At 43.6% G+C, this 72,089-nt stretch overlaps 1 protein-coding gene, 1 long non-coding RNA gene and 1 pseudogene across 2 annotated transcripts; 1 reads left to right on the top strand and 2 right to left on the bottom strand.

The window, feature by feature from the left end:
• Positions 1-15,998: 15,998 nt before the first annotated feature.
• Positions 15,999-61,548, bottom strand: LOC140720935 (uncharacterized). Its single transcript, XM_073035787.1, has 6 exons — positions 61,302-61,548; positions 59,915-60,061; positions 30,685-30,852; positions 19,117-20,533; positions 18,055-19,032; positions 15,999-16,103 (listed from the first exon to the last, which is right to left on the bottom strand). The coding sequence occupies exons 4-5, from the start codon at positions 20,125-20,127 to the stop codon at positions 18,418-18,420; spliced, it is 1,626 nt and encodes a 541-aa protein (XP_072891888.1). The 5' UTR covers positions 20,128-20,533; positions 30,685-30,852; positions 59,915-60,061; positions 61,302-61,548; the 3' UTR covers positions 15,999-16,103; positions 18,055-18,417.
• Positions 34,310-35,765, top strand: LOC140720943 (uncharacterized). The gene is made up of 3 exons (XR_012097286.1): positions 34,310-34,550; positions 34,931-34,996; positions 35,379-35,765. It is a non-coding gene; the product is annotated as an uncharacterized lncRNA (long non-coding RNA).
• LOC140720894 (uncharacterized) lies at positions 42,564-68,876 on the bottom strand (annotated as a pseudogene).
• Between the last annotated feature and the right edge of the window lie 3,213 nt (positions 68,877-72,089).

Below are 72,089 nucleotides of genomic sequence, written 5' to 3'. Positions count from 1 at the left end.
CCACACTCTCACACTGTAACAGAGACTGACAGATACAGAATGAAACCCACACTCAGACACTGTAACAGAGACTGACAGATACAGAACGAAACCGAAACTGTCACACTGTAACAGAGACTGACAGATACAGAATGAAACCCACACTCTCACAATGTAGCAGAGACTGACAGATACAGAATGAAATCCACACCCTTACACTGTAACAGAGACTGACAGATACAGAATGAAACCCACACTCTCACACTGTAACAGAGACTGACAGATACAGAATGAAACCCACACTCTCACACTGTAGCAGGGACTGACAGATACAGAATGAAATCCACACACTTACACTGTAACAGAGACTGACAGATACAGAATGAAACCCACACTCTCACACTGTAACAGAGACTGACAGATACAGAATGAAACCCACACTCTCACACTGTAACGGAGACTAGCAGATGAAGAATGAAACCCACACTCTCACACTGTAGCAGAGACTGACAGATACAGAATGAAACCCACACTCGCACACTGTAACAGAGACTGGCAGATACAGAATGAAACCCACACTCTCACACTGTAGCAGAAACTGACAGATACAGAATGAAACCCACACTCTCACACTGTAACAGAGACTGACAGATACAGAATGAAACCCACACTCTCACACTGTATCAGAGACTGACAGATACAGAATGAAACCCACACTCTCACACTGTAACAGAGACTAGCAGATGAAGAATGAAACCCACACTCTCACACTGTAGCAGAGACTGACAGATACAGAATGAAACCCACACTCGCACACTGTAACAGAGACTGGCAGATACAGAATGAAACCCACACTCTCACACTGTAGCAGAGACTGACAGATACAGAATGAAACCCACACTCTCACACTGTAACAGAGACTGACAGATACAGAATGAAACCCACACTCTCACACTGTATCAGAGACTGACAGATACAGAATGAAACCCACACTCTCACACTGTAACAGAGACTGACAGATACAGAATGAAACCCACACTCAGACACTGTAACAGAGACTGACAGATACAGAACGAAACCCAAACTGTCACACTGTAACAGAGACTGACAGATACAGAATGAAACCCACACTCTCACAATGTAGCAGAGACTGACAGATACAGAATGAAATCCACACCCTTACACTGTAACAGAGACTGACAGATACAGAATGAAACCCACACTCTCACACTGTAACAGAGACTGACAGATACAGAATGAAACCCACACTCTCACACTGTAACAGAGACTAGCAGATGAAGAATGAAACCCACACTCTCACACTGTAGCAGAGACTGACAGATACAGAATGAAACCCACACTCGCACACTGTAACAGAGACTGGCAGATACAGAATGAAACCCACACTCTCACACTGTAGCAGAGACTGACAGATACAGAATGAAACCCACACTCTCACACTGTATCAGAGACTGACAGATACAGAATGAAACCCACACTCTCACACTGTAACAGAGACTGACAGATACAGAATGAAACCCACACTCTCACACGTTAACAGAGACTGGCAGATACAGAATGAAACCCATACTCTCACACTGTAGCAGAGACTGACAGATACAGAATGAAACCCACACGCTCACACTGTAACAGAGACTGACAGATACAGAATGAAACCTATACTCTCACACTGTAGCAGAGACTGACAGATACAGAATGAAACCCATACTCTCACACTGTAACAGAGACTGGCAGATACAGAATGAAACCCACACACTCACACTGTTGCAGAGACTGACAGATACAGAATGAAACCCACACTCACACACTGTAACAGAGACTGACAGATACAGAATGAAACCCACACTGTCACACTGTAACAGAGACTGACAGATACAGAATGAAACCCACACTCTCACACTGTAACAGAGACTGACAGATACAGAATGAAACCCACACTCTCACACTGTTGCAGAGACTGACAGATACAGAATGAAACCCACACTCACACACTGTAACAGAGACTGACAGATACAGAATGAAACCCACACTGTCACACTGTAACAGAGACTGACAGATACAGAATGAAACCCACACTCTCACACTGTAACAGAGACTGACAGATACAGAATGAAACCCACACTCTCACACTGTAGCAGAGACTGACAGATACAGAATGAAACCCACACTCACACACTGTAACAGAGACTGACAGATACAGAATGAAACCCACCACTGTCACACTGTAACAGAGACTGACAGATACAGAATGAAACCCACACTGTCACACTGTAACAGAGACTGACAGATACAGAATGAAACCCACACTCTCACACTGTAACAGAGACTGACAGATACAGAATGAAACCCACACTCTCACACTGTAGCAGGGACTGACAGATACAGAATGAAATCCACACCCTTACACTGTAACAGAGACTGACAGATACAGAATGAAACCCACACTCTCACACTGTAACAGAGACTGACAGATACAGAATGAAACCCACACTCTCACACTGTAACAGAGACTAGCAGATGAAGAATGAAACCCACACTCTCACACTGTAGCAGAGACTGACAGATACAGAATGAAACCCACACTCGCACACTGTAACAGAGACTGGCAGATACAGAATGAAACCCACACTCTCACACTGTAGCAGAGACTGACAGATACAGAATGAAACCCACACTCTCACACTGTAACAGAGACTGACAGATACAGAATGAAACCCACACTCTCACACTGTATCAGAGACTGACAGATACAGAATGAAACCCACACTCTCACACTGTAACAGAGACTAGCAGATGAAGAATGAAACCCACACTCTCACACTGTAGCAGAGACTGACAGATACAGAATGAAACCCACACTCGCACACTGTAACAGAGACTGGCAGATACAGAATGAAACCCACACTCTCACACTGTAGCAGAGACTGACAGATACAGAATGAAACCCACACTCTCACACTGTAACAGAGACTGACAGATACAGAATGAAACCCACACTCTCACACTGTATCAGAGACTGACAGATACAGAATGAAACCCACACTCTCACACTGTAACAGAGACTGACAGATACAGAATGAAACCCACACTCACACACTGTAACAGAGACTGACAGATACAGAACGAAACCCAAACTGTCACACTGTAACAGAGACTAGCAGATGAAGAATGAAACCCACACTCTCACACTGTAGCAGAGACTGACAGATACAGAATGAAACCCACACTCGCACACTGTAACAGAGACTGGCAGATACAGAATAAAACCCACACTCTCACACTGTATCAGAGACTGACAGATACAGAATGAAACCCACACTCTCACACTGTAACAGAGACTGACAGATACAGAATGAAACCCACACTCTCACACGTTAACAAAGACTGACGGACACGGAATGAAACCCACACTCTCACACTGTAGCAGAGACTGACAGATACAGAATGAAACCCACACTCTCACAGTGTAACAGAGACTGGCAGATACAGAATGAAACCCACACTCTCACACTGTAACAGGGACTGACAGATACAGAATGAAACCTACAATCTGACACTGTAACAGATACTGACAGATACAGAATGAAACCCACACTCTCACACTGTAACAGAGACTGGCAGATACAGAATGAAACCCATACTCTCACACTGTAGCAGAGACTGACAGATACAGAATGAAACCCACACGCTCACACTGTAACAGAGACTGACAGATACAGAATGAAACCTATACTCTCACACTGTAGCAGAGACTGACAGATACAGAATGAAACCCACACTCTCACACTGTAACAGAGACTGACAGATACAGAATGAAACCCACACTCTCACACTGTATCAGAGACTGACAGATACAGAATGAAACCCACACTCTCACACTGTAACAGAGACTGACAGATACAGAATGAAACCCACACTCTCACACGATAACAGAGACTGACAGACACAGAATGAAACCCACACACTCACACTGTAGCAGAGACTGACAGATACAGAATGAAACCCACACTCTCACACTGTAACAGAGACTGACAGATACAGAATGAAACCCACACTCTCACACTGTAACAGAGACTGACAGATACAGAATGAAACCTACACTCTGACACTGTAACAGAGACTGACAGATACAGAATGAAACCCACACTCTCACACTGTAACAGAGACTGGCAGATACAGAATGAAACCCATACTCTCACACTGTAGCAGAGACTGACAGATACAGAATGAAACCCACACGCTCACACTGTAACAGAGACTGACAGATACAGAATGAAACCCAGACTCTCACACTGTAGCAGAGACTGACAGATACAGAATGAAACCCACACTCTCACACTCTAACAGAGACTGGCAGATACAGAATGAAACCCACACTCACACACTGTAACAGAGACTGACAGATACAGAATGAAACCCACACTGTCACACTGTAACAGAGACTGACAGATACAGAATGAAACCCACACTCTCACACTGTTGCAGAGACTGACAGATACAGAATGAAACCCACACTCACACACTGTAACAGAGACTGACAGATACAGAATGAAACCCAAACTGTCACACTGTAACAGAGACTGACAGATACAGAATGAAACCCACACTCTCACACTGTAGCAGGGACTGACAGATACAGAATGAAATCCACACCCTTACACTGTAACAGAGACTGACAGATACAGAATGAAACCCACACTCTCACACTGTAACAGAGACTGACAGATACAGAATGAAACCCACACTCTCACACTGTAACAGAGACTGACAGATACAGAATGAAACCCACACTCTCACACTGTAACAGAGACTAGCAGATGAAGAATGAAACCCACACTCTCACACTGTAGCAGAGACTGACAGATACAGAATGAAACCCACACTCGCACACTGTAACAGAGACTGGCAGATACAGAGTGAAACCCACACTCTCACACGGTAGCAGAGACTGACAGATACAGAATGAAACCCACACTCTCACACTGTAACAGAGACTGACAGATACAGAATGAACCCCACACTCTCACACTGTATCAGAGACTGACAGATACAGAATGAAACCCACACTCTCACACTGTAACAGAGACTGACAGATACAGAATGAAACCCACACTCTCACACGTTAACAGAGACTGACGGACACGGAATGAAACCCACACTCTCACACTGTAGCAGAGACTGACAGATACAGAATGAAACCCACACTCTCACACTGTAACAGAGACTGGCAGATACAGAATGAAACCCACACTCTCACACTGTAACAGAGACTGACAGATACAGAATGAAACCTACACTCTGACACTGTAACAGATACTGACAGATACAGAATGAAACCCACACTCTCACACTGTAACAGAGACTGGCAGATACAGAATGAAACCCATACTCTCACACTGTAGCAGAGACTGACAGATACAGAATGAAACCCACACGCTCACACTGTAACAGAGACTGACAGATACAGAATGAAACCTATACTCTCACACTGTAGCAGAGACTGACAGATACAGAATGAAACCCATACTCTCACACTGTAACAGAGACTGGCAGATACAGAATGAAACCCACACACTCACACTGTTGCAGAGACTGACAGATACAGAATGAAACCCACACTCACACACTGTAACAGAGACTGACAGATACAGAATGAAACCCACACTGTCACACTGTAACAGAGACTGACAGATACAGAATGAAACCCACACTCTCACACTGTAACAGAGACTGACAGATACAGAATGAAACCCACACTCTCACACTGTTGCAGAGACTGACAGATACAGAATGAAACCCACACTCACACACTGTAACAGAGACTGACAGATACAGAATGAAACCCACACTGTCACACTGTAACAGAGACTGACAGATACAGAATGAAACCCACACTCTCACACTGTAACAGAGACTGACAGATACAGAATGAAACCCACACTCTCACACTGTAGCAGAGACTGACAGATACAGAATGAAACCCACACTCACACACTGTAACAGAGACTGACAGATACAGAATGAAACCCACCACTGTCACACTGTAACAGAGACTGACAGATACAGAATGAAACCCACACTGTCACACTGTAACAGACTGACAGATACAGAATGAAACCCACACTCTCACACTGTAACAGAGACTGACAGATACAGAATGAAACCCACACTCTCACACTGTAACAGAGACTGACAGATACAGAATGAAACCCACACGCTCATACTGGAGGAGAAACCGGCATGAAATGCATAGACACAGTCTATGAGAGAGACAGGGAGTGGTGTGTGTGTGTGTGTGTGTGTGTGTGTGTGTGTGTGTGTGTGTGTGTGTGTGTGTGTGTGTGTGTGTGTGTGTGTGTGTGTGTGTGTGTGTGTGTGTGTGTGTGTGTGTATGTTGATAATACTTTTTAATATGGCTTTATTTGATGACGAGGCTTTATTTGACAACCCTGCGAAGGGCACTCTAAAGGAAATGCCAAAGAAACGGGTATTTTTATGACAAACCATGAGATCATATCGGAATGGAATCTATGCATGATTTTTTAAAATCCTGCCGGTATTTACACCAGAGAGAAATTGTGTTGATGGTTGTGCTTGTAACCCAAGGGCAGTGAATGACAGCCTAATCAGCCCATTATACTTACTCCTACAGCTAATTGAACGCCACAGTGTTTCAGCATCTAACTGTTCCTCAGGTGGATTCAACAGCACAGCACGAACAGGTAGTTTTATTCACATACATTATAAGATGTATAAGAGGTATTACAGCATACACACACACACACACACACACACACACACACACACACACACACACACACACACACACACACACACACACACACACACACACACACACAGAGAAACTACATATGTGGAAAATATAGTTTAACAGATGGACTGAACCGTCGACACCTCTAGACTTAGAGAAGGTGTCGGAGATAAACATTACACAGGGGAGGCTGATCAAAATGATGTAAACATCGATATCGCCCAGGACTGATGGAGAACTGGACAGAGTGTCTGTGTACACAACGGGGATGTGTTATATCCGGGAGCAATAAGTGGATGAGGTGGGGTGGGTTTGTTGCCGAAGTGGAGCTGCTGAATTAAAAAAAATGCAAAGTGAATGACATTAACTGAAAGTCTGGAGAAGGAGACTGAGAGTGCCCCTGGATCCAGAGCACACTGAGAGGAAAACAAGTCTATTTGTAAATGAAACAATAGGTGTGACAGTGAAAAATGTCAAAAATGCCGGACACACCGATTCCCGATTGCTCGTGGAAAGAGAACCGAAGTGAAAGTTTCATGTAGGAAAATAGGATCAGCCGGGACCGCTGCCAACACTATTGTGGAAACTTGTAAACAGAGCCGATTATTGCTCACTTACTGGTCTCATTACACATTTTGGTCGAATTGCATGTAACATAATGTAACCATTAATACTATTGGCATTACCTCAGTCAGATTGCAGAGAGATCGCAGAGGGATCTGATTGAGGGAATGCCAATGGTATTATTGCGTTTGTGTTACATGCCCACAACATTTGCACCTGAGACACTGCCGGTGATGTAATTTGTTTGTTCAATAACAATAGTCAGAGGTGGGACCTTGCCACTGGAGATCGATCCCCTGTATAAATCAGAGCCTGTTGCAGTATGTCAGCCCAGAGTGTTTGCCGAGCTGTGGAATTCAGAGCAATAGCGGTCACTGCGTCACTCAAATGGGATATCCAGTAATCTGGCGGATAGAAGACATTTACTACCCTGTTATTTCAGCCGTTGGAATTCCCGGTAAGCCGCTGTCACTCCTGCAAACGGCAGAAACTGATAGTTAACTCCTATGTTCCGAAGTGTTTTTCTCGCTACTTGTTTCCACAGCCACCTGTCCAGTCCCCGCATTTCAGTCATGGGCGGAAGGCGCTGACAATATTAATCCCATTGCTTTCGTAGCGGACAGCGCTCCATATTGGATCCGAGATGCTGCCTGTGACTGAAATCCTCTCGCTGCCTTGATGTGGAGGAATAATCGTGAATTGAAATGTCTGAAAATTTCAATTTCAGACACCGGGCTACATTGCATCCGTGGGAAACAGCCATCCTTCTTTTAGGTCCCTATGAATCGCCTGACTGGGTGACGGAACGACGCGAGTGGCTCATTTATTTTAGAAATGTGAGCAGCGGAAACGGCCGATATGGATTTCATTTCATTCCTGTGCGGCTCAGAGCCAGTGATGCTGGTATTTAATGCCCATCCCTTACTGCGGCCGAGGTGGCATTTAAGCAGCTCATCTCTCGTCAGTTTTGGTAATTCACCCAGATTTAACAGAACTCGCAGGAAGTCTCTGTCACGCCGATAATGCACACTCTCAGTCGCTCCATATGTCCCTGGTCCGGTTTCTACCCTCTGAGGCAGATAACAAAACACAAGAACTAATCTGATTCTGTCACACTGCTGCTCGATTTTCCTGAGTAGTCAGTAATGTCTCTGCCTCCTTCCCTCTCTCTTGCAGTTAACCTGGTGGCGATTGTGATCTTGTCCCGAGGAAAGTGCGGTCTCTCCAAATGCATCACTCGCTACCTGCTGGGAATGGCAGCGGCCGATCTCCTGGTCGTTACCTCGGACCCTCTGTTGAACTGGACTGTTTTCATATACTTTAGGTCTTCCTTCCTCTATTGGACTCCCGTTTGCAGGGTTGTTCGTTGCCTGCTCATAGCAAATACCGGGGTCTCTGTCTGGCTGACAGTCGCGTTCACCTGTGACAGATTTGTGGCCATTTGTTGTGAAAAGCTGAAAGCAAAATATTGCACCGAAAGAACGGCGGCTGTGGTTATCGGGACAGTGAGTGTTCTGGGCTGTTTAGAAAGTGTCCCTTTCTACTTTACATTGGAGCCTTTGATGATAATTAATGGAGTTTTCTATGGCAGTGTGACCAAAGAGAGTTTCTCTACGTCCCCCTCGTGGGCCGCACTTGAGATGATACATCGCATTTTCATGCCTTGTCTCCCGTTCATTCTGATTTTATTGTTCAATACTCTGACGGTCAGACGAATTTTGTCCGCTAATAAAGTCCGGATGGGGCTCCGGGGCCGCAGCAACGGAAAGAATGACAAGGACCTGCACCAACACATGTATTTACGCCGTGACTCAGAGCAAGTTCAGAGAGGAGCTGAAGAACGCGGTGAAATACCCGCTGAAACTGTTAACTGAATTCGTTAAATTGTAGAGCGACCAGCTGGTTTCTGCAGTAGAATTAAATCAATCGCCATTTTCCTCCATAAGCTGTCCACTTGCCGATATGTAGAACCACGGCTAACAGCTGAGCGCTCTGAAATACGCATGCGTTTAATGGTGATACATTTCGCTCGCCGTCTACACCGTAAATATGAAAATTGTCCTTCATTGGATTCCTGCCAAATATGTGAGACGCGCCTCAGCGGTAATTCACCCGGTGGCCGCTTTGTAGAACTCGGGAACTGTCCGGGACGGTCCAGTCAGGTCCCGCCCGTTTTATTTTCATTCCCTCCGTTACATCTCATTCTTCGTTCTGGTGATGCCCTCTGTGCTTTTCCCCGGGTTTGTTCAGTCAGGAGGGATCAACTTCCTTTTTTCTCTCTCTTTCTCTTTCTGAACGAACTGATCTCCATCTGCAAGTGTAATCGATTTTTGGGAAAAATAAAGAATGATACTGGAAATCCGAATACAGACACAAATTAATGGAAACGCTCAGCTTGTGAGGTACGGTCGGTTAAATGTTCATTACTATTCCAGTCATCTGTGCTTATCGTTCATCACCATGTTAAAAATGTCAAATACCTCGTGTCTGTGGATTCGGACTCTGTATCTTTTACAGTGGTTATCTGATGCGGAAAGCCACACAGAGAACTATCGCAGAATTACTTTAAACGATGTAGTGCCGCTCTCTGATCGAACATTAAACACTCTGTTGCTTTTCCAGTTCCGTCGCACTGATGTCTATCCTGCAACCGATCAGCGTTGTACAACTTCGGTGATTCTACACTCCCGGGGTTTGACGGAAGCGAGAGTTGACCCGACAGGTAACTTTTCGAGCGCAGAATAGATTTATGCGCCTCGCGTCAGTCATTAGTAACTCAACACTTTATTATACATGACTGTTCCAGTGATACGTAACGATTATGTCCCATCTCCGCCCACCCCTTGAGCACAATCACAGTTTGAATCCGAAGGAACTTCATTCTAGTCTTGGTCAATTTAACTCCCAATCAGTTTGAGAGGTTTACTGACTACAACACAACTGCCTGGCAAGAATAAATGACAAGACCATTGCATCCGGAGATGGTAATGACCCGGGGTTAACTTTGTTGTGTCAAAGCACTACATGTCCTTCTGTTGTTGCCTGTTGCCTGAGTCCAATCAGAAACAAGAGAAAATCTGCAGATGCTGGAAATCAAAGTAATGGACACAAAATCCTGGAGGAACTCAGCAGGTCAGGCAGCCTCTGTGTAAAAGAGCAAACAGTGACGTTTCGGGCCCAGACCTTTCATCAGGGTGATCCAATACCACAAGTGCAGGGTCGGCGACAGATTTTAGACAAACAGGCATGCCTCTTACAAATAGAGGTAATTGTAATGAATAATATGCAACGGGTTGTCTGAGACCCCGATGTCGTTGTGCTAAATTGCCACTAGCAAACCCTTGGTGTTTATTTGCAAATAATTGGAAAGGAGGTGGATAGTCAGACATGCCCAAAGCAGGGACGGTTGACAATGTTGTGTTAAGAGCATTAAAGGCTGTGTCCACTTCCTGACTCCACTCTATTTCGGCAGACATGCTCGGTAATGAGGCTTGTCGGCGAGGAGCCTCCAACATTCGATATTCAGGAATCCAATGCCTACAGTAATTGACCATTCACAAAACGGGAAGCATTTCAGTTCGGGTGCGGGGAGGTGGCGCATTAATAAAAGCTGCAATTCGTTCTTTGCAATTTGCTCCGTTCCTTGAGAAACCATGTCTCCCAAATCCTGTAGAGTGGACTGACATTTATTTAGGGATGTTTATTGAGGGATACCTTTTGTCTCTTTTCAGCCAGGCTTGGCAACAGAGCCGCAATGTCATTTTTTCGCAATTAACTCGGCCGAGAGTGATAATCGGCAGTTTGTAAATTTCTGCTTTCCCCTGGCAACCGTTGGGCGCTTAATTCGCGTGTGACTGCTGCGGCATAAACCGAGGTGTCTCAGTTTACCCATGATGCACACTGGTCCGAGTTCACAGTCCACCACTGTAAGTGAAAGCAGAAAATACTGACTGTCCTTGTGTAATGGGATGGAGAAAAAGGCAGAACAGGGTCTATAACAGAATAACATCAGATGCGGCAGGAATATGGAGAGGATGACGTTAGCATCGGGCACGACGGGACCAAGAGTTAAAACTATCTTGTTAATTGCCCTTAAGTCTGGTTAAAAAAAAAATCACTCACTATCACGATTTGCGTTTGGAATTGGTGAAACAGGGGAATTACAGGTACTACAGGTTGGGAGTAGCACTTCCTGATCCAACAGCGCTTCTATGCCAGGCTTCATACCTTTCACTGCCTCCGGTGACGTTATATTTCCGGATAGAGGGTGGAACAGCATTGGTCTTCCCGTGGTGGGGCGGAATGTAGAATCCCACATGGTTCTTGTGTATCGACCCCAGGGAGGGAGGTGACCCCTCCGGTGACAAATTATATTTCCGGATAGAGGGAGGAACAGCATTGGTCTTCCTGTGGTGGGGCGGAATGTACAATCCCACATGGTTCTTGTGTATCGACCACAGGGAGGGAGGTGACCCCTCCGGTGACAAATTATATTTCCGTATAGAGGGTGGAACAGCATTGGTCTTCCCGTGGTGGGGCGGATTGTACAATCCCACATGGTTCTTGCGTATCGACCCCAGGGAGGGAGGTGACTGCGAAAGCAAAAGGTGTACTACACGCTCGGGCAAAGGAGGGGGAGCAAACGGGTAAAACTTTGTTTTAACGCTGAAAAGGGCGAAGATTAAATTTCCGGAATGAAGTTGTAGAGTTGCGTTAGTATTAGGCAGTGATGAAGACTGTGTGAGGTTTAACCCTGTAAAGTCTGAAGCGCGGGTTCGAGTAGTTCAGGAGTTGCAGGGAGTTTGATGGCTGTAGTGACATGAGAAGTTCGGTTTGGCAATTTAAACCGCTCATTCTGTCCTTTACTCAAACAGTTCTGCCACTGTGTCTTCTGGACCATAATAGATGCGTCCGGTTAGAGAAAGAGTTTCTGCTCTGTTAGTCACGGAAAGGATCGTCTGGTGATCGCTCGGCTGAGATGTTTCAGTGTATCGGACGGTGCGATGGAAATGCATCAGAGGTCGGCATGTGAGAATAAGCTGACAATTAGCGTCGCTGGGCAGTTTAAGAATGCCTGGACTATCTGCACGGTAGCGCAGAGTTGTCCTGCGAGTCTATTCCAGCAGATGCTTCCCATGTGTCAGGGAAACGGGAAACACAGTCAGTCATATGTTCTCCTGTTTTTTGTCTGCACCTGGCAACCTCTTCAGAGTCACTATGGCTTCCCCATAATGGCAACCTTACACGGTCCCCTGTAACCACTTTCAATAAGGAACGTTATCTCCATCATTATTGTTTCTCACTTTATTCCTCTGCGGACTTCAAAATGTCCTTGCACTGCAGTCCAAGTCGGTCCCACGCACCACTTTCAATAACATCTGACCATTTCCAGGCAAGGGGTTATAAATCTTACAAATTTGTCCCATAGCCTGACCCTCGGACAGGGCCAGCGGCCGGATTACCACGACGGGGCAATCATTTTGTTTTGGATAGTGTGAAACAGGATCTATTCTGATTCGCTTCCCGTTTCCTGGTTAAATACGCAAATTATATTCATGTCCCGTTTGATTTTTAGTCCTTTCCGCCAGTGGACAAGCGACCCTGAAAATGGGCTCATTTTTCCTTGGATAGTTCTTTGTCTTGCGGTTTGTCCCCTTTCTGCTCTTCGGCTTCGGTTGCCTGAGCGTTATAAGGCGGGTCGGCGTGTTTGATTCTGTCGTACAGCTTCTGCGAACATTAAAACTTCGATCAGATCTGAATCCGGGGCGGGCTCGGTCTCTCTCAGACTCTCTAGGTGAGGGTATAAGCCTTGAGACACCTCCCGGTTCTTCTGTTCGGACGTCTTCTGCAGAGTCGGTCTATTTATTGGTTTCGGAGACCGATGTCGCTGAGCTACCTCCAGCCTTTTCTCAAGTCAAGTCAAGGTTATTGTCATTTAACGAAACAACGTTTCGTTTCCCCGACCCAGGGCACACACTACCCACAGATACTTAGGAAAACAAAGACAACATACTCCGTTGACCAGGCTCAAAATAACAAAGTCAATTGCATAAATCAAAACACTTTATTAAACCTGCGTAGAGTCTCCGTCTCCTCTAACAGTATCTTGTTTAAAATATATAATTTTCTTTATCTCCAAAGACTCCCATAGAGCCTCCGTCCTTGTGTCCAACCACACAAGTCACTGGTAAAAGAAATCACATGTCTAGTATATCCACTTTCCAACTAGCCATCATCAGCAGTGGAGATTGGCGGCACCAGCGGCTCTCCACGGGATTTCGCTACTCGTTCAATCTGCCGGCGCAACTTTCTCATTTTTTTTCTTTACCTTTACAGAGAAAACTCACCTCGCATTTCTGTCAGCAATCTTTACTATCATTACTTACCATCTTCCTTCAATCTACTTACCTGGTTTTCATCATTATCTTTACAGGAAACTCTCTCCCCCGCATTCCTGATCAACTTTACTGTCACTGCTTCCCATCCGCCTTCAATCTACTTACCTGCTCCTGCAAAGGAAAGACAATCAGTCACAAGCCCAAGCGTGAACGACATTTCGTTCCGTTCGCCTCTTGCAGACTTATTTATTGTTTACTAATCGGAAAACATCTTGGGTGGGACTAGGATCCGGATCCTCACGTCCTTACTTCCAACAATACTTCACATAATACTGCGGTCTGTCCTACTTGATCTTGCCGATGCCGTCCTTTCTACCCGGTCATGGGCCAGGAGGCTCAAAGCGGATCACCCAACGGGTAGCTAACTCGAAGTTGCCATTCCCACCCACAGTTACTCCATCGTTCGAAACCATTTTGTTGGCATCCTGCTTAACTAAGGCAAATTGTCAGAGATGTTAAAGAATCAAGTTCAGTTGGCAAATCTTTTATTTAACATGCTATCACGGAGAGTCCACATGCGTGGAACTCTAAGGTACAAGTATAATGCTTCTCTTTATATCTAGTAGCAGAGAGGTGTGTGAAATCTCAGCAGAACAATGGAGTTAGTTCACAATGTTTATTTTCATGATTTATTGTTAAACTCATCTCATTTGCGCAGCTGTATTATGGTTCTGAGGAACAGCAGTGACAGGCACGATATTATTTCGTGGAAAACGCAGGTCCACAATCTCACAAAGCTTTAGCAACATACAGCCCTGTAAACCTTATATTCGGAAATTTCATCCACAGGGATGGCGGTTGGATGCCAGAGAGACAGAGCGAGGGTGATGGTGGTGAATAATGTTCGGAGGGAGGGAGAGCGTGAATGCCGGTTAGAAGGAGTGGCGTCAAGGAAAGGTGTCACAAAGACGGGAAAACTTTGTCCAGACCCGATTCCTGCCTGGGCACAGGCTGTCTAGGTGAGGATATAGACTCTGACATTCCTCACCTTTCTTTTGTTTGGACATGGTTTGGACAGTCAGTCTATGTTTTTCTCGGAGGTTGGTGTGGCCTAGCTACCTCCAGTCGAGTTTACTGTCATTTAATAACACACATGCACACCGACAAACTAGACAAGGTTTCTCCGAGCCGGGTTGTAAAGAACAGCAGCACAAACAACACACAGAACACACAACTACTTATGAAAGAAAGGACAGCATCCTCCGATGAGCCACGCACAGATAAACAAAGTAAATCAAAACACGTTATTATATTCAGATTCAGTTTATTTGTCATTTAGAAACCACAAATGCAATGCAGTTAAACAAAATGAGACAACGTTCCTCCAGAATGATATCACAAAAGCACATGACAAAACAGACTACACCAGAAAATCCACATAACGTTTGGCAATCCCCAATCCAGGGTCCGGAGAGAATGCTGCGTATTAATATTGCACTACTGTCTTAGCACGTTACCCAGAAAGGAGCTCCAAACCTACCAGACAAAACAAGACCAAAAACTAAAGCTACAAAACCTGCACGAAACCACGTAGTTACAGCAGTGCAAACAATAGCATAATTCATTTAAAAAAAACAGACCATGGGCACAGTAAAAATAGTCCAAAGATGTTAAAAGACTATAAGTTCAAAAGAAACCACCACACAGTTTCCACAAGTCCTCAGGGTCCCGATAGACTCGTCATCCCACGCAGGCAGCAGAAGGGAATACTCCCGCTATGGACTTCCACGGCGCCGCCCGACTCAGCCTCGCAGACACAACACACAGTGAAAGCGACCTGACCGCAGCGGACTCCATGTCCGGCGAACCTCCGCGCCTCCGACCATCCCCTCCGGCACAGCTTCTCCGAGCACCATCCTCTGCCGAGCGTATTAAGACGGCCCCGCCAACGCGACCCAGAGGAATGGGGGCCTGTTCTTCCCAGCTGAGTCCCGGATCTCACAGCAGCAGCAGTAACGAAGAAGGTCTTCCTGGAGATTTCCAGATGTTCCTCCGTGCTCCCACGTCCGTTTTTCATCCGATTCTGATTGCGCACGGCACCCCGCTTCACAAATAACAGATAATCAGCTCCGGAATGGCCGCTGCAAGCTCCGTCGCGCCGCCATCTTGGATTACAGTTGAATTTGAACACGATTCAGCACTCCATATGTGTACATGCAATTGTGAAAAGAAATACAGACCAGAAAACTTAAATGAGATGCTACCTCAGAAAAACAAATCATCACTGTGGAAGAAAACATTAACCAGTGGAATGAGAATGACCTTCCATGGGAGACATCCCAATGATCTGAGCAGAATAGATGTTGACAAGGAAGCACCGAGCACCTGGACTGAGAGTTGGAGACCTCTTCCCAGAAACAGAGGGGTTCCTTGCAGAAATACAGGACAAGGTGGTTAGCAAAAGGGGAAGAAAATCACAAATACATACAATACAAACAAGGCAATCAATGCAGAAAATGCTAAGAGAAACCAGACACAATCCAACACATTCCAGGATCCTGCGACAGTTGAACTCAATCTGATTAATTATACAGCTGCAAACAAGTGGCAAATATCATTCACCAAAATCTTGCTTTAAAATACAAACGGATGAATGACCATGTTAACCTAATTAAGGTACAATAAATTCCAGCCTGATCCACTTAGTCAAAATCTCACAATTTATATGATAATTGATACATTATTACAGATAGGACAATCCATAATAACCATCCGGATATAATATTACAGGATAAACAAGCAAATCCCTCGATAGATATAACAATTCTGAACACACACGTTCCCTGACCAGTGGAGCACCTCACCACAGGTATTGTTTGTGTCATTAGTCAGACAAACAAATGATTTTCTCTGTAAATCAGCTTCCAAATGTTGCTACTCTGTCATTCATTGCCACACCCCGCTGCTGATTTCCTTCTCCTCATCATACGTTCTTACCTCGACCATCGTCCAGAGCCCCAAACTCTGCCCTGTGCAGACTCACCTCTGGTTTCTGACCCTGCTCCTTTGAACATCCAACCAATGTTTTCGCATTCTGCTTTCAGTCTTTAGAGGACAGTGGTGTTTTCTAACAACCCTTTAGAAGCAGGGAAAATGACCCATAATGTGGAAATGAGCCATGAATAAGGAGAGTAAATCCAAATGTCATTCTTCCTCAGCTCAGAGATTTCAGGGGCAAAGAACATCTCAGACAGAACTGCAGTCAGCACAACTTCTTCAGTCTGGAGAAAATTCAAGGGGAACCTTTTCACCCACAGAGTGGTGACTGTTTGGAACCCGTCCCACAGGGGGAACAAGAGGTGAACAACAGGGGAGGATTTAAAAGGACTGTCGTGGGACAGAATCACTGGCAGGGTCCAGCAGGCCTGAGTTGACTCTCTATTCAGTTTAAGATAGTACTTAGGGCCAATATGTCTAAAGATAAATTGGCGCATATATTTCCTAATATAAGCACTATTTGTGACAGATATAACGTAGAAGTAGCTGCTCTAAGAGATGTGTTTAGAATATTATCTAAAGTTATAGATGTGGATGTTCAACCCAATTTCTCTTACGGCAATTTTTGGGATTATTCCAGAGGAAATAGGGAGAGTATCTGCTTCTGCTCAACATGAAAAGGCAAATTCTGCCTTTTCAACTTTACTGACTAGGAGTCCTATCTTGTTATATTGGAAAGAATCTAATCCTCTACTGTTTTCTATTGGCTCACCTCCATTATGTCATATCTAAGCTTGGAGAAAATTAGAAGCTGGACGTTTGATACATCTTTTAATTTTGAGCAAGTCTGGTGACCCTTTATTCAATATTTTCATATCATTTAATTTATTTTTTCTTTATTCTCTTTAGGGAAAATCCTTATCTGTGAAGGTTTGGAGGTGACTGGAAGGGTGCCTTTACTGTTTGTTTTTCTTCTAATTCTATCCTCAATTGGACTGCCCAATCTCTTTTCTTATTTAGTTTACTGTTTTTTTCCTGCATATAAATAACATTTTCCAATTTTTTTAACGATTTGTTAAGAGTTGTGTTTTTTTGATTACACTGTATATATAACAGCATAACATTAAACCTATCTGACTTTGACAATATATACTTTTCTTTATTGCTGTTTATGTCTTTTGTATTATCTGTTTGCTAAACCTCTCCACTGATTTGTATTTTTTTACTGGAAATCAATAATAAAATTGAAAAAATGAAAAGGACTGTCCTGGAACAGAACCACGGGCAGGATCCAGCCGGCCTGAGTTGACACTCTACTGTATGCTAGGTGTGTTATAAATTCACCAAGTACTGGAGACAGAGTTTAAAATAGAACTGACTTACTTCTCTCAGATCCAGAATATTAAACTCCAGTCCCATTAAATGTGAATGTGCAGCAGAAGAAACTCCTCCCATGCCCAGTGACCAGGGTGCAGAACTGGGTGTGGTGATCAGCAGCAATAATTTATGAGTCACTCTTGAAATTGCATTCAGCAATGGTGATGGACAAATATCCAGCATGCAGCTTATTTAAAGTTTCTCCCCAGTGTGAATCCAGTACTGTGTCACAAGGTTAGATTACTGAGTGAATCCTTCCCCACATTCACAGCAGGTGAACGGCCCCTCCCCAGTGTGAACTCAATGATGCACATAAAGTTGAGATGACTGAGAGAATCTCCTCCCAGAGTCTAAGTAGGTGATCAGCCTCTACCCAGTGTGAACTGACTGGTGTCCCAGTAGGTCAGATGATCGAATGAATCCCTTCCCACATTCTGAGCAGGTGAATGGCCACTCCCTTGTGTGAACTCGCTGATGTACCAGTAGGGTAGATGACAGAGTGAATCCTTTCCCACATTCTGAGCAGGTGAATGGCCTCTCCCCAGTGTGAACTCGCTGATGTACCAGTAGGTCAGATGACCGAGTGAATCCCTTCCCACATTCTGAGCAGGTGAATGGCCTCTCTCCAGTGTGAACTCTCTGATGTACCTTCAGTTCAAATGGCCGAGTGAATCCCTTCCCACATTCTGAGCAGGTGAATGGCCTCTCCCCAGTGTGAACTCGCTGATGTACCAGTAGGTCAGATGACCGAGTGAATCCCTTCCCACATTCTGAGCAGGTGAATGGCCTCTCTCCAGTGTGAACTCTCTGATGTACCTTCAGTTCAAATGACCGAGTGAATCCCTTCCCACATTCTGAGCAGGTGAATGGCCTCTCTCCAGTGTGAACTCTCTGATGTACCTTCAGTTCAAATGACCGAGTGAATCCCTTCCCACATTCTGAGCAGCTGAATGGCCTCTCCCCAGCGTGAACTCGCTGATGTAACTTCAGTTTACATGACCGAGTGAATCCCTTCCCACAGTCTGAGCAGGTGAATGGCTTCTGCCCAGTGTGAACTAACTGATGTACCTTCAGATGGGATGACCGAGTGAATCCCTTCCCACAGTCTGAGCAGGTGAATGGCCTCTCTCCAGTGTGAACTCTCTGATGTACCTTCAGTTCAAACGACCGAGTGAATCCCTTCCCACATTCTGAGCAGGTGAATGGCTTCTCCCCAGTGTGAACTCGCTGGTGTACCAGTAGGGTAGATGACAGAGTGAATCTCTTCCCACAGTCTGAGCAGGTGAATGGCCTCTCTCCAGTGTGAACTCTCTGATGTACCTTCAGTTCAAATGACCGAGTGAATCCCTTCCCACATTCGTAGCAGGTGAATGGCCTCTCTCCAGTGTGAACTCGCTGATGTACCAGTAGGTCAGATGACTGAGTGAATCCCTTCCCACAGACTGAGCAGCTGAATGGCCTCTCCCCAGCGTGAACTCGCTGATGTAACTTCAGTTTACATGACCGAGTGAATCCCTTCCCACAGTCTGAGCAGGTGAACGGCTTCTCCCCAGTGTGAACTCGCTGATGTCTCTGTAGTTTGGATGGATCAGTGAATCCCTTCCCACAGACTGAGCAGGTGAATGGCTTCTCCCCAGTGTGAACTAACTGATGTACCTTCAGTTGGGATGACCGAGTGAATCCTTTCCCACAGTCTGAGCAGGTGAATGGCCTCTCCCCAGTGTGAACTAACTGATGTACCTTCAGATGGGATGACCGAGTGAATCCCTTCCCACAGTCTGAGCAGGTGAATGGCCTCTCTCCAGTGTGAACTCGCTGGTGAGCCATTAGATCAGATGACCGAGTGAATCCTTTCCCACAGTCTGAGCAGGTGAATGGCCTCTCCCCAGTGTGAACTCGCTGGTGAGCCATTAGATCAGATGACCGAGTGAATCCTTTCCCACAGTCTGAGCAGGTGAATGGCCTCTCCCCAGTGTGAACTAACTGATGTACCTTCAGATGGGATGACCGAGTGAATCTCTTCCCACAGTCCGAGCAGGTGAACGGCTTCTCCCCAGTGTGAACTCGCAGGTGAGCCATTAGATCAGATGACCGAGTGAATACTTTCCCACAAATTCAGCAGATGAGCAACCTTTGCCCAGTGTGATCTGACTGGTGTGTCCACAGGTGGGAAGACCGACTGAACCCCTTCTCACTCACAGAACAGGTGAATGGCCTTGCCCAGTGTGAACTTGCTGATATACCTTCAGATGAGATGACCGAGTGAATGCACTCCCACTGTCTGAGCAGGTGAATGGCCTCTCCCTTGTGTAAAATGATGGGCGTGCCAGTTGGTCAGATGACCGAGTGAATCCCTCTCCACAGTCTGAGCAGGAAGGATGATCGAGTGAATCCCTCGCTCCACTTCTTAAATATCTAGAGCGAGACAGCAAAACTGGTGTGCTGTGTTTGAATTTCCATTGACAAATTCCTTGTCATTTTTAACCTGAAAAGATTTAAAAATTCATCAGTGGGTGAAGGACAACATTTCAGATGAGCTCACTTGAGTTGCCAACGTGTGATCTGATATCACACTGTTACAGTGTGGTTCAACCCAAGTTGGAGAGAGAAATCACCTTCTAACTGGGCAAAGTGTTGGTATCTGGAATGACCATCAAACTCTCTGATGCGCTATAAGTATGGGGCATTTCTGCCATCTCCAGTCTGTTACTTGGCTCAGTTTGACTCTCTCCATTGGTAATATTCCCCGTTCCCCCTGAGCGGCATGGGTGCCTAGCCCCACAGTAACTGAAACACTCTCACGCAAGTAGCTTTTTTGTTGACATACAGCTGGGATTTTCTTTTATGTACTATTAATTTAAAGTGCCATAGACTTAATGGCATGTAAATATCTCCTAACCTTGTTTAGTTCCACATTGGAGATAAATGGTTTGTAATTCTGAGATTAGTTAAAACCCGAGCAGAAGGATATAAATAAAGGAATTTAAACCATTGAATAAAATCAGGCCCAAAATTAAATTTTCTGATGTTTTAAATAGATAATTCCATTCAACCCAATCAAAGGCCTTCTCAGCACCTAAGGATGTCACACATTCCAATGTCTCTTTAGAAGGAGAATAAATGACATTTAATAAACAACAAATAGTGAAATGAGAATATTGATCTTTAATAAATCCAGTCTGGTCCTTTGAGGTTGTCCTTTGAGTCCTTTGATCTTTGATCTGGCCTTAGAACACTTAGCTATTGCCTTTAGAGAATCTCACTGTATCGCTGGGATATTAAGGAGAGGTATTATTCACAAAGTTTTGTTCTATGCCGATGACCTACTACTTTATATTTCTAAGGTCGAAACCTCTGTGCTTTCTTTACTTTCTTGTTTCAGCCAATTTTTAGGATATAATCTAAATTTACATAAGACTGAACTTCTTCCTTTGAATAATTTGGTACCCATTCATACTAACCTTCCTTTTAAAACTGTAAGAAATCAATTAACCTATTTTGGTGTAATAATTACTAAGATTTATAAGCTACTATTTAAAGGAAGTTTTTTCACTCTATCGGGTTACATTAAACGGACACTTTCAAAATGATTGCCTCTTTCATTATCGTTGATTGGCCAAATCAATTCTATTAAAATGAATCTTACCTAAATTTATATACCTTTTTCAGGCCTTACCCGTCTTTATTCCTCAATCCTTATTTGATTCTCTTGACTCTACCCTATCTTCCTATATATGGAAACATAAACTTTCTCGACTAAATAAATTTCATTTTCAAAAAGCAAGAAAGAATGGAGGTTTAGCTTTACCAAATTTTATGTTTTATTACTGGGCAGGCAATATATGGAAACCTCACATTTTGGTCATACTATATTAATCATGAGGACTGTCCTGCTTGGGTTTCTATAGCTAATTCTGTTCATAAATTCTCTATTATTTCTCTTCTTGGATCTTCACTTCCTTTATCTTTAAGTAAACTAACTGACAGTTTGGTAGTTAAACATACTTTGAGGATTTGGATACAATTTAGAAAATATTTTGTTTTAATGAGACATTCTCTATCAAGTCCTATTTTTTCTAGCTATTTTTTAAACCTTTTTGATCGATGTAGTTTTTAAAGAATGGGATAGACTGGGTATTAAATGCTTCCAGGATTTGTTAGTTGGAGGAAATCTTTTCGCTTGAGCAATTGTCAGCTAAATATAGCTTACCAAAAAACCTTTTTTTTTAACTGCAAATTAGGGAATTTCTGCAGTCTCAATTGCATACATTTCCAAAAAGTCCAGATAAGAATTTATTAGATGTAATTTTTAATCTGAAACCTTTTCAGAATGGTTCAATATCCAATATTTATGGCATGCTGTTGAGAATGAGAAATGTTCCTTTAGACAAAATTAAAAATCTCTGGGAACAAGATTTGCAGACTTCAATCTCTGAGGAACCTGGAATGAAATTTATAAATTGGTTAATACTTCATCGTTATATGCCTGCCATTCCCTCCCACAATTTAAAGTAGTCCATAGGGCCCATATGACTAAGGATAAGCTCTCTCATTTTTATTTGGATATGTCTCCCTATTGTGACAGATGCAACTATGGATTAGCTTCATTGATTCTTATGTTTCGGATATGGCCGAGTCTTCAAAAGTACTGAAAGGAAGTATTTCAAAGCTTTTCTGCACTTTTTAAAGTTAATTTTAAGCCTAATCCTTTGACTGCCTTATTTGGTATTGTTGGAGGGCAAGATATGATTTTGGACATACCTGATCAGTGGCTACGTGATGTTACGTCATGCTTAAATTTCGAAAAGATTTGGTGTTCAATTTCTGAATCAAAGACTTTCAAACATAATGGGGACCATTTTTGAATTATTTTCAAAGCATTTGATTTGTTGTTACGTACGGCTGTTGGCTCATATTATCATCTATTTCTTTATAATGATAAGGACGTTTTTCTTTTTTTTTCTTTTTTTTACCAAGCAGCTTTTTGTTGGTAGCGGATTAGATTTTTTTTGTATAATGATAAAATTAGAAGATTTCAATATTATGATTTAAGTCAATTTACATGAATATAGGGTATTCATGATTATAAGTGTGTTTCTAATATACGGTATTTGGTACCATTTTATCATTTTTGATAGTTTATATATATACACACAATCAATAAAAATATTGGAAAAAAATCTCCGGATCTGGCTGGTGGTAACAGTGCCGGACTTCAGGATGAACCTGAATTTGAATCCAGCCGGCTCCCCTGCACACTTTCCATCCATGCCGGGTTACGGGCTGCTGATTTCTTTGGAACCTCTGCTGTAACTTGCCTCGTACGCGGTTGCCCACGACGCCAGAGAGGCTTGGAGGGAAATCGTCCGCTAACCGGAGAAACTCCGGTTGCAGCGTACCCCCACGACGCCAGAGAGGCACGGAGGGAAATCGTCCGCTAACCGGAGAAACTCCGGTTGCAGCGTACCCCCACGACGCCAGAGAGGCACGGAGGGAAATCGTCCGCTAACCGGAGAAACTCCGGTTGCAGCGTACCCCCACGACGCCAGAGAGGCACGGAGGGAAATCGTCCGCTAACCGGAGAAACTCCGGTTGCAGCGTACCCCCACGACGCCAGAGAGGCACGGAGGGAAATCGTCCGCTAACCGGAGAAACTCCGGTTGCAGCGTACCCCCACGACGCCAGAGAGGCACGGAGGGAAATCGTCCGCTAACCGGAGAAACTCCGGTTGCAGCGTACCCCCACGACGCCAGAGAGGCACGGAGGGAAATCGTCCGCTAACCGGAGAAACTCCAGTTGCAGCGTACCCCCACGACGCCAGAGAGGCACGGAGGGAAATCGTCCGCTAACCGGAGAAACTCCGGTTGCAGCGTACCCCCACGACGCCAGAGAGGCACGGAGGGAAATCGTCCGCTAACCGGAGAAACTCCGGTTGCAGCGTACCCCCACGACGCCAGAGAGGCACGGAGGGAAATCGTCCGCTAACCGGAGAAACTCCGGTTGCAGCGTACCCCCACGACGCCAGAGAGGCACGGAGGGAAATCGTCCGCTAACCGGAGAAACTCCGGTTGCAGCGTACCCCCACGACGCCAGAGAGGCACGGAGGGAAATCGTCCGCTAACCGGAGAAACTCCGGTTGCAGCGAACCCCCACGACGCCAGAGAGGCACGGAGGGAAATCGTCCGCTAACCGGAGAAACTCCGGTTGCAGCGTACCCCCACGACGCCAGAGAGGCACGGAGGGAAATCGTCCGCTAACCGGAGAAACTCCGGTTGCAGTGTACCTTTCCCAAAACCATTGCCTCATCCAATTGACTGTCTCATCTTGAATGCTGAGTGACTGAACCAACCTCCCATATGTGACTTTGTCAAGTGTGGGCCCATGTAGAAAACATCAGCTGCCTTGCCTTCATCCACTTTCCTGATAGCTTTCTCCAGAGACTCTATAAGATTGGCTAGACATGACCTACCATGCACAAAACCATGCTGTCTATCCTTAATCTGTCCACATCTATCCAAATATTTACATATCCGGTTCCTGCACATATGTTCTAATAACTTTCCCACTACTGATGTCAAGCTCACTAACATAAAGTTTTCTCATTTATCCTTAGAGCCTTTCTTGAACAGCAGAACAACCTTGGCTGTCCTCCAATCCTCCAGTATCTCACCTGTCACTAAGGATGATTTAAATATCTGTGCTTGGGCCCCCACAATTTCTGCACTTGTCTTCCGCAGGGTCCTGGGGAACAACTTGTCAGGCCCTGGGGATTGATCCATGATAATTTGCCTTAAGACAGCAAACACCTCCACCTCTGTAATCTGTACAGGGTCCATGAAGTTGATGCTGATTTGTCTCACTTCTATCGACTCTGTGTCCATCTCCTGAGCAAATACGGATGCAAAACAACTATTTAAAACCTCCCCCATCTATTTTGAGTCCCGTATAGGTCACCATTCTGTTTGTCCAGAGTGGGCATGTTTCTGTTCTGACCTTCTCCACGTTTCTGTGACAGAGAAGCTGGCCAAACCTGACTGGAAGGGGAATCTGGTAGGAGTGACGATGGAGCAGCAATGGATGGAGTTTCTGGGAGCAACTCGGGACCTGAGTGATCACTACATCCCAACGAAGTGGAAGCATTGGAAAGGCAGGAGGACTCAACCGTGGCTGAAATGAGAACCCAAAACCAACAAAAAAGCCAAAGAGAGGACAAATAAGCTTTTAGAAACCAGGAGAGGACAACTAAAGAAAGTCAGATGAGCTCAGGGTGTGGAAATATAATATTGTAGTCATTAATGTGTCTTGGTAGCACCCAACAGCCTGAAGAATTTAGAGGAACAAAATATCCAGGGCCTCGATATCTCTTGAAAACAAAGGTTCCCTGCACCAGTTACCTTTCACCTTTTATTTTGGTAGGCACATACAAACTCTACACCCTCAAAATTTCACTTCTGAAGAACTCCCACTCACCAAGTACTCCTTTGCCAGAAAACAGCCTGTCCCAGTCCACACCTGTCAAATCCTTGCAAATACCATAAAATTGATCTTTCTCCAATTTAAAATCTCAAGAGAGGTCCAGGCCTCTGTTTTTCCATATTTTCTTGGAATCTCATGGCATTATGATCACTAGACACAAAGTGTTCCCATACACTAATTTCTGTCACCAGCCCTGGATCGTTTCCCAACAGCTTATTGCACACTTCTACGCTGGACGTTTTACGTACTGATTAAGGCTCATTTGACAAACTCGACCTCATCTAGTCCTTTTACAGTATGGGAGTCCCAGTCAATATATGGAAAGTTAAAATCACTTACTATATCAACTATTGGTTCTTGGTGTAGTCTGTGAACTCTCTACAAATTTGTTCCCCTACATCCCTCAGACTGTTGGGTGCAACCAATTCCCAGTAATGCCTACGATATCACAATTCCATGCCCTGGGCTCATCTGGCTTTCCTACGATGCTTCTTGCATTGTGATTTCCACAGCTCAACACATTCATCGCACCATGCTCAAGCATTTGGTGCTGACTCTGTCTGAGCTCTGAACAACATCTGTCTGGTGTCAAGAAAACAACCTCTCCCTCAATGTCAGAAAAACCTCTGATGCTGAATTTTGTGGTGAGGACGCAGGAAAGGTTTTCTTCTGATGACTCTTACATGAAGGTCATGTTTGTGCAGGTGTTGCTGCACAGTAGAACAGTGCACCACCACTCCAGAGGCTGCTAAATCTTCCTGAAGGTCTTTTTACAGTCAAATGGGGGTTTTGGTTTGCCTTTCTAGCAACCCTACGATCAGTTCTCTTGGAAAGTTTTCTTGGCCTTCCAGACATCAACTTGACCTCCACCGTTCCAGTTAACTGCCATTTCTTAATTACATTACGAACTGAGGAACCGGCTACCTGAAAACGCTTTGCTATCTTCTTATAGCCTTCTCCTGCTTTGTGGGCATCCATTACTTTAACTTTCAGAGTGCTAGGCAGCCGCTTAGAGTAGCCCATGGCTGCTGATTGTTGGGACAAGGTTTGTGGAGTCAGGGTATTTATAAAGCTTTGCGATTTGCATAACCTGGCCTGTCCTAACGATGACTGTGAACAAGCCATTGTCCTAACAAGCTAATTCAGGTCTGAGACCTTGGTAAAATTTAACTGAGAGCTCAAATCTCTTGGGGTGCCCAGACTTTTCCTTGGTGCTCCTTTCCTTTTTTTCCCCACTCTAAAATTGTACAAAACAGAAATAATACACTAAACTCCTGATGAAGGGTTTCAGCCCGAAACATTGTCACTACCTCCTCCCATAGATGCTGTCTGGCATCTGTGTTCTGCCAGCATTTTGTGTTTTTAATAATACACTAATCTTGCTTAAAATGTTGAAAAGAATGTTTTGTCTTTAATTTTATGACTTTTGGAGACCAGTTCACCTTCTACTCACTTAACTATTCACAGTAACAGGAAGTTTGACCAGTGGAGCCTAACCATTTGCATACCACTGTATGGGATGGGGTGGAGAGCGCAGGGTGTGATAGGGAGGAGGAGTGGGACTGACAGTGAGCGAAGAGGGAGAACGCGAGGGGTGAGTGGTAGATTTAGAGGGAGAGAAAAGAGGGGAAGACAATGTGGGATACGGGAGCCAGCAGGGAGAGTGTTTGAGAGAGGGGGAGTGTGGGATGTAGGGAGAGAGATAGATAGAGAGGGAGAGAGCTGGAAATGGAGGAGGTTGCAGAGTGGTGGAGGTGAGTGAGTGAGAGAGATGAGATTGAGTGAGGTGAGAAGGTGCGTGAGAGAGGAGGAGATGGGAAGGTAGAGGGTGACTGAGATGGCGAGTGAGATGGTGGGTGATAGGGGTAGGGACAGCGATTGAGGGATGGAAGAGAGAATGGAAGAGTAAGAGAAACAGAGGGGATAGAAGGGGAGAACGGGAGAGAGTGTGAGAGAAATGAAGAGAGGCATGAGAGAGTGAAGAGATGAAGAGAGACGAGAGGGGAGTACGATTTGTTAATAGAGTAGAGAGAGTGGTGATAGAGAAGCAGAGCGTGAGGAAAGGGGTGAAAGAGAGTGGGAGACTGGTTGAGTAGCAGTGTAACAGGTGGATAGAGAAGAGGGAAGCGGGAGGGGAGAGGTGGGGACGAAGCAAGGATGATTGAGAGGGAGCAAGAAGGGAGGGCTGAAGTAGAAGGCCCTATGAGGAAGAGGAACTGTGAGGAGGGTGTGGTGAGGGAAATGGGGTAAGTAGCTAGGGGTGAGTGAGAAAGGCAAGGAGATTGGTGTATATGATTTGAATTGTTAGATGAACTAATTATTCAGTCCCCAGTTGCAGGGTCATTAATCACATATGTTCACAAGTCATCGGACAAATCCACTGTGGGATTACGGTTCCATGCTGGGAATTATGAGTGTGAGGGCAGCTTGCTGTTCTCGGTGTCGGATGTGGGAGGTCCCGGAGTCTCCTAGCCTCCCGGATGTTCACATCTGCACCAGGTGCGCCGAGCTGCAGCTCCTGAGGGACTGAGCCAGGGAACTGGAGATGCAGCTCGATGACCTTCGTCTGGTCAGGGAGAGCGAGGAGTTGATGGAGAGGAGTTACAGGCAGGTGGTCACACCAGGGCCATGGGAGGCAGACAGATGGGTCATGGTTAGGAGGGGGAAGGGGAAGAGTCAGGTACTAGAGAGTACCCCAGTGGCTGTACCCCTTGACAATAAGTACACCTGTTTGAATACTGTTGGGGGGGGAAGACAGCCTACCTGGGGGAAGCAACAGCGGCCGTGCCTCCGGCACAGAGTCCGGCCCTGAAGCTCAGAAGGGTAGGGAAAGGAAGAAGAAGGCAGTAGCAATAGGGGTCTCAATAGTTAAGGAGTCAGATAGGCGATTCTGTGTACGCAGTCAGGAGACCCGGATGGTAGTTTGCCTCCCTGGTGCCATGGATGTTTCTGATCACGTCCATGATATCCTGAAGTGGGAGGCTGAGGAGCTAGAGGTCGTGGTACATATAGGTACCAATGACATAGGTAGGAAAAGGGAAGAGGTCCTGAAAGGAGAATATGGGGAGTTAGGAAGGGAGTTGAGAAGAAGGTCCGCAAAGGTAGTAATCTCGGGATTACTGCCTGTGCCACGCGGCAGTGACAGTAGTAATGGAATGAGGTGGAGGATAAGTGTGTGGCTGAGGGATTGGAGCAGGGGCAGGGATTCAAGTTTCTGGATCATTGGGACCTCTTTTGGGGCAGGAGTGACCTGTACAAAAAGGACGGGTTGCACTTGAAACCCAAGGGGACCAATATCCTGATGGGGAGATCTGTGAAGGCTACTGGGGAGACTTTAAACTAGAATGGTTGTGGGGGTGGGAATCAAATTGAAGAGACTAGGAGAGAAGAGGTTAGTTCACAAATAGAGAAAGCTTGTAGACAGTGTGAGGAAATCTAGGAATAATGGTGCATATTTCCCTGAAGGTGGAATCTCATGTGGTGAAGAAAGCTTTTGGTATGCTGGCCTTTATAAATCAGAGCATTGAGTATTGGAGTTGGGATGTGATGTTAAAATTGTAGAAGACATTAGCGAGGCCAGATTTGGAGTATTGTATACAGTTCTGGTTACTGAATTATAGGAAAGATGTCAATAGAGTACAGAGGAGATTTACCAGAATGTTACCTGGGTTTCAGCACCCAAGTTACAGAGAAAGGTTGAACAAGTTAGGTCTTCATTATTTGGACTGTAGAAGGTTCAGGGAGGACTTGATAGAGGTATTTAAAATTATGACGGGATAGACAGAGTTGACATGGTTAGGCTTTTTCCATTGAGAGTAGGGGAGATTCAAACAAGAGGACATGTGTTGAGAGTTAAGGGGCAAAAGTTTAGGGGGTAACACGAGGGGTAACTTCTTTACTCAGAGAGTGGTAACTGTGTGGAACGAGCTTCCAGTGGAAGTGGTAGAGACAGGTTCGATTTTGTCATTTAAAAAAAATTGGATAGGTATATGTACAGGAAAGGAATGGAGGGTTATGGGCAGAGTGCAGGTAAGTGGGATTAGGTGAGAGTAAGCGTTCAGCACCGGCTAGAAGGGCCAAGATGGCCCGTTTCCATGCTGTAATTGTTATATGGTTTTACCGCATACGATTCTGGTCTCCATATCTGACAGCGGGGAGTTTTTACACATACGGGGACAAACTGCAGGTCACCCCAGCTGATACGGGTGTTTCTCCTGTTCAGATGGCGGTGAGGAGGGTGTTGATCTCGGGTTTGTGTAAATCAAGGGCCGGTTACAGTGGGAAAGGGCCGGGACCGAGCCGGACAGCTGGAGGCTCTGGGCTCTCCAGTCTTTCATCCCTGGTTTTAGTTTTGCACTGAGTCAGGATCGCGTGATCAGTTTGCTCTGGTTCCCCAAGCTGGGAGGGTGGACATGGGTGAAGTTGGTGTAGGGTGAATGGTTAGAAGGGTGTGGGGGCACTGGCAGGACGGAGGGTGGTTGGGGTACTGTGGGTTATCAGATGCAACATGACCTGGGTGGATGGGCAAGGGGTAAATTACGTTGTCAAAGAGGGTGGATGTGGTCCACAGGATCAGACAGTTCAGCTCACGTGTCCTTTCAGGAGGCCACAAGTCTCTCTTCATCTTAATCACTGACTAATCTTCCTGTTAACATTGAGTTTGTTACAGAGTCCCAGAGTCTGGGAATGGCTGGGTGGTAGGAGGCACAGGGTGATGGTGAGAGGCTGTTTCTTGGACTCAAGTCCCGTGCTTAGTGACGTTTTCTGGGGTTACGCCCATTGCTACTTGTCATCTATGTACTTGAGAAAGTACAGGGTATGGGTAGAGAGTTTGCAGCAAGTTCAAACAAATACTGTTTTTGAAAGACAGTCAGCATAAATACTCCCCTCTCTTTCCCTCTCCCCACTCAGAACTGACCAAAAGCTACATCAGAGGATGCAAGATCTTGAACTGAGTAACCACTGTGAGGGAATGGGAGTGGTTTCAAAGGGCTGGGCTGCTGGAAGCACATTACCAGACCTGGAGTGATTGCAACTGGGTCTGACAGAGGCATAACTGGTACTTCTGGGCACATTCGGTCTCACTCCAACTATTTCCTACCTTCCTTTGTACAGGTATGTAATGTCTAAAGGACCAGTGTTTGAGTAAATGAGACTCACCAAACTTTCTCCCGACTGAATCACTGGAATCTCTGAGTCAGATGGGTTCTCTCCAGTTGAAGCTCTCAGTCCTCGTGCTGGTTCACTTGTTGCTGTTCCCTCGTCTTCAGTCGTGGTTTGCCTCCAGTTGGGGTATTTCTTCAAATAAATCTCTCACCACAGGTCTAACTTTAACCAGAGAGACAATGAAGCACATTAATAATGAAAAGGAGAACTAAACATTTCTGCTTAATGTTACTAAGAACAAAACTCACTGAAATTTAAACGTTGAAGGCAGATTTAATGATCTCAGTGAACAATCTTTTATTGTCCCTCACATGTCACAGAATGATATGGGATAAGAAGGAGCCATCATTCAGTCACGGTAAGACATAAGACACAGGAACAGAATTAGATGATTCGATCTACTCAACCCACCACTCAACCACGGCTGATTTTTATTCCAACACCATATTCCTGTCTTCCTCCTGTAACCCTGAAGCTACTTAGCAATCATGAATATATTAATCTCTGTCATAAATATACCCAAATCGCAGCCTCAGCCAACCTCTGTGGCAACAAATTCCACAGATCAGACATCTTTTGGCCAAATTTTTTTTTTCATCTGAGTTTTAAGGGGAAGCATCTTTATTCTGAGACTCTGTCAGATCACAGACTCTCAGTCTAATGGAAACATCCTCTCCATGTCGACTGTATCCAGGCTTTTCTGCATTTGGTAGGTTTACTTAACCATACATCCTCCACCACCCCCACCGTCCCTCTGAACTCCATCGAGCACAGGTCCAGAACCATCAAATGCTCCTCATGCATAACACCGATCATTCCTGAGATTATTTATGTAAAGCTTGTTAGCAACAACTCTACTGAACACATTTCCAGGAATAACGGACAAATTGGTACCAGGATAATTTAAAGGGAAACGTTGTGCTTTCTTTACTGTTCTACTATCACATGTGTTGGCACGTGGCCAAGTGGTTAAGGCTTTTGTCTAGAGATCTGAAGGTTGCTAGTTCGAGCCTTGGCAGAGGTTGCCTGTGTGTCCTTGAGTGACGACACCGGTGCCAAGCTGTATGGGTCCTAATGGCATTCCCTTGGACAACATCGGTGGCGTGGAGAGGGCAGACTTGCAGAGTCTAACAGAGGCCTACAAACTATCACAGCCAATTTCATTTCCAGGTTAAGACAGGTCCATTTCATGAAATATAAACCAAGAAATAAAAAGAAACTGGAATTACCAGAAACACTCAGCAAGTAAGGAACAGCTTACAATACAATTCAATTAATAACATTTCATCAGAATGACTTCAAATATTTTCAGTTTTTAGTGCAGATCTTTAGCACAGCTGCCTGATTTCCACTGTGTGACAGTAAGGGGGGGGGGGATTTCCAAACACAGTTTGAACACCAAACTCAGGGTCTATTTCTACTGTTGTAAACACGGAACAGCCCATTTACTCACAGCCTCTTCCTGTGAGGGATGGAATGGGAACTCATGCTCTCCTCAGATAGGGAGTCATTGCTTCCAAAGGAACTCCAGAAACAAACATCTGATCCCAGACCAGAAATACTCGATCAACACCTCACAAGCCCAAGCAGCTCAATCCCGGGTCCACTTTACCTGGATCAAAAACCGTGATCTCCCAGGACCCAACCTCACAGACTCACACAGCTGAACCTGCCACTCACCGACCCCGAGAGTCTGACACATCGTCCCCACATCTTACACTGGGTAGTGCAATCTAGGATTTCACCACAAACAATGTCCAGCTGCTCGAAATTTCTGCTTCATTGCAGGACGAGCATCCAGCCCCTTCTGTAGAAGCTCAAACCAAAGTCAAAGCCAAAACACCAGCAGTTTCATTTGCCTGGAATGCCAATCACAGGATTAGAGCCCAAGCACCAACTCTCCCAGTACTCTTTGCTGCCAGTAAAATGCTGCAGTGTGTCAGCCCGTCACTGTTCATAAACTAGCACCTCCACACCAATGCACAACACAACTGGGACCTGATGACCCTCTGGCATTCCAGCTAACAATAACCGATTCTGGAAATGACTCAGCGAGGCCAAAGGTACAAAAGAACACTTCACAATGAAGACAAGGGTTGGAAGAAAGTTTGCTGATATATAACATTGAGGAGGTGGGATACAAGGTGGACTGAGGATGACCCAGATGGTTGATGTATATCACTGAAGCGGGGTTGGGTGGTGTGAGGAGACTGGACAGAGGTTGAACAAGATGAGCAGATGGAACCAGGTGGGAGAAGGGATCAAGGACAATCACTGATGGTCCTCCAGCAACACATAGGTACTGAATGAATAGTACATACTATTGTATAAAAGATTCTAAAATGACAGAATTAGCAAAAATAACAAGAACTTTGCCAGATATACTTTGACCCTCACCAAAATTTTTATCAACACACCGTAGAAAGTTTCGCATCCGGACACTTCATGCTTTGCATGGTAACTACTCTGCCCGTGACTGCGAGGAACTGGTAAGACCTTTGGATCCAGATCAGCACATCACAGAAACCATCTTCCCCCCGAGACTTCCCAGTCCCTCGGTAAAGCAGGCAGTGAAATCAAAGATCCCCACAATCTGGGACGTTCTCCTTTCTCACCCACCCCAGTCCGGGAGAAGACACAACCGCCATAAAGCTCCAGGACAAATATGAGGAGCCTCAGGAAGCGAGGCGAGTTCGGGGGAAGTTGACGGGACTCAGTGGCCAACATCAGATTTCCCAACACAACATGGAGGATGCGTGACCACCCACCTGGAGATTGTGAACATGCACAAAGAGATTGTTACATCTGCGGTTAAATGGGAGGGGCAAATGGGATCACGTGACCGGTGGGGTATAACACCCCAGGCATAGACTCCAGCTTCCCAGCATTCTGTGGAAATAAACAGATGCGCCTCACATCTCCTCTCACCTTAAATGTGTCAGACATTTCAAACCCCCAGGAAAAAACATACCCTCTGTCCACTCTATCTATTCCTCTCGTAATCTGATCAACATCCATCCAGCCTCACCCCAGCCTGCGCCGTTCTGGAGAAAACAACACAAGTTTGTCCAGCCTCCCGTTATAGCTCATGCTCTCTAATCCAGGCAGTGTCCTGGTAAACCTCTTCTGCGCCCTCTCCAAAGCCCCGACATCCTTCCGAGAATGGGAGCGACCAGAACTGTATGAAACACTCCAGATGTGGTCTATCTAGTTTTACAAAGCTGCAACACAACTTCATGACTTTTGAACTCAGTGCTTCAACTAATAAAGACAACCGTGCCATTTGTCTTCTTAACCACCCGATCAATCTGTGCAGTCTCTTTCAGGGAGCGATGAACTTGGAGTCTAAGATCCCTCTGATCATCGACACTGTTCAGGATTTTGCATTTAACACTGTACTGTCTCATACATTCAGGGGTGCAGTGCTAGCAAAGCTCACCGGAGCGCCGCGCCGACACCTCTGTAAAAAAGTCAAAATAAACAAGCACGGAATTTAACAACCCCGGATATTAAATAGAGGGAATTTTACGGAAGCGGGGTTGTTGGCTGGTGGGGAAAAATACCACTAATAACATTAGGATATTTGATCGTTTTTGGTGAAATCCTGGAGCTGTGACTGTTTTTAATTTAGGTACTTGTGAAATTCCTTCTCACTCGACCCGTTATCCAAGGAAGCTGGGGAATACCTGTACACAAATGCGAGCATTTTTCCGCTCTTTCCAATTTGTACCATTGGATACCAGGAAGGAGCTATATTAAGCACGGAATGAGCATCGAAACCTATGTTTAAGAGTCGAAAATAATGAAACAAAAATTCACTGCTCGCTCATCTTCGGCCTGATTTTGATGAAATATTCAAGGTAATCATCCAAAATCCTCTTCTACACCTGGATAAATTTAGTTTTGTTTTGGAAGCCAAATGGAAAAAAAAAATTCTAGGCTACAAGCTAGTTTTACGTCATTTCATATCATTAGTAGCTGATTAACTCCTTGGCCTCGCTCCACCAACTGTAGTTGATTGAAAAGAGGCTCTTTTTCTCTTTGTGTTGACAGGAAAAAGAGTAATTTAGTGAGGCAATGAACGAGATGAAATGCATTTCCAAATCTCCCAAATGGTTGTTCTCCTCCCATTAACATTTGCCACTTCCACAATACAATATTTTCTATTCGTATATTGCGATAATAATTTATGTAAAGATTCAAGCTTCTTTAACTTTTTATATATTTAAACACTGAACAGGATGTACAAAGTTCGAACCATGTAACACCTGACGTCAGAGGATATTTTGAGTATCGACACTCACAGGTACACTTCAATATATTCAGAAAGGTATGGAGCAGTGGACCCAGAATGAAGTGATAAGCAGGTGAGAGGACGTACAAAGACAGAGAGGATGAGAGGGAGTGGGAGGGAGGGGTGTGAGGTAAATTTGTTCACCGGAGGGGGAAATCGATATTCATGCCATCAGGTTGGGTGGGGGCACCCAGACGGAATATAAGTTGCTGATCCTGCACCCTGAGGGTGGCCTCAACTTGGCAAGGGATGGGATGACACGTCGGAACGGGAATGGGAATCGGAATTGAAATGTTTGGACATCGGGAAGTCCCGCTCGGAGTGGATAGTTCAAAGGTTAATTTATTACCAAAGCAGGTATTCATAAATAACGCTGAGATTTTTTCTTCTCCAGAGAAGCACGAAACAAAGAAAGCATGAAAGTCGTTCAGAGAGAAAAAAAATGAAACTCCCTCCACACCCCCCGCATCAAAAAGGACGGCATCCCGATCATCAACCCCCAAAACCCACCACTCCCGCACAAAAGGGTAGAAAAATATCGACACCCGTTATAAAACATTCCTACCCGACACAACTGCGGAGGAGCCGGTGTCACCAGTGTCGAGGCGACCGCATCGGGAGCAGCGGACACAATGGGCGACCCCGGAAGATTCACAGGTGAAGTGTCGCCTCACCTGGAAGGATGTTTGGACAACGGAGAGAGTTCGGCCGTCCGGCCCTTTCACTGTGACACCCCGAACTCCACATCAAATCCGTCCAAACGAATCTGGGCGAACTTTAATGACCAATAAATATAATTCCTCTCAGCGATCAGCTGTCTGAGTGATTCCCTGACTCTGAGAGGAAGGGGTATCTATGGTCCATACTGTCAGGGTGTTGAGTTTACCAGGAGACAAAGACTGCAGGGACGAGAGGTTTTCTGTTGACTAATACAATGTGTGTGGACCCCGCTGGCAATTCTGGTGTTGTGACCCGAATCGAGACAAACACCACGCTGCCCATTCCACTAACACGGCACAGCCGGACACATAACAGGGGACTTTACATCTCACAACACTGGATTCCGTGATTAATGTTTTTGTCTCACCGAAAAGTCCATTAACCCTAGCCCTGCAATATGGTGTAAAATCCCGCTCCCCATATTAACACGGGTTATACAGACCAAAGAACAAACTGCCGGAGGAACTCAGTGGGTCGGACAGCATCTGTGGAGGGAAATGGACCGTCAACATTTCGCGCCGAGACCCTCCCTCTGGACTGAGAGTGGACGGGAAATAGTCAGAGAAAAGAGGTGAGGGGTGGGGATGGGGCAAGAGCTTGGGAGTGAGAGGTGGATCCAGGTGAGGGGGGAGGTGGAAGGTGAAAATAGTGACAAGGGTGGGAGGTGAGTGGTGGGGGCAACACGGGGCTGCAGAAGATGGAAATTAATTCCATAGAGGATGAACAAAGAGGTTAGAGAGTATTTGTTATAGAGAGTGCAATGAAGATTCACCTGACTGATCCCTGGAGCGGTGGGGTCATAACCTGAAGAAAGATCAAATGTGATAACTCTAAATGTCATTTAGAGAGTCGAGGACTGAGAGGTGAACACATCGAAATGCAAAGCATCTTTACCGGTTGAATCAGGGATCCCAGTCTCTGAAAAAGGGAATGGGAATCGAGCCCGTGACTCTGTGACCTGGGGGTGGAGGGAAAGGGATCGGGGTAGATATGGTGTGGAAAAGTAGACATGTATCTGGTGTAAATATGGAATAACGTGGGGAATGCGGCGGATGGGTCGGGCAGTGTGTGAGGGGAGAGGAGCAGAGTCATCGGTTCAGGTCGGAGTCCCTCCACCCGTCACCTGATCCCGTTTCCTGTTCACGTTTTTCTGCAGATCTGCAGCATTTGCGGGTCACTGCTCTACGTGTCCGTGTAGCTTCACCTTTGTCCCCTTCAGACAACGCAGTGAGATCCGGATCAAATAGTTCCACACAATTAGAATAGTTTATTACATTTTTTTTCTATTTTTGTACTATATATATACTTATTTTAAATCACAATTGTTAAAATCTTTTGTTAAGAATTAGGTTCTACTGCTACCGCAGAGACAACGAATTTCATGGCATATTCCGGTGCTATTAAACTTGATTCTGATATTAATATGGGAGACCCACCACCGGTCACCTGATCCCAGTTACCACAGATCGTAATGTGAGATTGAAGCATCTTCCATATATTTGCTTTCCACAGAAATGACAACAGGTCAGTTTCCTTCTGTGGTTCCGGAGCAGAAGCTCAGTCTGTCTAATATTTCCACACAATTAAAGTGGGGAATTTGTTTATTCTCATAACGTACTGAGCTACAGTGAAAATCTTGCCTGATGTACCATCCACACAGATCGATACATTACACAGTTTATTGAGCTCATATACAACAAAAAAATAACTGTAACAAAGCATTATGGCTGCAGAGAAAGTGCAGTGCAGATAGACATATGGTGCAGGGTCACGTCGCGTTGCATTGTGAGGCCGAGTCTATTTTATCTTTCATTTGGCTTATAACTGCAGACAGGAAGCCATCCTTCAGCCTGGTTGTACACCAGGTACACCTTTAAGGCTTTTGTATCTCTCTGCCAATGTGGCAGCGGGTTTGCAGCAAGAATGTCCAGGTTGTGAGGATCTTTGAGTACATAGCCTGCTTTTCCGAGGGAGGGGAAGTGTAGGGAGAGTCCATGGAGTGGAGGCTTGTTTCTCTGATGTTCTCTGCTCTCCAAAGTTCTCTGCAGTTCCTTGCAGTCATGGGCAGAGCAGTAGCCATACAAAGGCATGAAGTATCGACAAGGAGCTCAGAGACCGCGGCCTTCACCCTGCCTTGTGTAGCTGGATCCTGGACTTCCTGTCAGATCGCCGGCAGGTGGTAAGAGTGGGCTCCATCTCCTCTGTCTCGCTGACCCTCAGGACACATAACCCACAGGGTTGTCTCTTTTGCCCTGTCATTTACTTTCTGTGCACCCATGACTTATGTTGCCACCCACAGCTCCAATCTGCTAATTAAATTTGCTCAGAATACTACATTGATTGGCCTAATCTCAAATACTGATAACAATCGATCAAATGCCTCCTGACAAGGTTCAGTCCAAACAAACTTTTCACCCTTCTTCAGGAGATTAATCAGAGGAAGAGCAATAGCAGCAAAGTTCTTACAGAACTTACGATAATATCCATCCATTCCCAGAAATCTTCTAAGAGCCTTCTTAGCAGTCAGAATAGGAACTTGAGAAATTGCCTGGACTTTTGCCTGAACAGGAGCCAACTTGCCTTGACCTACAACATAGCCAAGACAGGTCACAGAGGCATGGCCATATTCACTCTTAGCCAAGTTAACTGTAAGGCTGGCCTGGGAAAGCCTGTCAAACAGCTTCTCTACTGCAGAGATATGCTCTTCCCAAGTGTCATTCCCTGTGACTAAGTCATCAATATAGGCATCTGTGTGTTCTAACCCTCGAATTTCAAAATCAATCATTCTCTGGAATGTTCCTGGAGCATTTTTCTTTCCAAAAGGCAAAACATTGTATTCATACAACCCAGATGGTGTCACAAATGCAGAACTTTCTCTACCTCTGTCCGTCAATGGAACACACCAATACCCTGTCAACAGATCAATCTTTGTAAGAAATTAGCTATTCCAACCTTATCGATGCAATCATCCGCCCTAGGGATAGCATAGGCATCTGTTTTTGTTACTGCATTTACCTTCCCATAATCAGTGCCTCTGAGACCTACTGAATCTGTTTCCACACTTACAACAATTGCTCAGCCAATTTACATTTTCTACGTTCATGCGATATGGGTGTTGTTTAATCGGTTTGGCTTGACCAATATCTGCATCATGTACTGAGACCGTGATTAGCCTGGGAACATCGGGAAATAAATCTTTAAACTTCAGAATTAATTCCTTCAGCTGTTGTTGTTGCTTTGGCTGCAGATGAGACAACTTGTTATCAATGTTTTCTGGAACATCGGAGTTCATTAGTCTAACTGGGACCATGTTTGGCTTGTGAAAAGTCTCAGACGAGTCAATTGTTTCATTCTCAGGGTTGCCAGATTCATATATTTTGACAACAACACTCACAGATGGTGCCTGATTGTCAAAATAAGGCTTTATCATATTTATGTGTACCAGCTGTGTTAGTTTATGTCGGTCGTGTGTTGTAATAACATAATTCACATCATTAAATTGAGAGACTATTTCATACGGTCTATTGAATTTCACCTGAAGTGGATTCGTCAACATAAGGCAAGCACCTTATCCCCCACCTGGTATTTTCTTTCGCAACCTTGCTTATCAAATCAACACTTCATTTTGTTTTGAGAAGTCTTTAAGTTTTGTTTCGCTAGACTACAGAATTGGTGTAGTTTATTTTTGAACTTTAAAACATAGTCTAACAAGTTAACATGTACATCCCCAGCAATCCACCGCTCCTTTTACAAGGTCAAAGGTCACCTCACTCTGCGACCAAATACGAGTTCAAATGGAGTAAAGCCCAATGATTCCTGAACCGACTCTCTTACTGCGAACAAAAGCAAATGTATTCCTTCATCCTAGTCGTTTCCATTTTCAACACAGTATGTCTTGATCATTTCATGTCTTGAGCGTAGAGTGAAATTTTTCTAAAGCCCCTTGTGATTCCGGATGGTATGTAGATGATGTAATTTGTTTTGCTCCCAGTTCATAAACTACCTGCTGGAATAACCCAGATGTAAAATTACTTCCTCGATCAGACTGGATTTCTTGAGGCAAATCGAATAAAGTAAAAAAAAACTCGGTAAGAGCCTTCGACACATTTTTAGCTTTAATATTTCTGAGAGGCATTGCCTCTGGGAATCTGAATGCAGTACACATAATAGTTAGCAGTGGGGCCACTGGGATGACCTGATTAGGTTTAGCCACAACTTGACAAGTTTGACAAATCCCAGCATTAATTTCTGGTTTACCCTGGTTATCCCTGCTACTCTTTTCGAAACTCTTATTCAGGGTAAACATAACCTTATGAGTTAAAGCAAACTGATCTGCTAATCTAGCAGACTCCTGCATAGTGGCAGCATCATTTCCATCTAAATACATCTTTATGTCATCAGAGACACACTTTTTGAATTCTTCAATTAAAACCAACTCTTTCAAGCTGTTAAAATCATCATTTACATTTTTATATGTGCACCAGCAGGAAATACACACAAATTTCTCATAAGCAAATTCCATATACGTCTGGTTCACAGATTTCTACAAATGTCTAAACTTTTGCCTGTATGCTTCTGGGACCAACTCATAAGCTCTGAGCACAGCCTGTTTCACTAGGTCATAATGTGTGGTGCATGACCAGCTGGTTAAGGTGTTGAACTAGCGATCTGAAGGTCATGATTTCGAGCCTCAGCCAAGGCAGCGTGAGTGTCTTTGAGCAAAGCAGTGAACCACACACTGCTCCTGCACGTTTATAGCCCAGTGGTGCTGATTGGTGCAGTATAAATAATCAGCTGCTTCATCAACTGTCAAAGCAGAATAGGCTTGCTGAGCCTTCCCCTTTGTTATACTTTATGAGACAATTTTCTGTCTGTTTTTCTGCCTCTCTAGCCTCAAACTGCCTCTGCCTTTCCGCAGCCTCCATCTTTAATTTTTCTCACTTGTACTGGAGCTCAAGCTCACTTGTTTACTTTCAGGAAACACCTCCAACTCCTCCACTTTAAACACACTCTCAGAAACATAATGTTCAGCTATTATCCTCTGCATCTGTGCCCTCCTCATTGTCAATTTCACCTTAGCAAGATGTAACCTTTCAGCAATACTCAACAACTCAACCCTTCTGGCGTCCTCTAATACCTCAGAGGTTGGCGCTTCCTGACATCGATCAACAAATTTTCTGCACAGAAATAAATCAAAAGAGATTTCCCCAATGAAATCGATAATTAATCAATCCTCAAATTTGATCATATCCCAGATGCAGGCCCCATTTTGTTATGAACCGTAATGCTTCAGAAACGAACCAGCAGCAATAGACTACTACTGGAGTCTGTTTTTGATGTGAAAACCACAATGCTAATTATATCCACTTATAATATAGTAACTTAGGCAAGTTAAACAACAATTAACAGTGTTATGTGTATGTATGTGTGTAAATATAACTCCCAAACTATTGAGCTCGGGGGAAACAAGACTTGGAGTCTTCAGATGGTAAAGTATGAAAGTTCAGTTCATCCACAAAATAGGTGATGAGAGAGATATTTGTAATTCAGGGTAAATGTCGAGAGAAGACTGTTATGTCAAACAGCAAGGGAGATAAGGCCGAGTACAGAGCTATGGTGGAAATCTTTGTCACATGGTACGAGCAGAATCATCTGCAGCTTAATGTGAAAAAGACTAAGGAGCTGGTGGTGGACCTGAGGAAGGCTAAGGCACCGGTGACCCCTGTTTCCATCCAAGGGGTCAGTGTGGACATGGTGGAAGATTACAAATACCTGGGCATACAAATTGACAATAAACTGGACTGGTCAAAGAACACTCAGGCTGTTTACAAGAAGGGTCAGAGCCGTCTCTATTTCCTGAGGATACTGAGGTCCTTTGACATCTACCAGACAATGCTGAGGATGTTCTACGAGGCTGTGGTGACTAGTGCTATCATGTTTGCTGTTGTGTGCTGGGGCAGCAGGCTGAGGGTAGCAGACACCAACAGAATCAACAAACTCATTTGTTATGCCAGTGATGTTCTGGGGGTGTAACTGCACTCTCTGGCGGTGGTGTCTGAAAAGAGGATGCTGTCCAAGTTGCATGCCATCTTGGACAATGACTCCCATCCGCTCCATAATGTACTGGTTAGGCACAGGAGTACATTCAGCCAGAGACTCATTTCACCGAGATGTAACACTGAGCATCACAGGAAGTCATTCCTGCCTGTGGCCATCAAACTTTTCTAATCTTCCCTCGGAGTGTCAGACACCCTGAGCCAATAGGCTGGTCCTGGACTTATTTCCACTTGCAAAGATAAACTTATTATTATTTAATTATTGATGGTTTTATATTGCTATATTTCTACACTATTTTTGGTTGGTGCGGCTGTAACGAAACTCAATTTCCCTCAGGATAAATAAAGTACGTCTGTCCGTCTGTCTGTTCTACAGGTTCCACAGTGTTAAAATGAGAGAACAGTTGCTGTAGATTTTATCCGTCATCTTTACAAATCTACATACGAATTTTCACCGAAAGTGACTTGTCATGAGGGGTATCATCTTCAAATGAATGACCACATCACACCCAGGCAAGGGTTAACACATAAGTGGTCTCCATAGGATATCCCAAATCAGATCCACTCCTATGTGTTAAATGAGGTGACAGCCACACATTCGATGTATGGTGAATCGATAATTAGCCCACCCTTGTGGGCAAAGGAAAGTTCCAAACAGTGACCCTTGGCCACTAGTTCCCTGGTTTCGATTCTTCCATTTTTCATCCGTCTCCATCTGACTCTGAGTGTCTGTGTCCTCAGTTAAAACTAAACAAGCTGCAAGTCAGACTGACAGTCCATATCAAACAAAATCATAACAATGGTCACTCCCCACTATGAACTGACTTGTGTTCCAGTATTTGGGATGACTGAGTGAATCCTTTCCCACCGACTGAGCAGGTGAACGGCTTCTCCCTAGTGTGAACTTGCTGATGTCTCTGTAGGTTGGCTGACCGAGTGAATCTCTTTCCACAGACTGAGCAGGTGAACGGCTTCTCCCCAGTGTGAACTCGCTGATGTACCAGTAAGGTGGATGACTCAGTGAATCCTTTCCCACATTCTGAGCAGGTGAAAGGCCACTTCCCAGTGTGAACTTGCTGGTGTGCCAGTAGTTGAGATGACCGAGTGAATCCCTTCCCACACTTTGAGCAGGTGAATGGCTTCTCCCCAGTGTGAACTCGCTGATGACTATGTAGGTTGGATGAGTGAGCGAATCTCTTCCCACAGTCTGAGCAGGTGAACAGCTTCTCCCCAGTGTGAACTGACTGGTGTTCCAGTAGGTGGGATGACTGAGTGAATCCCTTCCCACATTCTGAGCAGGTGAACGGCTTCTCCCCAGTGTGAACTCGCTGATGCTTCTGTAGGGTGGATGAATCAGTGAATCCCTTCCCACAGACAGAGCAGGTGAACGGTTTCTCTCCAGTGTGAACTCGCTGATGTACCAGTAGGGTGGATGACCGAGTGAATCCCTTCCCACAGACTGAGCAGATGAAAAGCTTCTCCCCAGTGTGAACTCGCTGGTGACTCTGTAGGGTGGAAGAGTCAGTGAATCCTTTCCCACACTCTGAGCAGGTGAATGGCCTCTCACCAGTGTGAACTCGATGATGTCTCTGTAGATTGGATGACTGAGTGAATCCCTTCCCACACTCTGAGCAGATGAACAGCTTCTCCCCAGTGTGAACTCGCTGATGTCTCTGTAGGGTGGAAGAGTCAGTGAATCCCATCCCACACTCTGAGCAGGTGAATGGCTTCTCTCCAGTGTGAACTCGCTGATGACTCAGAAGGGTGGATGGATTAGTGAATCTCTTCCCACAGACTGAGCAGGTGAATGGCCGCTCTCCAGTGTGAATTCGATGATGTCTCTGTAGATTGGATGACTGATTGAATCTCTTCCCACATTCTGTGCAGGTGAATGGCTTCTCCCCAGTGTGAACTGACTGGTGTTCCAGTAGGTGGGATGATTGAGTGAATCCCTTCCCACATTCTGAGCAGGTGAACGGCTTCTCCCCAGTGTGAACTCGCTGATGCTTCTGTAGGGTGGAAGAATCAGTGAATCTCTTCCCACATTCTGAACAGGTGAACGGTTTCTCCCCAGTGTGAACTCGCTGATGTACCAGTAGGGTGGATGACCGAGTGAATCTCTTCCCACAGACTGAGCAGATGAACGGCTTCTCCCCAGTGTGAACTCGCTGATGACTTTGCAGGTGGGATGACTGAGTGAATCTCTTCCCACAGACTGAGCAGCTGAATGGCCTCTCTCCAGTGTGAACACGCTGGTGTGCCATTAGGTCAGATGACTGAGTGAATCCTTTCCCAGAAATTCAGCAGATCACCAGCCTTTGCCCACAGTGAACTGACTGGTGTGTCCGCAGGTGGGAAGACTGACTGAATCCTTTCTCACACACAGAACAGGTGAATGGCCTTGCCCAGTGTGAACTTGCTAATGTACCTTCAGTTGTGATAAACGAGTGAATCCATTCCCACTGTCTGAGCAGGTGAATGGCCTTTCTCCTGTGTGAAATGACGGGTTGCCAGTTGGTCAAATGACCGAGTGAATCCCTCCCCACAGTTTGAGCAGGAAGGATGGTCGATTGAACCCCTTGCTCCACTTCTTAAATATCTGGACAGAGACAACCAAACTGGTGTGCCGTGTTTGAACTTCCTGGAGACAAACTCCTTCTTGTTTTTAACCTGTAAAAAGATTTACAAAATCCATCAATGGGTGTAGGACAACATTTCAGATGAGATTACTTGAGTTACCAAGGTTTGATCTGGTATCACACTGTTACAGTGAGATTCTACCCAAGTTGGACACAGAAATCATCTCCTGACTGGGCAGAGTGCTGGTATCTGGAATGACCATCAATTCCCTGATGCTGTTCCTGTTTCTATAAGAATGGGGCATTTCTGCCATCTCCAATTTCTACCTTGGCTGAGTTGGAATCTCTCCATTGGTATTATTCCCTGTTCCTGCTGAGTTGCATGGGTGCCTGGCCCCACAGTAACTGAAACAGTCTCATGCAATTAGTCTTTCTTGATGTGCATCTGGGATTTTCTTTTATGTATTATTAACTTAAAGTGCCACAGTTTTAATGCCATATAAAAAATTCCTGTTGAGGTGAATGGTTGGTCCACACAGCTGTTAAAAAGACAGAGTGAATTTTTGTAATATTTCACATTCTTGTAGAAAATTACAACACAGAAACATGCCCTTTGGGCCATCTAGTCTGTGCTGAACTATTTAATCTTCCCACTCCCATACCCCTACCATGCAGGTACCTACATGAACCTCTGAAATGTTGAAATCGAGCTCGCATGCACCACTTGAGCTGGCTGCTCATTCCACACCCGGATGACTGTCTGTGTGAATGAGTTTCCCTTCATGTTCCCCTTAACATTTCACCTTTCACCCTTAACCCATGGCCTCTGGTTGTACTCCCACCCCATCTCAGTGGTAAAAGCCAGCTTGCATTTACACTATCTATGCCCCTCTATCACAATCAAATCTCCCCTCAAACTCCTACAGTCCAAGGAATAAAGTCTTGACCTGTTCAATCTTTCCTTATAACCCAAGTACTCCAGACCTGGCAACATACTTGTGAATTTTCTCTGAACTCCTTCAAAGTCCTTACAGCTTTCCTGTAGGTTGGTGACCAAAACTGCACCCAGTACTCCAAATTAGGCCTCACCAATGTCTTCTACAAGTCAACATAACATCCATCTATTGTTGTCAGTACTTTTGTTCATGAAGGCCATTGGGCTAAAATCTTCCCTTCCGTCTCTATCTAACTGTGATACCACTTTCAGTGAATTAAGGACTTTCTTCTACAACAGGTCCCTTTCTTCTACAACACTCCTCCGTGCCCAACCAGTCACTGTGAAAGACCTCCCTTGGTAGGTCAGACCAAAGTGCAACAACTCACACTTGTCTGCATTAAATTCCTTTTTCCATTTCTCAAACCATTTTGCCAGCTGGTCCAGGTCGCACTGCAAGTTGAAATGCTTTTTTGGCATTGACTAGATGGGCCAAAGAGCCTGTTTCTTTACTGAACTTCTCCATGTTTCTATGGCAGAGAAGCTGGCCAAACTTGTTTGGAAGGGAAAGGGTAGGAGTGACAATTGAGCAGCAGTGGCTGGAGTTTCTGGAGCAATTCGGGAGCTGAGTGATTCCACAGAAGTGGAAGCATTAGAAAGACAGGAGGACACAACTGTGGCTAAAATGAGAAGCCAAAGCCAACATAAATGTCAAAGAGAGGGCAAACAAAAGAACAAAAACTATTCGGAAGCTTTGAGAAACCAAAAGAAGACAACAAAAAAAGTCAGATGAACTCAGTGCGTGGAATCATGATTTGTAGTCATTAATGGGTCTCGGTAGCACCCAACAGTCTGAGGCATTTAGAGGAACAAAATATACGAGGCTTCAATTTCTTTTCAAAAGCAAGGTTCCCTGGACCAGTTACCTTCCAACTTTCATTTTGGCAGGCAAATACAAACTCTGCATCCTCAAAAATTCACATCTGAAGGCCTCCCACTTACAGGTACTCCTTTGCCAGGAGACAACCTGTCCCAAACCACACTTGTCAGATCCTTTCTGATACCTTCAAAATTGACCTTTCTCCAATTTAGAATCTCAACCCGTGGTCCAGACCTCTCTTTTTCCATATTTACTTTGAATCTCATGGCATTATGATCACAAATTCTGTCACCACCCTGGATCATTTCCTAACAGCTTATTGCACACTTCTACATCAGGAATTCTACGTACTGATTAAGGGCACATTTGACAAACTCTACCCCATCTAGTCTTTTTACAGTGTAGGAGTCCCAGTCAATATATGATAAGTTAAAATCACTTATTGAATCAACCTTTTTTTTTATTGGCATGGTCTGCAATCTCTCTACAAATTTGTTCCTCTAAATCCCTCACACTTCTGGCTGCAACCAAGTCCCAATATTGGCTACAATATCATAATTCCTTGTCCTGAGCTCATCTGGCTTTCCTACGATGCTTCTTGCATTGTGATATATACAGCTCAGCACATTCATCGCACCAGGCTCAACCATCTAACTGCTGAATCTATGATCTGAACACCTGACTGGTGTCAAGGAAACAAATCCTCCATCATTGTCACAAAAACAAAGGAGCTGATTGTGGACGACATGAGGAATGGAGACAGGATAACCCTTATTGACATCAATGGATCTGGGGTTAAGAAGGTGAACAGCTTTAAGTTCCTCGGCATAAACATCACCAAGCACCTTACATTGTCTGTACATACGGCTGTGTTGTGAAAAGAGCACAGCAGTACCTCTGTCACCTCAGATAGTTGAAAAAGTTGGGGATGGGGACCAAAATCCTGAGGACTTTCTACAGGGACACAATTGAGAGCATCCTGACAGGCTGCATCACTGCCTGGTATGGGAACTGTACTTCCCTTAATTGCAGGAAACTGCAGAGAGTGTTGCGGACAGCCCAGCACATCCGTAGTGGTGAACTTTCCACTATTCAGTACATTTACACAGACAGGTGTATAAAAAGGGCCCAAAGGATATCAGGGACCAAATTCACCACAACCACAAACTGTTCCTGCTGTCACCATCCAGGAAACGGTACCACAGCAAAAGGACCAACAGGCTCCGGGACATCATCTTCCACCAGGCCATCAGACTGATTAATTCATGCTGATACAATTGCATTTCAATGTTATATTGACTGTCCTATGTACAAACTATCTATTATAAATTACCATAAATTACACATTGCACATTTAGATGGAGACATAACATAAAGATTTCTACTCCTCATGTTTATGAAGTATGTATCTAATAAAGTCAATTCAATTCAATTTACCCTCTCCATTATCTGATAGATAGATAGATAGATAGATAGATAGATACTTTATTCATCCCCATGGGGAAATTCAACTTATTTTTTCCAATGTCCCATACACTTGTTGTAGCAAAACTAATTACATACACTACTTAACTCAGTAAAAAATATGATATACATCTAAATCACTATCTCAAAAAGCATTAATAATAGCTTTTAAAAAGTTCTTAAGTCCTGGCGGTAGAATTGTAAAGCCTAATGGCATTGGGGAGTATTGACCTCTTGATCCTGTCTGAGGAGCATTGCATTGATAGTAACCTGTCGCTGAAACTGCTTCTCTGTCTCTGGATGGTGCTATGTAGAGGATGTTCAGAGTTATCCATAATTGACCGTAGCCTACTCAGCGCCCTTCGCTCAGCTACCGATGTTAAACTCTCCAGCACTTTGCCCACGACAGAGCCCGCCTTCCTTACCAGCTTATTAAGACGTGAGGCGTCCCTCTTCTTAATGCTTCCTCCCCAAAACGCCACTGCAAAGAAGAGGGCGCTCTCCACAACTGACCTATAGAACATCTTCAGCATCTCACTACAGACATTGAATGACGCCAACTTTCTTAGGAAGTACAGTCGACTCTGTGCCTTCCTGCACAAGGCATCTGTGTTGGCAGTCCAGTCTAGCTTCTCGTCTAACTGTACTCCCAGATACTTGTAGGTCTTAACCTGCTCCACACATTCTCCATTAATGATCACTGGCTCCCTATGAGGCCTAGATCTCCTAAAGTCCACCACCATCTCCTTGGTCTTGGTGATATTGAGACGCAGGTAGTTTGATTTGCACCATATCACAAAGTCCTGTATCAGTTTCCTATACTCCTCCTCCTGTCCATTCCTGACACACCCCACTATGGCCGTGTCATCAGCGAACTTCTGCACATGGCAGGACTCCGAGTTATATTGGAAGTCTGATGTGTACAGGGTGAACAGGACCGGAGAGAGTACGGTTCGCTGCAGCGCCCCTGTGCTGCTGACCACCGTGTCAGACCTACAGTCTCCCAACCGCACATCTATCTGTCAAGTAGTCCACTATCCAATCCACCATGTGAGAGTCTACTCCCATCTCCGTTAGGTCTCTGTTTGGTCATTCTGGCTCCCATTCCCCTTGCAGTTTATTTTAACCACATCACCCGCTCCACCCACACTAGCACTAGCATGCCTTACCACTTGGATATCAGTCCCCTCTTGTTCTGTTCCCCTAACTAATGAATCACCTATCACCCCTTTGACTTTTCTCTGTCAGGTAATCCCCTTCACCATCAGTTTCTACAGTGGTCTACCTTTTGTTGTGTTTGATGGGCACTAGAGTACTCTGCAATGGCTATTTAACCTCATTCCCCTTCCTGACTCTCTCCCAGTTTCCTGTGTCCGGCACCTTGGGTGTAACTCACCTCTCTTCATGTCATATCTATCACCCCCTCCAACTCCTGGATGATCCGGAATTCATCCATTTCAGGTTCCAACTCCTTAACGTGCAGGGTGCACATCTTGTAGGTGAGGACATCAGGGACGCCGGAGGTCTCACCACCTTCCCACCAATGTCCCCTCTAATTTGTAATGACCAGTGTGCAGTTAAATCATGTACTGTGCACTTTTTTTAACTCAGTGACATGTGCACAGTGAATTTTATACAGAGAGGTAATCGTTTTCACAGCTAGCAAATCACTGTTGATAAGTACTTTGATCTCCCCTGGATTTGATCGAGTTCATCTGCACTCTCACACAACCTATGTAGGAGGCCTGTAACGGGTAATGAAGGATTTTCTCACCAGAGCTTTTGCATATTGTCCATATGTGGTTTGCTTGCTAAATTATGCTTTAAAAAGTCAGATTTGCAACTGGTTTGTTGATCAAGTTTGACTGTTTAAATGGTTAATTACATATTTGACTGAGAAAAGAGGATAAAAGGATTTGTTCATTTTATCTAATATTTGGTTTGATTTTTGTTGTTATTTCTTAAATTACTAACTGGTAGTCTTTTTTTCTACCAACAGGGTTTCTTTTTATATATTTATCTGGGAGGGTTAAGTTACTATGATTTTACTAATTAATATTTCTATCAATTCAGTTAAGTATACTATTAACTTTTTTAAATCTGTTTTATTATAGCACCCTATAACTGAATTTAAAGTTTTCTTAGGGATTTAAAGCTAAACTTAAGATGGGGCTGGTTTTTCTCTCTAAGAGATTATATTATTTTGGTTCTTTTTCTGTTTAACACATGATAGAATGTAAAGACTCTCCTTTGTTGAGACTTTACTGTCTTTCTTGCAAGGTCATTTTATATATTTTATGTACTGGCTGGGGGGAGGCAGAGACGAGACCAACAGAGTGGCCCATGTCTTCACATCTATCTTAGTTCACTTGCCGTTTTTTCAGGCTTTTTGGAGGGTGGGTGGGTTTAGAGTTAGGAGTTTTTTCCCATTGGGTGGTTCCAGAGCATGCGTGTTTTCTATATGGCTTTATTCTTCATCACTGCCATCTTTGATAATCCCGTATTGGTATGTGTTCTGCGCATGTATAAAGTAAATTAGAATAAAATTATAGTATGGCAGTTAAATGGATTAATGTAATAATTTGGAATATACGTGGTTGGAATTATCCTATTAAACAAAAAAGACTTCAAATTATTAATCGATTCCAACCTGATATAATTTTTGCTCAGGAGACGCATATCAAGGCAGGAGATCAGAATAGATTTTTTCGCTGGTGGAATGGAAAACAACTCCATGCTACTTCTCAGAGCAAAACTAAGGGTGTGTCTATCTTTATTAAATCTAATATATTTACTCAAGAGTATATTGAGTCAGATTCTAATGGTAGATTTTTAATTGTTAAAGGAGTGATTTGTAATAGAAAGGTTGTTTTGGTTAATTTGTATGGTCCTAATTTAGATGATCCTGCTTTTAAAAAAAAAATATTTGCTTTACTGCCAGATTTAAATGAGTATATGTTGTTAATGGGTGGGGTTTTTAAACTGTTGCTTAAATCCTATGATTGATAAGAGCTCAACTAATCAACGACTTACAAATCATTTTGCATCAGTTATTAACTCTTTTTTGACCAATTTTGGGTTGATCGAATTATGGAGGCATTTACACCCTGATAACAGAGAATATTTTTTTTCTTTCCATGTTTATGAAATATATTCAAGGATTGATTATATTATAGTTGATCCCTGTCTTTTGCCTAATGTTAAAAACTGTGAATATGACGCTATTGCTATACCTGATCATGCGCCTTTGAGTTTGTCCTTTGAATTTGACGATGACATTTTTGGCCGTCCACCATGGCACATGTCTCAGACTTTATTGCAAAGCTCTGACTTTATCAGTTTTATCAAAAGCCAGATAAAAGAAGTTTTTACTTTTTAATGATATAGGAGGTATGTCTAAATTAATTATATTGGATACATTCAAAGCATTTTTATGTGGTCAGATTATTTCTTATTCAACTAAACTTAAAAAACAGACTAAAGCAAAATTAGATAAAATTTCAAAACAAATTGAAGATTTAGATAATATCTATGTGACCTCCCCTAATATTGACATTTAAAAAAAGGGTGGAACTTCAATCATAATATAACCTATTATTAACTCATTTAATTGAAGGTTATCTACTTAAGTTAAAGACCCAATTTTATATGTTTGGAGATAAAAATAATAAACTACATGCATCTCAATTAAAATGAGCTGGAGCCAAGAGGCTAATTTTGAAAATTCGTAGAAAAGATGGTACCCTGGCTCGGGATTATGAAGAAATTAATAAGATTTTTCAAGACTTTTATACTGAACTTTATAAATCTCAATGTCCAGTGGACTCTTCTGAAATGAATGTTTTTTTTTACGAACGATTGCTTTTCCTAAAATTTCTGTTGAGGATCAAAAAACTCTGGATGCCTAAATTACTGAATCCAAAATTCATAAAGCTATTTTCTCAATGCAAACTGGTAAGGCCCCGGGACTTACCGGTTATCCTGTAGAATTTTATTAAAAATTTGGAAAATTGCTTTCTCCATATATGTTGGAGATGTTTAAAGAATCTTTTGTGAAAAGTGATTTACCCTCTACTTTTTATGAAGCTTCTATTTCTTTAATTCTCAAAAAGGATAAAGATCCTTTTGATTTTGCCTCATACAGACGTATTTCATTATTGAATGTTGAAGCTAAGATTCACTTAAAGATGATGGCCAATCCATTGGAGAGTATTTTGGGTAAAGTCATTTTTAAAGATCAAACAGGCTTTATAAAGGGTCATTTTTCTTTCTCAAATGTTCGGAGATTATTTAACATTATACATTCACCTTCTTCTAAAACTCCACAATGCCTTATATCTTTGGATGCTGAAAAAGCATTTGATTGAATCGAATGGAAATATTTATTTAATACTTTAGAAAAATTTTGTTTTTGTATTAATTTTAATAATTGGATTAAAATGATATATAAAGCTCCTATTGCTACTGTTGTCACTAATAACTGTAGGTCTCCTTTTTTCAGCTATCACGGGGGACAAGCCAAGGTTGCCCATTAAGTCCTTTGTTATGTAACTTAAGATTAGAGCCCCTTGCTATTGCTCTTTGTGAAGCCAAAAATATTCATGGGATTTTTGTGAATGAGGCCATGCACAAGATCTCTCTTTACACTGATGATTTATTGATATGTATATCCAAGCCTGAATAATCTATTCCTGCTTTGCTAAAATTATATGACAAATTTGGAGACCTTTCAGGATATAAAATAAATTTTAGTAAAAGTGAATTACTTCCTTTAAATGAATCTGTCTCTATATATGATAATATTCCTTTTAAAGTTATGGATTCTTTTAGATATTTAGGTGTTATAATTACTAAAAAATATCAGGATCTTTATAAAGCCAATTTTCCTCCTTTAGTGGACTTTTTAAGATTTGTTTTTACAAGAGTGTTTAATGTCTTTTTCACAGTTAATGGACAAATATGATATCTCTAATACACATTTTTCAAATATTTACAGGTTGGGAATTTTTTACGTGATTTTTTACCAATTTACCCCTCAGCCTGCTCTTTAAATTTGGCTTATGCTATTTTTCAGTTTAAACCTTTTCAAAAACAATTCATAGCAATCCTTTATAAACAGTTAATGAATGCTCGCATGTCGCCTAATGACAGGGTTCAATGCACCTGGGAAGTACAACTTCAACATTCACTTTCAGATAATCAGTGGAGTAAAATTTATTATTTAGTCAATAATTCACCTATCTGCACATGCCATATCTAAATTCAGTTTAAGATAGTACACAGGGCCCACATGTCCAAAGATAAATTGGTGCATATTTTTTCTAATATAAGCCCTATTTGTGACAGATGTAATGCAGAAGTGGCTACTCTAACTCATATGTTTTGGTCATGTGTAAGTTTAAACAATTTTTGGAGGGATGTGTTTGGAATATTATCTAAAGTTATAGATGTGGATGTTCAACCTAATCCACTTACAGCAATTTTTGGGATTATTCCAGAGGAAGCAAGCAAAGTGTCTGCTTCCGCCCAACAAAACTTTTATATTTATTTCAGAATATTCCTGTTTTTGTTTACTAAGAAGTTATTTGATCGGATTGATTCTATTATTCTATCTTTTATTTGGGATAATAAAAGACCAAGAATTGGTAAATGTCATTTGCAAAAGTTAAAAAAGGATGGTGGTCTCACTTTGCCTAATCTATGAATGTATTATTGGGCTGCTAACTTCTGGTATGTCCTTCTGGTTATATTGGGTTGATAGGAATGAACAGCCAATCTGGGTAGACCAGGAACTGAGAGATGTGAAACAGTTTTATTTAACTTCGTTATTAGGAGTTACTCTACCTATACAATTAGCTAAAGTTGCTAATTTAAACCTATATCCTGTGGTTAAGCACTCTTTACAAATTTGGAACCAGTTCCGCAATTTTTTTTAATCATAAAAAAGTTAAACTTTGTAGTATAATTTACCATAATTACTTTTTAAACCTTCTTGGAGTGCTCCAATTTTTTTTTTACTTTGGGAAAATAAAGGTATTAATTCTTTTTTGGATTTATTTAAAGAAGGCAGATTGATGTCTTTTGAACAATTTGTCAATAAGTATTCTCTCTTATATTCAAATTTTTTACAATATCTTCAAGTTAGACATTTTTTACAAAAATATTTAAGTAATTTTCCTTACATATTGGAGGCTGATTTGTCAGATACTATTATGAATATGAACCCCTTGTTGAAAGGTTCTATTGGAAGAATTTATCATTTATTATTACAAAGGGATAAGCGTCCTTTACTTAAGATTAAACAGGATTGGGAGAAGGAACTCAATTTCCCTTTTATATGGGAGGATTGGACATGGATTCTGAAGCTGGTTAACTCTTCTTCGATCTGTGCTAGTAATTCACTGATTCAATTTAAAATTGTACATTATTACCATTTGACGAAGGAGAGACTTCCAAAAATATTTCCCAATGTTGACAAGTATTGTGATAGATGTAAAAATGAGATAGCCACACTGACACATATGTTCTGGTCATGTCTATATTAAAACAGTTTTGAAAGTCAGTCTTTTTGACAATTTCTAAAGCACTCAGAATCAATTTACAACCTAATAAATTAACTATGCTTTTTGGAATAATTCCTCAAAATATCCATGGTATTTCTGTGTCTGACCAACATGTTTGTTACATTGATAGCTAGGAGGGCCATCTTGTTGAAATGGAAGGATATATCAGCTCCTACTTTGTCACAATGGCTCTCTCAGGTGATGCTGTGTCTTGGAGAAAATTAGAAGTCGAACCTTTGTACCTTTATTTGATTTTGAGAAAAGATGGGGATCATCTGCTCATTATTATCATTTCAGTTAACTGATAGATTTCCTCCACGATCTAAATGTAAATTTTTTTGATATATCTTTTCTTTCTTTTTGGTGGTTTGATGTTTATTTTTAGAAGCTTTTTGTATGACGCTTGGCTCTGGGGTTGTACCTCCAATGGGTTTCTTCTTTTTTCCCCTCACTTTTCTTTTTAGTTTAATTCACAAAATTTTCAATCCTCAAGATAATTTCCTCTTTTATGAGGCATTGTAAGTGTTGTTACTTCGATGCACTTGTGCTATTTTTGAATAATAATAATAATAAAAAGATATGAAAAGAATATTAAAGGTGAATATGTTCAGTGGGAAGGAGGATGCGAGCGGGCTATATCTGCGGATCAGAAATGGGAACAACAACCTACCAAGGGACAGGTGGGGACAACAACCCATTTAGAAATTGACAAGCAAAGATGCTTCCTACCATGAGTACCAGCCCTCAGGAAGAGCCCAATGTAATATTGACAGTTGCTGCTATTCCAGTTCCGTTTATGATTGATATGGGGGCAACTACAACCACTCTCAATCGGGAAATAGTATCGGAAAAGGGATTGCAGTTATCAGACGCAACATTCACTCTGTCTGGGTTTGAAGGCACGGAACGTACGTATTCACATAACAGTCGGGGGTGTAATCCAGCAGGGAGAGACTTGCTCTGTCTGTTGGAAGTCGAGATTCTCTGCACAGGCAATGGTGTCACCCTGTGACAAGTGAACAACTGATAGCTTCCCCAATTTCTGACCTCCCAGTGGTGGGCATTTAATCTGGACTCCATTGCGTCTGAACCCCTTCTGCCAGTGGTCGACCCCCATGTGACTCTGTGCTGTGACATTACGGGGTGCTCAGCTGAGGAAAGTCAATATTATGCACCCCTCGAGGGACAGAAGTTCCCAGTCATGATGATTGGAGAGATCCCCATTCCACTGTTAGTGTTTGCCCTGGGTTCAAGCCAAAGAGCCCAGAGTTCATTGCCTACACCTTGCTGAAACAAGCCTCCAGCACCGAGGGAGACTGGCAAGACTTGGCTGCGGTCCAACTCCGATAATGGAAGGAGTCTGAGGTGAAGGCGGGACATTTGGTGAGACACACTTTTAATATTGATCGATCCCAAGACGCTGTACCCCATCTCTGAGCAAATTCAGGCCATGAAGTCGGTCGCACCAACTGTCCCCCTGTCCGGATCACCGTGAAGGAAGGACAGACTCTCCCATCCATTCTGCAATATCCCCCTCTAGCCCGAAGCAATTTTATGAGGATGGAAGCTCTTTTGTGGATCCAGCAGGGAAATAATATTCTGGCTATGCGATAGTGACAGACAGTGAAATTGTTCAGCAAGCTTCTTTTGAAGCAGCTGTCTCCGCCCAGAAGGCTGAGCTGTTTGCTCTGACTCGTGTCTGTATCCCAGAAACAGACTGAAGTGGGAACGTTTACACAGACTCCCGTTATGCATTTGGAATTGTACATGACTACAGGGCTCTCTGGGAACATCGGGATTCCTGACTTCCTCTGGCCATCCCATTAGCAATGCCACCATTGTAAACAACTTACTCACCGCTCTACAGCTACCTGGAGTTCTGGCTGTTATTAAATGTGCGGCCCACACACGCATGTCCGACTGTGTCACTAAACACAATGCTCTAGCAGATCAGACAGTGAAAAGTGCGGCACAATCTTCAGTAGTTGTAGCCTCCTCGGGTTCCCGTCAAGCAATCCTCCATGACTAAAGCAGAAGGGGTTTCCCGGACATGTGGGAGGTACGTAATTTTCAGGGGGACACCTCTGAGGAGGAGCACAAACTGTGGTCCCAGATGGGGGTGCCAGAAAGACCCTGACCTAGGTTTTTGGATCACCCCAGCGGGACAGGTTTGGGTTCCTACACAGTTTTTACCAATATTGGCCGATTATATACATAATTGTACACACCTGGGAAAGGAGAGAATGGTTGGTAACCTGTACCCTGCACAACGGGTACAACTCCCTTGACAGGTGGATCCTTTTCTGTGTCTACAAGTTGCCTAGAGTACATTGCTATAGATACTGCTTAGTTATTATAGATGTGTTTAGTAGATGGATTGAAGCTATTCCAACTACCATTAATCCTGCTATGACTGTTGTGAAGGTATTATTATGGGATATAATTCCCAGGAACAGCCTGCCAGAGATGCTCAGCTCTGACAATGGCCCACACTTTGTGGTGAAAGTAAACGAAGGGGTATGTAACAAACTAGATATCCAGCAACAATTCCACTGTGTACACCACCCACGGGCCACTGGCAGAGTGGAAAGAGCCAATGGCACTCTGAAGAGTAAACTGGCCAGACTAACAGCAGCGGAGACTGGACTCACTTGGTTGAATGTCCTACCGTTAGCCCTATTCCACAAGGGTTACCCCATAGGGGTAAGCGGGGTTGTCACCAGTTTAAAACATTTATGCATGGCCCATGAGGATATCCTGGGGACCAAGACCTTGTGCACCATTGCTCCCAGAAAGCCTACCAGCAAAATTAGATATTGGAAGAGATGGGGAAATAAATATGCCAACTAACCAAAATTTTCCAAGCGTTACATTCACAGGTATGACAGGCTTACAAGGAAGAGAACTACCCTGCAGAGAGGAGTGACTATCCCACCATAGAACCTGGGAATTTATCCTGATCAGGAACTGCGATCGAGGGAAACTCAGACCTCGGTGGAGAGGACCATATCAAGTGTTACTGACCACTCCGACAGCTGTGAAACTGAAAGGGCAATCTCGGTGGATACATCGAACAGACTACAAACGTGTTACTGAAGGAACTGAGTAGAAGGACTCTCTCGGACTAAAGGAAATTGTATTGGTTGATGATGAACCTCTCGGTTTCTTGCTGTGGACTGTCATTTTAACAGATATTGCCTGAGTGATGTCAGCCACCAGCTTTCTCAGCTCCTGTTTGATTCTTACAAAGAGAGAGAGAGAGAGGGCTGAAACTATTTGACCATGTAGCGTGTTTACACTTGCTCGCAGCTTGTGTTTACATAGCTCAAAGTTTGTTTTATTTAAGCAAGGACACACAGTCAGCCGGAGAGAAAGAAAGAAGATGGAAGGTTCGAAACAAAGGACCTAGTGGCCAAAGGTCACTGTTTGGACTCTCCTATGCCCACAAGGGTGGGTTAATTATTGATCCATTGTATACTGAATGTGTGATTGTCACTTTGTTTGATCCACTGGAGTGGATCCGTTGGTTTGGGAGTATCCTGTGAGGACCACTTGTGCTAACCCTTGCCTGGGTGTGGTAATCACTTGAAGAGGTACCCCTGTGAACAATCACTGTTGGTGATAATTCGTATAATCCATATGGGGATTTTGTTGGAGTATCTCGTGGCTACCACTTTTGTTAACCCTTAGCTGGATTCGGGTGTGTTCTATGGTAACCACTTGTGAGAGTGGATATTCTGTGGAAATCACTGTCGGTAATACTTTGTGTGTTGGATCTGTATTGGGAGTACCTTCCCGAATCTACCTGTGTGTTAACCCTTGCTTGGGTGGTAGTTCCTTCTGCAGACAGTACTCCTGTGATAAGCTACTTCTGGTGATAATTCGTATGTGGATTTAGAACAATGACGGATAAGACCTACGGCGACTGTTATCCTGTTTTACCACTGTGGAGTTTGTGGAATTCAACGTAATTGCCTTCTCTCGACATTCACCTTAGATTACAAATATTTCTCTTGTCATTTATTCCATGGCTGAACTGAACTTTCATACTTCACCATCTCAAGACTTTGAGCTTGGTATTCCCTGAGCTCAGTGGTTTGGGAGTTATATTTACACATATGTGGTAAATATATATGGTTCATTTAAACCGTTACGAGTGCGTAACAGTAGTGTTTGTGTTTATGTCTTTGAGAGGGCTCACCCCAGCATCCAGTTATGATCTTTCTGTCTCTGTCACACTTATGCCAAATGGGTAGAACTAGGGGCCCTGACAGACACAGTGTTTTGACAGATGTATCTCAGGCCCCCACCAAACGGAACTTCCTACACTGGGAAACATGCATCGTGGCCATACTTGCAGGTGCCCAGCAGCGGAGAGGAATAACTGAGACTGAGCGATCTTTGATGATAGCTTTTCTTTCCTATGGAGTAGCCAGGAATTCACGAGAGATAATCAATTTGGCTACAGCACTTGAGGAGCTGGCCACAATACTGCAGGGGCCCTGACAGAAACACAGGCCCAAGTAACAGAAATATCCACTGAAATGATTGCAATCCGTCAAACAGTCGTACAGAATCGTACAGCTTTAGATTTTATCCCAGCTGAGAAGGGGGAACCTGTGCTGTTATTGACACAGAATGCTGCACCTATATGCCTGATGAGTCTAATAACATTACATCCCTCTCCGAGCACACTGCCTAGGAGATTGACAGCATCAAGAAAGTAGGGCAGGATTTACACGGGTTCACGGAAGAGTCGAAATGGTGATCTTCAAAGGCTTGTTTGGTAATATGTGGGGCATGATATTGCATTATGTCCTAATAGTTGTACATATCTTTGTTATAGTTACTGTTGTATGCCGTTTTTACCCTCTGAGAAGTCAAAGCTGTACTCGGTTGCTTTCTCTTTAAAAAATTACTGTTTTGTTGCTCATGTAATGATCAAAAAGCAGGGAATGATGAAGTATGGTTTAACACTTCGTTAAAAAATAGCAGCCTGTTTTTCTGAAAGAATCAGAATCAGATTTTAATCGCCAAGTACCTATGCACATAAAAGGAATTTACTTCCGGCAGATGTTGTCTCTCTGCTCATAACAATAATAATGATAGATATAAATGAAAATATAAATTATACATACAGGTAGTGCCTGTATGAACTGCTGATGATCAATAGATTTACTAAGCTATGCTGAGCCATATTTCTTCTTGAGGGTAGCTAGCTAGGGTTTCAGGATGCTTATCTCCTTGTGCACTCATGCATAGAGATAGGGCAACTTCAATAGCGATTATGATTATTTTGTAATTTGTCTTTAGGGGCTCCAGCCTGTCATGTAGTAAATAACTTTGGCTCCAGCATGTCTTGTGTGGGGAGTATCTGGACGGATATATCTGTGGTGAAGGGGAATTGTTAGTCAGTGGATTGGGCGGGAACAGTCATTGACTGTTCCTGTTTGAGCGACTAACTGAGTAAGCCCCAGATACTTGGAATAAAGAGTTTGTACTTATACAGTCTATGAGAGACTCTCTCCGGATTCGACTTCCACAAAATGGGAGTGGTTTTAAAGGGCTGGGCTGCTGGAAGCACATTACCAGACCTGGAGTGAATGCAACTGGGTCTGACAGAGGCATAACTGGTTCTTCAGGGCACATTCAGTCTCGCTCCAGCTGTTTCCTACCTTCCCTTGTACAGGTATGTAATGTCTAAAGGACCAGTGTTTGAGTAAATGAGACTCACCAAACTTTCTCCTGACTGAATCACTGGAATCTCCGAGTCAGATGGGTTCTCTCCAGTTGATGCTCTCAGTCCTCGGGCTGGTTCACTTGTTGTTGTTCCCTCATCTTCAGTTGTGGTTTTTCTTCCAATAAATCTCTCACTGCAGGTCTAACGTTAACATGAAAGATAATGAAGCACATTAACAGTAAAAAGCAGAACCAAACATTTCTGCTTCATGTTACTAAGAACAAAACTCACTGAAATTTAAACGTTGAAGGCAGATATAATGATCTCAGTGAACAATCTTTTATTCTCCCTCACATGACACAAAAGAATATGGGATAAGAAGGAGCCATCATTCAGTCATGGTAAGACATAAGGAACAGAATTAGGTGATTTGATCCATCTGATCTGCCCCACCATTTAAACATGGCTGGTTTTTATTCCAACTCCATATTCCTGCCTTCCTCCTGTAACCTTGAAGCTATTTAGCAATCTTGAATATATTAATCTCTGTCATAAATATACCCAAATGGCAGCCTCAACCAACCTCTGTGGCAACAAATTCCACACTTCGGACACCTAATGCAAAAAAAAAAATCTCAACTGAATTTTAACGGGAAGCATCTTTATTCTGAGACTGTGAGAGTCTGTCAGATCACAGGCTCTCTGTCTAATGGAAACATCCTCTCCATGTCCACTGTATCCAGGCTTTTCAGCATTCGGTAGGTTTACTTAACCAAACATCCCCCCACCACCCCCACCGTCCCTCTGAACTCCATTGAGCACAGGTCCAGAACCATCAAATGCTCCTCACACATAACGCCGATCACTCCTGAGATTATTCATGTGAACCTCGTTAGCAACAACTGCACTGAACACATTTTCAGCAATAACAGACAAACTGGTACCAGGATAATTGACAGGGAAAAGTTGTGCTTTCCTTACTGTTCTACTATCACAGATCGAGTCATTTCCATTTCCAGGTTAAATGTAATAAAAAGAAAGTGGAATTACCAGAAACACTCAGCAGGTAAGGAACAGCTGCGGGGAGGGGAACAAACTTTACAATTCAGGTTAATGACGTTTCGTCAGAATGACTTCAAACATTTAGTTTTTAGTGCAGATCTCCAGCAACTTGAGATTCTGCCTGATTTCCACCAAATGACAGACTGGTGACAGTGAGGGGTGGGGGAATTTCCAAACACAGTTTGAACGCCAGACTCACGGGTCTAGTCCTACTGTTGTAAACATGGAAAAGCCGGTCCGGAGATGTCAGAACACACCACAGCTACTGAATTAATGATACATACTACTGTATAAAAGATTCGAAAATGACAGAGTTAGAAGAAACAACAAGAACTTTGCCAGATATACTTTGACCACCACCAAATTTTTATCAACACACCATATTCCGGACACTTCACGCTTTGCATGGTAACTGCTCCGCCCGTGACTGCGAGGAACTGCACAGTCCTTTGGATCCAGATCAGCACATCACAGAAACCTTTCTCTCCACTAGACTTCCCAGTCCCTCGGTAAAGCAGTCAGTGAAATCAAAGATCCCCACAACCTGGGACGTTCTCCTTTCTCACCCACCCCAGTCCGGGAGAAGACAACAGCCATAACACTCCAGGACAAATGCGAGGAGCCTCAGGAAGCGAGCCGAATTGGGAATGTTAATCTGACTAAGTGGCCAAAAACACACCACGTGATCTTGCGTCACAAAGCGGAGGGCGGGGTGAATCTGCGATACACAGCCTCACGTGACCTGTTGGCGGGACTTCCATTTCAATTCTGAGGAAATAGACACCCTGTACTCCTGGTTTGGATCGTTCAATGCAGATTATGTGAAGGGGACACATTTCTGACGAGCCCAGATAACTGGAAAATAAATGAGTAACTGGCCCTCAGTTCGGGGCTCACGGCCAACATTGGATCTCCCCGCTCGGGATCGGTCTCAATACTCACCGATGGAAAGTGATATCTTCGCTCAGCAGACAGGGATGCTGACCGTGGAGACGAAAAGCCTTCCCCGATCACACAGACGACCCACTTCAGCAATGAGCGGAGAAGAAAACACCGTACACCCGGAGAAGCTGGGCATGCGCGAAGCGATCGTTTCAGTGTCCGGAGGGCGGGGCCTCGGAAACAGATGCACAGATGCTGCCCATCTACGGTTAAATGGGAGGGGCAAAGGAATGACGTGACGGCTTTGGTCTCTCTCTCTCTCTCCTCTCTCTCTCTCTCCTCTCTCTCTCTCTCTCTCTCTCTCTCTCTCTCTCTCTCTCTCTCTCTCTCTCTCTCTCTCTCTCTCTCTCTCTCTCTCTCTCTCTCTCTCTCTCTCTCTCTCTCTCTCTCTCTCTCTCTCTCTCCCCCCCCCCCCCCCCCCCCCCCCCAGACTGAGAACCAGCTACCCACTACTCTGTGGACAGAAATAAACTTGCCGCTCACATCTCCACTCACCTTAAATGTATTAGTCATTTCAACCCCCAGGAAAAATATATCGTCTGTCCACTCTATCTATTCCTCTCGTTATCTTACAAACGTCCATCCAGTCTCACCCCAGCCTGCGCCGCTCTGGAGAAAACAACACAAGTTTGTCCAGCCTCTCGTTATAGCTCATGCCCTCTAATCCAAGCAGTGCCCTGGTAAACCTCTTCTGCGCCCTCTCCGATATCCTGATATCCTTCCGAGGATGGGGGCGACCAGAACAGTATGAAACACTCCAGATGTGGTCTAACTAGTTTTATAAAATTGTTGTTACGAAGTGTGACGTTTTAGAAACGAACCAGCAGCAATAGAGTTCACACTGGAGTCTGGTTTTGATGTTGAAGCCATTCTCTTTATTAGTTTCTACTTATGATGTAGTAACTTAATGAAATAAAGGGAAGTTACCAGTGTTAAGTGTATATATGTGTAAATATAATTCCTAGACTATCGAACGTGAGGGAACAAAGCTCAGAGTCTTGAGATGGTAAAGTAGGAAAGTTCAGTAATCCACGGAATAAATGATGGGAAAGAGATATTTGTAATCCAGGGTGAAACGTAGAGAAAAGGCCGTTACTTCAAAATAACCGTCGACGAAGTTCTTATCCGTTGAATCCGTCCACATACGAGTTATCAGCGAAAGTGACCTGTCACAGGAATACCGTCTTCCAGGGGTTGCCACACAACGTACCCAGGCAAGGGTTAACACAAGATATTCCAAAATCCACTCCTATGGTTTATACGAAGTGACAGCCACAAACATTCGTTGTGGTTCCGTGCACCGATGATCAACCCACTCCTGTGGAGAGTTGGGCAGAGGAGAGTTCCAAGCCTCAGCTGTGACTAACTGAAGCGATCAGCTTTTCCAGTCTCTCTCTCTCTTTAGATTGGCCGACTGCCTGTCTGCTCTCTGTCTCTCTTATGTTTCAGTCCACAGTCAGCGCTGTCAGCCTGTGACTGACGTCATAGCCCCGCCTCCTCACGCCGGCGCTCTTAAAGAAACAGTCACAGTACGACCGCAGGCTCGTAACAGCCGCAACATAACTTCTCGACTTTAGAACTCAATGCTTCAACTAATAAAGACAACCATGCCACTTGCCTTCTTAACCACCTAATCAATCTGTGCAGTCTCTTTCAGGGAGCGATGAACTTGGAGTCTAAGATCCCTCTGATCATCAACACTGTTCAGGGTTTTGCATTTAACAGTGTACTGTCTCATGCATTCGACCTACCGAGCTGCCAAGATAATCATCACTAATCAAATCTCACTGAGATTTCTCAGGGCCTGTTGAATTTATTGCCAAGTGCACAAGTACGGGAAGGTACAGGAACAGAGAAACACTGACTTGTGGCAGCATCACAGGCAAGTACATTCAGATAACACACGGAACATAAATTGTACGATTCTCTGTCAGTAACAATCTATAAACATGTTTTATGTCATTAACAGTATCTAAAATACATTGTGTCATGATCAATATTATAATGTGCATTTTGTATCAATAACAGACTTGGAAATGATGATTTTGGTCCCTGTCTCCATTCCTCCTGAAATCCACAACCAGCTCCTGTGTTTTTGTCACAATGAGGGAGAGGTTGTTTTCTTGACACCACTGTGTCGGGGTGATGACTTCTTCTCTGTCGGCTGCCTCGTTATTATTTGAGATTACGCCAGTCAGTGTAGTGTCGTCAGCAAATTTACTTAACAGATTGGAACTGTGGGTGGCGACACAAGTCATGGGTGCTTCGAGAGTAAAGGCGGGGGCCAAGGAGACAACCCTGTGAGGTATGTGTGCTGAGGGTCAGAAAGACAGAGGTGAGGGAGCCCACTCTTACCACCTGCCGGCGATCGGACAGGAAGTCCAGGATCCAGCTGCACAAGGCAGGGTGAAGGCCGAGGTCTCTGAGCTTCTTGTCGATACTTCACTCCTTCGTATGGCTACTGCTCTGCCCATGACTGCAAGGAACTGCAGAGAACTTTGGAGAGCAGAGAACATCAGAGAAACAAGCCTCCACTCCATGGACTCTTCCTACAATTCCCCTGCCTCGGAAAAGCAGGCCATGTACTCAAAGATCCTCACAACCTGGACATTCTTCCTGCAAACCCGCTCCCCCATCGGGGAAGAGATACAAAAGCCTTAAAGCGCGAACCATCCGGCTCAAGGACGGTTTCCTGTCTGTGGTTATAAGTCAAATGAATGATAAAATGGACTCGGCCTCACAATGTAACTCGACGTGACCCTGCACCATATGTCTAGTGATTGTTTTGCCAGTTTCATTTTCCATTTTTAGAATTTCTTTATTGACACATAATCTTCTACAGCTATAAAATGATACAAAGTGTCAATAGATTAATATGTATTCAATTAATAAAGCTAAAAGAACTGATCGTAAAATATAAAAATGGAAAATATATATATCGAAAAATAAGGGAAAAAAGTACCCCCATCTCCCTCGGAAAAAAGCCCAGTAACCACAAAAAAAGGGGAAAAATCCATTAGGAATGAACCCTCCGGAGCAATACGTTTGACCATCATCTAAATTTTTTAAAAAAAGAATCATCAACCGTCATTTCATATTTATAAAAAAATAAAATTGGACGGAAATCATATAGCATAATTCAAATTAAATGATAATATTTGGCTAAAGAACCCCATCTTCTCTCAAAATCGAATCGAGTATCAAAAGTTCTACTATTTTTTCCAAACTGAGACATAACATTCCTTGAGAAAACCATTCAATTAATGTAGTGGAAGAAATATCTTTCCATTTTAATAAAATAGCCCTTCTTGTCAGTAGTGTAACAAATGCAATTACATGTTGATCTGAAGATGAAACACCCTGAATATGATGTGGAGGTATTCCAAATAGAACAGTCAATCTATTAGGTTGTAAATTAATTTTCAGAGCTTTAGAAATTGTAGAAAATAAAGATTGTCAAAATAATTTTAATGAAGAATATGACCAGAACATATGTGACAAAGTAGCTACTTCAGTTTCACATTATCACAGCATTTGTCTGTAGTAGGAAATATTTTAGATAGTCTCTCCTTTGCAAAATAATAACGGTGAACAGTTTTAAATTGAAAAAACAATGGTTGGCACATACAGAAGAAGAATTTACGTTTTTCAAAACTCGAAGCTAATCTTCATTAACAAGGGTCATATTAAGTTCTCTCTCCCAATCTTGTTTAATCTTTAGTGATAGGTTCCCTTTTTGTAACAAAAATAAATTATAAATTCTGCTAACGGAACCTTTCACTAAGGGATTCAATTTCAAAATGGTATCCAACAAATCAGATTCTTGTAAATATGGAAACTTAGGTAAACATTGTTGTAAAAAATGTTTCACCTGAACATATTGCAAAAAATGTGTGCGAGCGAGAGGAAATTTGTTAATTAACTCTTCAAAGGTCATCAATCGACCATTACAAAATAAATCTGTAAAAGAATGGATCCCTTTATTTTTCCATAGGGGAAAAATGGGGTCAGTTCTTGAAGGCTTAAATGGAAAGTTTCGATATAAAAACTATACAACGTAAATTGTTTAAAATTTTAAAAAATAATTACGAAACTGAACCCAAATCCGTAGGGATAGTTTAATAACCGGGTAAAGATTTAAATTTGGAATTTTAGAGAGCTGTAAAGGTAATGGAGCTCCTAAAACTAAAGTTAAATAAAATTGTTTAACAGCTTTTAATTCCAAATCAACCCATAATGATTTTTGGTTCTTATCAAGCCAATATAACCAAATATATAATTGTCTAATATTCACAGCCCAATAATACAGTCTTAAATTAGGAAGTTCAAGTCCACCATCTTTTTTTAGAATTTTGTAAATGATACTTATTAATTCTTGGTCTCTTATTGTTCCAAATAAAGGAAGAAATAAGAGAGTCAATTTGATCGAAATTTGTTTTAGTTAAAAAGATAGGTATATTTTGGAAAATAATAATACCTAAATAATAATACCTAAATATCTAAATATATTAACTATTCTAAAAGGAATATCATTATATATACTAACAGGGACATTTAATGGAAACAATTCACTGTTACTCAAGTTAAGTTTATATCCAGAAAATTTACCGAAATCTTTAAGTGTTTCCAAAAGATTAGGAATTGATTCCTCAAGATTTGAAATAAAAACCAAAAGATCATCTGCTTAAAGAGAAATCTTATGTATGGTTCCATTCATAGAGATGCCATGAATATTTTTAGCTTCACGTAGTGTTATAGCAAAAGTCTCCAATACAAGATTAAATAATAAAGGGCTTAATGGACATCCCTGTCTAGTTCCACGAGAAAGTGAGAGAAAAAAAGAAGACCTGCAGTTATTAGTAATGACAAGCTCAAGGGCGGCTTCCTGTCTGTGGTTAGAAGCCAAATGAATGATAAAATGGACTCGGCCTCACAATGTAACTCGACGTGAACCTGCACCATATGTCTATCTGCACTGCACTTTCTCTGCAGCCATAATGCTTTGTTACAGTGATTGTTCTGTCGTATATCAGCTCAATGTACTGTTGTAATGTATCGATCTGTGTGGATGGTACGTCAGGCAAGATTTTCATTGGAAGTTCAGTACGTGATGATAGTAAACAAATTCCCCATTTTAACTGTGCGGAAATATTAGACAGGCTGAGCTTCTGCTCTGGAGCCACAGAAGGAAACTGAACTGTTGTCATTTCTGAAATGAACTGGAATGTTGTCCAGCCTCTCGTTATAGCTCGTGCTCTCTAATCCAGGCAGTATCCTGGTAAACCTCTTCTGCGCCCTCTCCAAAGCCCCGGCATCCTTCCCAGAATGGGGGCGACCAGAACTGTATGAAACACTCCAGATGTGGTCTAACTAGTTTTATAAAACCGTGTTACGAACTGAAGCGTTTTAGAAACGAACCAGCAGCAATAGAGTTCACACTGGAGTCTGGTTTTGATGGTAAAAACACTCTGTTTATTAGTATCTACTTATAATATAGTAACTTAACGAAATAAAGTTAACAGTATTAAGTGTATATATGTGTAAATGTAATTCCCAGACTATCGAGCCTGAGGGAACAAAGTTTAGAGTCTTGAGATGGTAAAGTAGGAAAGTTCAGTAATCCACGGAATAAATGACGGTAGAGAGATATTTGTAATCCAGGGTGAAACGTAGAGAAAAGGCCGTTACTTCAAAATAACCGTCGACGAAGTTCTTATCCGTCGAATCCGTCCACAGACGAGTTATCAGCGAAAGTGACCTGTCACAGGAATACCGTCTTCCAGGGGTTACCACACAACATACCCAGGCAAGGGTTAATACAAGATATTCCAAATTCCACTCCTATGGATTATACGAAGTGACAGCCACACACGTTCGTTGTGGTTCTGTGTACTGATGATCAACCCACTCTTGTGGGCATAGGAGATTTCCAAGCCTCAGCTGCGACTAACTGAAGCAATCAGCTTTTCCAGTCTCTCTCTCTCTCTCTCTCTCTCTCTCTCTCTCTCTCTCTCTCTCTCTCTCTCTCTCTCTCTTTAGACTGGCCGACTGCCTGTCTGCAGATCGTTCTCTCTCACTTATGGTTCAGTCCACAGTTAGCGCTGTCAGCCTGTGACTGACGTCATAGTCCCGCCTCATCACGCCGGCGCTCTTAAAGAGACAGTCACAGTACGACCGCAGGCTCGGAACAGCTGCAACATAACTTCCCGACTTTTGAACTCAATGCTTCAACTAATAAAGACAACCATGTCATTTGCCTTCTTAACTACCCGATCAGTCTGTGCAGTCTTTTTCAGGGAGTCTAAGATCCCTCTGATCATCAACACTGTTCAGGGTTTTGCATTTAACAGTGTACTGTCTCATACATTCGACCTACCGAGCAGCCAAGATGATCATCACTAATCAAATCTCACTGAGATTTCTCAGGTCCTGTTGAATTTATTGCCAAGTGCACAAGTATGGGAAGGTACAGGTACAGAGAAACACTGACTTGTGGCAGCATCACAGGCAAGTACATTCAGATAACACACGGAACACAAATTGTACGATTCTCTGTCAGTAACAATCTATAAATATGTTTTATGTCATTAACAGTATATAAAATACATTGTGTCATGATCAATATTGTGTCATGAGGCCTCGTAATTATTTGGGATCCAGCGGATCAATGTAATGTCGTCAGCAAATCTAATTAGCAGATTGGAACCCGTCACTGCAGCCCCACAGTGCACTATGTACTGATTGCAAAGCTACGAACTTGCATGTGAATAGCCTCCCCTCCCCCAACTCCACTCTTTCTGCGTCACCAGCAGACTGGGGCATCTCACATCTCGCTGCCTCCGCCAGGACATTAAACTGTGAACAACTGTTGTCAGGGACTGATCTCTGGGGTACTCCAAACGCTACCTCCTTCCAGTCTGAAAACGACCCACTCATCCAGACACACACTACCGGCAGTTTATCGATCTCCAACGAAAAAGCCTAATCACCTACTCCTGAGCTTCAATACCATTGTTGACTCTGAGTTTACCACCGTCAAATGCCGGGAGGGACATAATAATCAGAAAGTCTCCAGTCACAGCCGTGTAAATAAAATGTGATCTCAGTCGGTGTGTGGCGCTTGCTCAGAATGCGAAGGAGACAGACAAACTGAGCCAAGTCACAGACTGATGAAGGGGAGGAATGATCCATTTTGATACAGAGAGGGAAGCAGAGAGTTTGATATTGTGCCTGATGCCGGAACTGTGGCCAGTTAGAAGATGAAATCTTGTTCCTCTAAATTGTTTTGAGATGTGACAGTGTTTTAATCAGAAGGCACCATGGAGACTAAAATTATTTCAGTTGAAATGTCCTTCACCCACTGACTTGCTTTGTAAACGTTTAGCAGTGTAGGAAAGTCAAAGGATTTGTGTATGGGAATCACAAACACAACAGCTTCACACTGGGAAGTGGCCGTTCACCTGCTCCGTGTGTGCGAAGAGACTCATTCAGTGAACCCACTTTGTGATGCTCCGGTGAGTTCACAATAAATAGAGGCCACATTTCTGTCCGGAGTGAGCAAAGAGTTTTACTCAATCATCCCAGCTGCTGCAACACCAGCAACTTCACATCAGGGAGGAAGTTCAAATCAGCTCCGTGTTAAATGTTTAACCATCACGGTGACTGAAGGCAGCTGCAGGTTCATGAGGGACTGTTACTGTCAGATTCTGCAGTTCTTGTGGCTGCTCATCGCCCCCAGGACTGAACCCTGGTCACTGAGCATTGGAGGAGTCTGTTCTGCTGATGTTAGCCTTAAACTAGACTGGTGTTTAATATTGTGGATCTGTGAAAGATAAATCAGTTCTGTATCAAATCCCGTGTCTCAGGTACTTACTGTCTCTACCACACTCACGATGCAAACTAGGGAGGCCACTAGGCCCATCTGGTCCCTGCCCATATTTCTGTTCCATATCAGTTTATGAAAATCTATCCCTGCCGTTCCCCTCTCACCCTCCCTGAGATGACAGGTTGCAACTAGTCTCCATTCCGTGGGATAGGAGATTTCTCTTAAATTTCATAGAATCATAGAAATCTACAACACATTACAGACGCTTTGGCCCACAATGTTGTGCCGACCATGTAACTTACTCTAGAAACTGCTTAGAATTACCCTACCGCATAGCCACCTATTTTCCTAAGCTCCATGTACCTATCTAAGAGTCTGTTAAAAGACCCTATTGTATCCGCCTCTACCACTGTCGCTGGCAGTGCATTCCACACACACACCACTCTTTGCTTAAAAATCTTAGCTCTGACATCTCCTCTGTACCTACTTCCAAGCAGCTTAAACCTATTCCCCCTCGTGTTCGCCGTTTCAGCCCTGGGAAAAAGCCTCTGACTATCCACACGACCAATGCCTCTCATCATCTTATACACCTGCATGAATTCCCTGCATGGTTTTCCCCGGGCTGAATAAGACGATGAGCTCACTGTGCTTTTGATATTCTTCAGGGCTCTGGACGAAGTTGGTTAAACTCCTTCTTCCCCGCTCTTTTCAACGTTTTGGGTCATTTTCACCAATTTTAAAGGACTGTGCCTCAGACAGCTGGGTTGTTGCAATTGTTACGTACCAGCAGCAACAGATCACTAATGGAGTCTGGTTTCGATGTTAAAACCACTCTCTTCATTAGTATCTGCTACAAATATAAAAGATTAAACAAAATAAACAGAATTTAACAGTATTATGCGTATACACAGCTCCCAAACTATCAAGCTTGGGAAACAATGTTTAAAGTCTTCAGATGGTAAAGTGGAAATGTTCAGTAATCCACGGAATAAGTGAGTGAGAGGGGAGATTTGTAAATCCACACGAACATGTAGAGAGAAGGCAATTACGAAGAATTCCACACACATTCCACGCTGGGTAAACGAAATAACAGTCGCCGAAGATCTTATCCGTCGATTAGTTCCGAAATCCGCTTAGAAATATCACCAGGTGACAGTCACAGGAATATCGTCTTCAAGTGGTTACCATAGAACACCCCGATTTCGGGTAAGGGCCAACAAAAGTGATACCACAGGATATTCCAGCAAATCCACACATATGGATTATACGAAGTGACAGTCACACATCCGTTGTGGACTGAGTGCCGATGATCAACCCAATCTTTAGGGCATAGCAGTGACAAGCTGAAGTCTCTCTCACTCTCCCTCTCATCTTCTCCCTCTCCCTCTCTCCCTCTCTCCCCCCCTCCCTCTCCTCCCTGTCTCCCCCTCCCCTCTCCTCTGTCTCTCTGTCTCCGCTGCAGCGCGTGTGTGACGTCACAGCCCCGCCTCCTTCAGGCACTTAAAGCGACACTCACAGTAAACGAATCTGCGATCTCGCAACACAATGCACCTCTAAAGTCTGACAGCAGACTAGCGAGTGAAACTTCGATGGTGCAGAGTCAGAAACCAAAGAGTTGCCAGCCTGAGTCAGGCTTTGGGGCTCCAGAGAGAGAATGGGTCTAGAGTTTACGAGGAGGAAGAAACAGACCAGCAGGATATGGCTACAAAAGGAAGATCAGAACAATTTGGAAACTAGTTGACCTAAAAAAAAAAGATGGTTAGTTTCTGCAAAATACTGGTGGAAATCAAAAGATCAGGCAGCAATTGTGGAGAGGAATAAATAGACAACGTTTAGACCGAGCCTCTTCAGCATGTCTAGACTGTGTACTCCGCTGTTTAGTTGCTGCCTGAACTGCACAGCTCCTCCAGCATTGTGTGTATTCCCAGCAACTGCAGAATCTCCTGTGTTTTATATCTGCATTTTACTTTGGCATTAGATACACGTTGATATTGAGTATATTGTTTATGTGAGCCGCTTCCTGCGTTAAAACAGCTGCAGATTTTTTCTATACACCCGAAAAAAAATGAGATATGGACATTGAACCAGTGTTTCAAGAAATGTTTAATGGCACTGTCATTACCCATAAGGCACTGCGCGAATAATTTTTGTTAGTCGCTGAAGCACTGAAGAACTGCGCAGGCGTCAGGCTGATGACGTCCCCAAGTAGCACGCATGCGCGCAGTACACAAGGCCTGGAAAATGTCGGATGCAGGTAAGATCGCTTCTCCGTGTTTTTATCTTAAACACCGACTTCGGGATAACTCTTCTGAATTTCGGACACCGTGACCCGCAATCCCGGGACAGTCCTGCTCTCTTCCCTCTCTCTCAGCCCCACGATCCGTACACGGGCCCCGGGGA

The sequence above is a fragment of the Hemitrygon akajei genome, unplaced genomic scaffold (assembly GCF_048418815.1).
Source record: "Hemitrygon akajei unplaced genomic scaffold, sHemAka1.3 Scf000048, whole genome shotgun sequence".
Classification (NCBI taxonomy): domain Eukaryota; kingdom Metazoa; phylum Chordata; class Chondrichthyes; order Myliobatiformes; family Dasyatidae; genus Hemitrygon; species Hemitrygon akajei.
The sequence above is the reverse complement of the archived record's forward strand: the minus strand, read 5'-3'. Positions and strand labels throughout refer to the sequence as shown.

Bases quoted from the DNA above. Each gene is read 5' to 3' on its own strand.
- LOC140720935 (XM_073035787.1), bottom strand. From the start codon at position 20,127: ATGGCTCACCTGCGAGTTCACACTGGGGAGAAGCCGTTCACCTGCTCG. The intron at 19,033-19,116 runs GTACATCAGTTA...TGTAAACTGAAG, and splicing joins CTCGGTCATCCCATCTGAAG to TTACATCAGCGAGTTCACGC.